Source organism: Lampris incognitus, chromosome 18 (genome assembly GCF_029633865.1).
Source record: "Lampris incognitus isolate fLamInc1 chromosome 18, fLamInc1.hap2, whole genome shotgun sequence".
Taxonomy (NCBI): domain Eukaryota; kingdom Metazoa; phylum Chordata; class Actinopteri; order Lampriformes; family Lampridae; genus Lampris; species Lampris incognitus.
Genome location: NC_079228.1, coordinates 42616306 through 42687338, shown reverse-complemented (window position 1 = coordinate 42687338; position 71033 = coordinate 42616306). Strand labels below are relative to the sequence as shown.

General features: G+C 45.6%; 3 protein-coding genes across 4 annotated transcripts in view; 2 read left to right on the top strand and 1 right to left on the bottom strand.

Annotated features, from left to right (window-relative positions):
• The window catches only part of LOC130128482 (gastrula zinc finger protein XlCGF57.1-like), a 24480-nt gene extending 21464 nt beyond the window's left edge, over positions 1-3016 (top strand). The window contains exon 2 of the mRNA XM_056298082.1: positions 1479-3016. Within this exon, the coding sequence (XP_056154057.1) occupies positions 1479-3016 (1538 nt within the window). The remainder of the gene's footprint in view (positions 1-1478) is intronic.
• A 28853-nt stretch (positions 3017-31869) lies between these two features.
• On the bottom strand, positions 31870-37168 carry dusp11 (dual specificity phosphatase 11 (RNA/RNP complex 1-interacting)). The gene is made up of 2 exons (XM_056298701.1): positions 37138-37168; positions 31870-33328 (listed from the first exon to the last, which is right to left on the bottom strand). The coding sequence occupies exon 2, from the start codon at positions 33274-33276 to the stop codon at positions 32275-32277; it is 1002 nt and encodes a 333-aa protein (XP_056154676.1). The 5' UTR covers positions 33277-33328; positions 37138-37168; the 3' UTR covers positions 31870-32274.
• Positions 37169-37261: 93 nt separating this feature from the next.
• Positions 37262-52542, top strand: LOC130128873 (gastrula zinc finger protein XlCGF57.1-like). 2 transcript variants are annotated; one of them, XR_008811937.1, is made up of 5 exons: positions 37422-37561; positions 39182-39242; positions 39350-39450; positions 39628-39708; positions 39820-40278. XR_008811937.1 is itself a non-coding variant. In XM_056298637.1 (2 exons), exons 1-2 carry the CDS (start codon positions 37303-37305, stop codon positions 52207-52209), a joined length of 1938 nt encoding a protein of 645 aa, XP_056154612.1. In that variant the 5' UTR covers positions 37262-37302; the 3' UTR covers positions 52210-52542. The 2 variants fall into 2 exon arrangements, 1 of the variants encoding a protein (XP_056154612.1); XM_056298637.1 differs by lacking the exons at positions 39182-39242; positions 39350-39450; positions 39628-39708; positions 39820-40278 and adding an exon at positions 50531-52542 and having other exon boundaries at positions 37262-37561.
• The last annotated feature ends 18491 nt before the right edge of the window (positions 52543-71033 follow it).

Genomic DNA, 71033 nt, shown 5'->3' with positions numbered 1-71033 from the left:
CTTGTGCTTGGCACGTTGCCACCACAAATTCTGTCGTATCAGATACTGCTGCTGGCGCTCTTTCAAGATTATTGATGGATTGTCCAGTGGGTTTGCTACGTCTCTGTTGACATGACTCAGTGTCATCAACAATATTATGCACAGACTTCCATCTTGTGGTGTCCTGTCTATTATCACCATTCTCACTTTACTGGGTGTCGGGCATCACTGTGCTCTCGTCCAGGGCACTGGTTACCCTTTTACAGTGGCTGGCGTGTATCCACGTTGCCCTCTCAGTGACCTTGACTGCCATTCCTGTTGTCAGCAACACCTGGTATGGTCCCAACCATCTCGGTTTGTTCCAGGCCATTCGCCTGTGGTCCTCCACCACTACCCAGTCTCCGGGCTGCAGGTCATGTAATGGTCCCTCTGCTGGTTCTGGTAGGGCTGCTTTTACCTGCTTATGAACATCAGCGAGCACAGAGGACAGGTTTGCACAATAATGCAACATTCCATCCTCACACTGGCTGGTGTGGGGAAGGTGTCTTTGGGCTGGCCCGATTCCTGTGTTCAATGGTCTTTCTTCCAAATAATATTTCGAATGGACTTAACCCATTCTTTCGTCTTACCCTTGCCCTCATGTACGTTAAGACGAGAGGGAGCGCCTGTGTCCACGAAAGTCCTGTATTGTTGCAACCTTAAGCCCATTTATTTTTTAGAGTGCCATTCTCTCTCTCTATCGCTCCTCCACTAGCTGGGTGATAGGCACAGTGTTGTTTCAGGTCTCTGCCTAAATAATCTCCCACACTCCTGAGGGCAGCATTCACAAATGGTGTGCCGTTAGCGCTGCTAATTCTGCTTGGAATTCCCCAGCGAGGAATAATTTCCCTGATTAACACTTTAGACACTGCACTTGCGTCTTGCGCTGAGGTTGGAGAAGCTTCCACCCATTTGGAAAACATATCTGCTGTTACTGGACAATATTTTTTCCCTTCGCTTGGCGTCGGTTCAGTGAAATCCATTTGAAGATGATCGAATGGTTTGTGCGGTTGTGGGTGGGCCCCTTGATTGACCTGGAGGCCACGGCCCACGTTGTTTGTTGCACAAATAACACAGTTTTGACAGAATGTACGGGAATCATTTGAGAAGCCTTTTGTACACCACACTTTGTTCAATGTAGCACTCATCCCCCCTTTGACTCATGGTCCTTTCCGTGTGTCAGGTTTGCATGGTAAGGGAGAAAACACTTAGGTAGACAGGGCTTGTCATCTGGCCCGTGCCAGATGCCTTCTACCGTTCTGCGCCCTGCTTTTTCCCATTGTGCTATTTCTGACTCAATATTCCTAAAAAAAGAAAATGAAACCCACTTTTGGACTACACAAATGTTGAGGATAAGCTGGAGACAGACTTCAAAAAGTCCAAACTATTCCTTCATGACTTCATTTAAAGTGTATAATCTGTGTTTTTCTTAGCACATGTATTTTGTCTCTCTGCTCTAGACCTCCAGCAGCTGTTAGTTCCTCAAGAGGAGGTTTCCTCTTCGAAGCAGGAGTGGAGTCCCAGTCTAGTCCAAGAGGAGCCGGAGCCCCCACACATTAAAGAGGAAGAGGAGGAACCCAGGAACAGTCAGGGGCGAGAGCAGCTTCGAGGAGTGGAGGAGGAGGCTGATATCACCAGGTTTCCATTCACTCCTGTCCCTGTGAGGAATGAAAATGATGAAGAGGAGGTTCAGTCCTCACAGAGTCATCAAATCCAAACTGAGGAGGAAGCCAGCAGCGCAACTGAACAGATGAAAACAGAATCTGATGGAGAGGCCTGTGGACTGTCAGAACCAGCCAAGAACTTAGATCCAGCTTCTGATTTACAACCAACTAGTGATGGGCAGTTCCTCTCCTCACGCTGCTGTGAGACTGACACTGAAAACAGTGAGGACTGGCATGATGGTACAGAAGCTCAGTCAGGTTTGGACACAACAGAGAACAATGAAATGCTGTTAAATCAGGGATCTCCTGAGGAGAAAGCCTTTAGTTGCACAGTTTGTGGTAAAATGTTTGGTCAGAAGCATCATATGCAAACTCACACGAGGAGTCATACGGGAGAGAAACCATTTAGCTGCTCCGTTTGTGGTAGAGGCTTTCCTGTAAGAAGGAATGTGCATAGCCACATGAGGATCCATACAGGCGAAGAACCCTTCATGTGCTTAGTCTGCGGCAAGGCATTTCCTCATAGAGGAGATATGAAGAAACACATGAGAATACATAGCGGAGAAGAGCCTGTGTTGTGCTCCATCTGTGGTAAGGGGTTTTCTTACAAAACGGATGTGAGGACACACATGAGAATACATACAGAAGAGAAACCCTTCGCTTGCTCTGTCTGTGGTAAAGTGTTCACTACAAAAGGGAATATGCATAAACACATGAGAATGCATACGGGAGACAACCCCTTTAGCTGCTCTGTTTGTGGCAAAGGGTTTTCATACAGAGGCGATATGAAGACACACATGCGAACCCACACTGGAGAGAAGCCCTTCACTTGTTCTGTGTGTGGCAAAAGGTTTTCCAAAATAGGAAACATGCATAGCCACATGAAAACCCATACAGGAGAGAGACCGTTTTCATGCCCAGTCTGTGGCAAAGGGTTTGCTCAAAGAGGAAACATGCAAAGCCACATGAGAACACATACAGAAGCAAAACCTTTCAGTTGTCCCGTTTGTGATGAGGGCTTTTCTTACAAAGGGGATATGCAGACCCACATGAGAACGCACACAGGGGAAGAACCTTTCAGCTGCTCTGTCTGTGATAAAGCGTTTTCTAAAAGACGGTATATGCTAACACACATGAGAACACACACAAGAGACAAACCTTTTAGTTGTTCGGTCTGTGGTAAGGGGTTTTCTCTCAGAGGATATATGCAGAAACACATGAGGCTCCACACGGGACACAAACTCATCAGCTGCCCCGTCTGCGGTAAATGCTTCAGCAACCACACCAGTCGGAGGAGACACATGAGAGCCCACACAGGCCAAGACGAGCCGTGACTCGAGTGGATACCGTGGCTGTTTGGAAATGAGGAAAGCCACTTTATTTTGTCATTGTACAGGTTACAAGGAAATGTGTTCTCTGCATTTAACCCATCCTGTTGTACAGGAGGGCCGCTGCAGCCCCCGGGGACCAACTCCACTTCTTCTTTCCATTGCCTTGCTCAGGGGCACAGGCAGGAGTATTAACCCTAACATGCATGTCTGTTTAATGGTGGGAGGAAACCCACGCAGACACGGGGAGAACATGCAAACTCCACACAGAAAGGACCTGGGACGGCCTGGGGTTCAAACCCAGGACCTTCCTGCTGTCAGGCAGCAGTGCTGACCACTGGGCCACCGCGCCGCCCCTTTTCTGCTGCTAGTCGGGGAAATAAGGAGCCAAATCATCGTTTCAGAGTTTTGAAATTGCAAGTCTTGTCCATTCAGTGCCAGCTTGTAGGATTCTGTTTTCATGTGAAAGTCTCTGGAAGAGCAGGGTTATAGTATGTTTATGACCCACTTAGTTGATGAAAAGCATCTCCCTCTCAGGCATTTTACCTGGCACATCTGACCGTCCTATGACTGGAGGAGACTTGAATACATTCACGAACTCCAGATTGGAGAGGTCCAACTCTGTCTCATGATATTACTGAGACCCCTTCATCTCATGTGGCTTTGAGTTGTCTGTTGATATGTGGAGAGACCACAATACTCATCACAAAAACACACTTGATTTTGAAGATGCCAATCCTTTACGAGGAAGACTTTCTGCTGTCTTCTTTTAAAGAGAAACCTGACATAGTGCACATATTGACATCCGATCATCATGTAAATCTGCGTACATGACTTATTTAATGATCAGAATAAAGCTGCAAGGTGGAGGTTGAATACCGCATTGCCAGATATTTTATAATTGATGTAGGGAAGGCTTTCATACATGTATCAACATTTTTTTCTGTAACAGAAGGGGAAGAATTTTATCATTTTTGCCCCGTCACAGAATGAAATACATGACACGACATTCCAGTCATTTGGCCGACGCTTTTATCCAAAGCAACTTACAATAAGAGCATCATTTAACGCAGGAGATCAGGAGAACTACTAGTCATCGGAGGTCACAAGTGCATCTAAACAAGCATCTAAGAGCAAAACCAGTGCTAAAGTAAAAGAGCAAGACAGAGGGTTTTTTTCTAATGAGTGAATACAATAAGTGGTAAGAACAAGTAACAGGGTAGTAGTTCTTGAAGAGGGGAGTTTTCAACCTGCTCTGAAAGATGGGCAGCGACTCCGCTGTCCTGACATCAGTGGGAAGTTCAGTCCACCACTGTGGGGCCAGGACACAACAGAGCCGGGACCGGGTCCACCTGCAGCAGGGGCCTCTGAGCGACGGGGCAACCAGGTGTCCCGAGGCAGCAGAGCCAAGTGGCCGGGGGGGGGGGGTGTAGGGCTTGACCATGGCCCGGAGACAGGAAGGAGCTGTTCCTTTCACTGGATTACATCTGAAGTAACCCACAATAGAGAAGAACTGATCAAGTCTAACAGCTGAGGTGCAACAGTATTTCAGGAATGTAACCAAACCCTCTGTTGGATCTTGTTTAAAAGAAGTGGTGTGACACGTTCCACGTGACAGAAATGTGCTCCACCACCACAGATCACCCAGCAGGTAGCGGTTAAGCCCGCCCTCGCTCCCCACAGACAGCTAAACTATTGCATTCTCATCAAATCTGTTCACTTCAGCCAAGCGTAAATCAATCATACAGCTACTATGTGGTTTTATCATGCCCCCCACCCCCACCACCTACCCTCTAAGCCCCCCCCCCCATCAGTGCTGGTCACTCGTTGACAGACACCAGCTGTCAACACTGAACTGAAATTTCACTTGAATGGACTGTGTTGTTAACTGTTGGTGCGTTTTGTTTGTTCTCTGGTTTTATATATATTTTAGTGGTATCGTTTATATATATATATATATATATATATATATATACACACACACACGCACACACACAAACCACATGGGCAGCTGACGAGTGCGTGACGCACAAAACAAGCTTGTATTGCTATGTATTAAGGTTTTGTCCCCTACATCTATCTGAATATTCCGCTCCTCGTTTGTTGACCACTTTTATCGACACCACTGACGGAGGCTGTCCCAGCAGCCATTGGGTGGCAGGCGGGGAGACACCCTGTCCAGGCCGCCAGGCCATCACAGGGCATATCAACCCAAATCGTCTTAGTAAGGAATAACGTATATAGACCTTGTACTGTAATGATTCATAAGAACTATACAAAAAGAATAGAAAATCCTTGGAGATTCTACTTGGTGTTTTACCTTAACATTTATGGATTAAATATTAAATATTTACCCAGTAGCAAAATATTATTTCCAACAATTTTCAGGTTTTTGTCCTCCATAAATACACCAACATTAACGATCTTTCCAGTGAGCAGATGTATTGTTATGCCTTTAGAATGAAGCCAGCCATGCAAATTAACCTTATTACGCAGAAAGAACATGTAACACACAGATTCACAAGCTTTCCCTCAGAGTACGTACACGGTTATTAACAACACGTGCATTTTTTTCCTTTGCAAAACATTGGACTGGTAGATGTCACTCAGAATTTTATTGTTCACTTCTTAAACTTTTGGTAGTGTTGCTAAGAGAATTGTGAGAGAATTCTTGAGATTTATCAGGTTTTTTCACAGGATTGAAGCGTTTGGTGACCACTAGGTGGCAGTAGAGCCCGGGTGAGGAGATGAATCGCCATTAAAAGAAGAGTATTAACACGTTGGCGCATGCGTCGAAGTTCCGGGCTCGTCTCCCTCCATCCATCACTATCCAAGCCGTTTATGTATTATTCACTAAAATGTCTTTTGTCAAAACGCTGCGATCAATGACTGGCGAATCAACTGCTGAAATATTTGCGGAGTTTGAAAGAAGAATCGTAGAGTACGAGGAGGAAATGTCACGTCCGAAGACGGAAAACTGCCGTCAGGAGAAACGGCTGGACGCCACAGCACGACTATGCAGGCTCGGCCTGTACCACCATTCCCTGTGGGGCGATTCCATATATGGTCATACACACGTGATTAGCCTTATTAACATCATCAGAATCACGTTTATTGATGGGGATCCTGGTGACCGGCCATGCAGGTTTGCACTACACGGAATGTGACTCTGGTTTCGTGGCTCTCTCGGTGTACTTACATAGAATAACAACACTACAACACAACAACCTTCACAAATATACACAAGGACTGACTTACACAGGTGAAAGAAGAGGTGATGAGGTGTAGGGAACATATCAGAGATGCTGAAGTACTACACGTTAGCAGCTTCCTGACACACATCCTGAGGTACATGGACATGACAGAGTGTACCAGTATACATACAATGTACAGTACAGTATACACAACATGTACAGCACAGTATACACAACATGTACAGCACAGTATATACAACATGTACAGTACAGTATATACAACATGTACAGTACAGTATACACATGTACAGCACAGTATATACAACATGTACAGTACAGTATATACAGCTTGTACAGCACAGTATATACAACATGTACAGTACAGTATATACAACATGTACAGCACAGTATACACAACATGTACAGTACAGTATATACAACATGTACAGTACAGTATATACAGCTTGTACAGTACAGTATATACAACATGTACAGCACGGTATATACAACATGTACAGCACCGTATATACAACATGTACAGTACAGTATATACAGCTTGTACAGTACAGTATATACAACATGTACAGCACTGTATATACAACATGTACAGTACAGTATATACAACATGTACAGCACCGTATATACAGCTTGTACAGTGCAGTATATACAACATGTACAGTACAGTATATACAACATGTACAGCACAGTATACACAACATGTACAGTACAGTATATACAACATGTACAGTACAGTATATACAACATGTACAGTACAGGATATACAACATGGTTGGATGTGTTGACAGTATTAAGTATTCAGTTGAATGACAGCCTGCAGAAAGAAAGTGTTTTTATATCAGGTTGTTTTGGGGTACAGTGCTCTGTAGTGCCTGCCAGGGGGGAGGAGTTAGAACAGGTTGTGACCAGGGTGTGATGGGTCTGCAGTGATGGTGCCTGCCTGTTTCCTGAGTCTGGAGGTGTATAAGTCCTGGATGGAGGGCAGGTTGGCACCAGTGATTTTCTCTGCAGAACTAACCGTCCGTTGCGGTCTGTCCCTGTCCTGTTTGGTGGCCGAACCAAACCAGACAGTGATGGATGTGCAGAGGACAGACTGGATTACTGCAGTGTTGAACTGAATCAACAGTTCCTGAGGCAGGTTGAATTTCTTGAGCTGCCCGACAAAGTACATCCTCTGTTGGTCCTTTTTGATGATTGTGTCTATTTTCAATGCCCATCTTAGGTTCTGGGAGATTATGGAACCCACAAATCTGTAGGTTTTCACTAGAGATGTCCCGATGCCACCTTTTCACTTCCGATACGATACCTCAGCTTTGGCAATCTGCCGATACCAATATCAATCTGATATTTTGATTTACTCTTCTTCTACTACTACTACTACTACTACTACTACTACTACTACTACTTCCAGTTTATCCCGTTAGTGGTCGCCACAGCGGATCATCTGTTTCCACCTCTTACGGTCCTCTGCATCTTCCTCTGTCACACCAGCCACCAGCATGTGCAAATAATAATGATAATAATTAGGCATGTCCCGATCCTGTGGTGAATACATATTTCAAGAGGAGGGAGAAACACAAGGTGATGTATGAGAGTGGAGAAAAGTGCACACAGGTGGACTATATCTTATGTAGAAGGCAAGATCTGAAAGGGATTGGAACTGCATGGTGGTGGCAGGGGAGAACGTAGCTAGGCAGCATCGGATGGTGGTCTGTAGGATGACTTTGAAGACCAACTAAGGAAGAGAGGGAAGGCAGAACTAAGGATCAAATGGTGGAAGTTGAAGAAGGAAGACTGTTGTGTGGAGTTCAGGCAGGAGGTAAGACAGGCACTGGGTGGTAGTGAAGAGTTACCAGATGGCTGGACAACCACTGCAGAAATAGTGAGGGAGACAGCTAGGAAGGTACTTGGTGTGTCATCTGGACAGAGGAAGGAAGACAAGGAGACTTGGTGGTGGAATGAGGAAGTACAGCAAAGTATACAGAGGAAGAGGTTGGCAAAGAAGAAGTGGGATAGTCAGAGAGATGAAGAAAGTAGACAGGAGTACAAGGAGATGCAGCATAAAGTGAAGAGAGAGGTGGTAAAGGCAAAGGAAAAGGCATATGGTGAGTTGTATGACAGATTAGACACTAAGGAAGGAGAAAAGGACTTGTACTGATTGGCTAGACAGAGGGACCAAGCTGCAAAGGATGAGCAGCAAGTTAGGGTGATCAAGGATAGAGATGGAAATGTGCTGACAAGCGAGGAGAGTGTGCTGAGAAGGAGGAAGGAGTACGTTGAGGGGCTGATGAATGAAGAAAATGAGAGAGAGAGAGAAGGTTGGATGATGTAGGGATAGTGAATCAGGAAGTTCAGCGGATTAGCAAGGAGGAAGTGAGGGCAGCTATGAAGAGGATGAAGAGTGGAAAGGCAGTTGGTCCTGATGACATACCTGTGGAGGCATGGAGGTGTTTAGGAGAGATGGCAGTGGGGTTTTTAACTAGATTGTTTAACACAATCTTTGAAAGTGAGAGGATGCCTGAGGAGTGGAGAAGAAGCATACTGGTACCGATTTTCAAGAACAAGGGTGATGTGCAGAACTGTAACAACTACAGAGGTATAAAGTGGATCAGCCACAGCAGGAAGATTTGGGAAAGAGTAATCGAAGCTAGGTTAAGAGGAGAGGTGATGATCAGCCACAGCATGAAGATATGGGAAAGAGTAATAGAAGCTAGGTTAAGAGGAGGAGAGGTGATGATCAGCCACAGCATGAAGATTTGGGAAAGAGTAATAGAAGCTAGGTTAAGAGGAGGAGAGGTGATGATCAGCCACAGCATGAAGATTTGGGAAAGAGTAATAGAAGCTAGGTTAAGAGGAGAGGTGATGATCAGCAGCAGCAGTATGGTTTCATGCCAGGAAAGAGCACCACAGATGTGATGTTTGCTTTGAGAATGTTGATGGAGAAGTATAGAGAAGGCCAGAAGGAGTTACATTGTGTCTTTGTAGATTTAGAGAAAGCATATTACAGGGTGCCGAGAGAGGAGGTGTGGTATTGTATGAGGAAGTCGGGAGTTGCAGAGAAGTATGTAGGAGTGGTGCAGGATATGTATGAGGGAAGTGTGACAATGGTGAGGTGTGTGGTTGGAATGACAGATGGGGTCAAGGTGGAGGTGAGATTACATCAAGGATCGATTCTGAGCCCTTTCTTGTTTACAGTGGTGATGGACAGGTTGACGGACAAGATCAGGCAGGAGTCTCCATGGACGATGATGTTTGTGGATGACACTGTGATCTGTAGTGAGAATAGGGTGCAGGTGGAGGGGAGCCTGGAGAGGTGGAGGTATGCACTGGAGAGAAGAGGAATGAAAGTCAGTAGGAACAAGACAGAATACGTATGCATGAATGAGAGGGAGGACAGTGGAATGGTCAGGATGCAAGGAGTGGAGGTGACAAAGGCGTAGGAGTTTAAATACTTGGGGTCAACTGTCCAAAGTAACGGGGAGTGCAGGAGAGAGGTGAAGAAGAGAGTGCAGGCAGGGTGGAGTGGGTGGAGAAGAGTGTCAGGAGTGATGTGTGACAGAAGGGTACCAGCAAGAGTTAAAGGGAAGGTTTACAAGATGGTAGTGAGACCAGCTATGTTGTATGGTTTGGAGACAGTGGCACTGATGAAAAGACAGGAGGTGGAGCTGGAGGTGGCAGAGATGAAGATGATAAGAGTTTCATTGGGAGTGATGAAGAAGGACAGGATTTGCACATTAGGACAGCCACTAAGAATGCACTGACTTGTGCATCGTTAGTGGCTGGGTTACCTAGAATGCTAACTGAAACTAGAATTGATCATATTACACCAATTCTTGCCTCTCGTCATTGGTGGGGATGGGTATTGTTAAGATTTTAACGGTATTACTACTCTTAATGATACTGCTTATCGATCTGGTACTTTAACGGTGCTCTTACTGGTTCCTTTCTTTTTTCAAGAGTAAAAACAAAACAAATTAACAGAATTAGCATTGCTTTATTTGTTCATGTCTGGACAGAGCGTTACTTCTAATCACCAACCCATGTTTCCATAATGTAGTAACTCTGTGTGGGCTCTAGGCCGCTAGCATACATGACATACCTGAGATGGATGAGCTACGAGCTCTGCAGCTGAACACGGTACATCTCTCCGCTTGTACTTGATGCACTTTCGCCAGATGTTTTGCAGTATTAGTTGTGTTTCCGCCCTTACAGCAAAAGACTTGTTGCACTTGTGGCATCAAGCGTTGTCAGCAGTGACTCTCGTGACGTACAACCAGACTTACTTCTGACCGTCTAGTTCTCGCTCCACCACCCACTGTCACTAAGAGCAGGCTGTGTGTGTGTGTGTGTGTGTGTGTGTGTGTGTGTGTGTGTGTGTGTGTGTGTGTGTGTGTGTGTGTGTGCGTCTGAGAGAAAGGCAGAGAGCTGGCCCCGCCCCACTCTCTTCTGGATTGGGAATAGTGAAAATGCATTATAAACAAATGTCTTAGTCTTATTGCAAAGTAGAAACGGAGTTGGTGAGATAAAAGGTGCAAGATAACATTTATGTAGCCTAAATAAATAGGACATTTGTTTTCTTAATTTCTCCAATAATGATAGCAGAACCATTAACGTCAGAGTTTATTAATACTATGGGCTTCAATAATTTAGCGCAAGTGCCCGATTAATACCAGGTTTCGGTAGCATCCCTATTCATCTGCTTCCTATCCATGTTAGATCAGAATACAAGGTGCTTCTGCTGACTTATAAAATCCTAATGGGCTTGCCCCATCCTACCTGTCTGATCTCCTAAAACCTTACATGCCATCTCGAGCGCTACGCTCTCAAAATACAGGGCTCCTGTGTGTACCCCAAGTTAAACAGAAGTCTGCTGGGGGCTCCGTTGTTGTGGAATAACCTGCCTGCTGCCATCAGACAATCAAAGTCTGTTGAGTCCTTTAAATCCAAACTTAAAACTCATCTTTTTACCTTAACCTACAATAAGTTGCCTTTAAATTGAGTGCTTCACAACCTGTACTGCATGATGGGTCAGTTTCTGTCTCAATGAATTTACCAACCACTGTTCTGCTGACGAGATTATAGAGTATAGATTATAGAGTGCAGATTACAGAGTATAGATTACAGAGTATAGATTATAGAGTACAGATTACAGAGTATAGATTACAGAATATAGATTATAGAGTACAGATTACAGAGTATAGATTATAGAGTACAGATTACAGAGTATAGATTATAGAGTATAGATTACAGAGTATAGGTTACAGATTATAGATTATAGAGTATAGATTATAGAGTGCAGATTACAGAGTATAGATTATAGAGTATAGATTACAGAGTATAGGTTACAGATTATAGATTATAGAGTATAGATTATGACTATTGCAAACTGTTCTCTCACGTCTTTTCTCTCTCTGTGAATATCTTCTCCTTTCTCTTCTCCTGTGTATGTAAATGGTGGGATGTGAGTCTCCCCTGTGTGCACGTGCAGTCTGTCCTCTCCCAGGTCTCCATGGTGACGATGGTCACCACTTGGACACTGCTTGACATCCCCCTCATCACATTTTTATAAATATCTTATAAATCCATATAATTTTGTTATTCAGTTTCAACATTATACCCTTCTCTCACTAAGATGTGTGACTAATGTTTTTTCTTATCTCTTCCCCTGTGCATGTGAATGGTGTGATGTGAGTCTTCCCTGTGTGCACGTGCAGTCTGTCCTCCTGTCGGGTCTACATGGTGATGGTGGTAACATGGCTCGGGTCCTAGGCTGTTCTGGTGGCATCTGGAAACTGCTTGGCATGCATCCTGCGCATCATATTCTTGATATATTTTATAAGTCCATTATAATTCTGTTTACCCTCTTTCAGTGTTGTATTGTGTAAATTGTGTAAACACAACATCCATTGCTCATCTGTCCTTCTTTGGAGAGAGATTCTCCTCTGTTGCTCTCCCTGAGGTTTCTTCCTATTTTTTCTCCCTGTTAAAGTTTTTTTAGGGAGTTGTTTCTTATCTGGTGTGAGGGTCTAAGGACAGGATGTTGTGTTACTGTAAAGCCCCTTGAGGCAAATTTTTAATTTGTGATATTGGGCTGTACAAATAGAATTAACTTGACTTGTCAATAGGCTGAATCATTGTGTCATCTCGTGTGGTAAAAGACAGTGACTCGACAAACTTTTATTTAAGTGAGAATCTTTGAGACTGTTACTTAAACATATGCATTTTGTTTTTCATCTCTACATCTCCAGCAGCTCTTAGTTTTCGAAGAGGAGGTTACCTCTTTGAAGCAGAAATGGTGTCCCATTCTGGGCAAAGAGGAGCCAAAGCCTCAACACATTAAAGCGCAAGAGGAGGAACTCTGGAGACAAACTGAGGAGAAGACAGAGGCAGAGCCTCCAGCCAGCAGCTCAACTGAACAGATGAAGAGAGAAGCTGATTGAGAGTACTGTGGACTATCAGAACCAGCCAGGAACTTACATCCAGCTGCTGATTTACAACTAACTGATGGACAGTTCCTCTTTTCACACTACTGTGATGCTGACACTGAAGACGGTGAGGATGAATGGAATAAAACTGCAGAACATCGGTCAAGTGTAGGCACAATACACAATGCTGAGATCAGTCATCAAAGATCTGCTGAGAAGAAGCCATTTGGTTGCTCAGTCTCTGGTAAAGCGTTTTCTAGAAGACAACGTATGCATGCACACATGAGAACTCATACTGGAGAGAAACCTTTTAGTTGCTTAGTCTGCAATAAAGTTTTTACTTGTAAAGGAGACGTGCAAAGACACATGAGAACACATTCAGGAGAGAAACCCTGTAGTGGCTCTGTCTGTGGCGAAGGGCTCACTGGAACTGGAACTTTTCAGAGACACATGAAAAGACATACAGGAAAAAACCTTTTACCTGCACAGTCTGTGGTAAAGCATTTTCTAGTAAAGCAGATGTGCAGAGGCACATGAGTAAACATACAGGAGAGAGACCATTCTTTTGCTCAGTCTATGGTAAAGAGTTTTCTCATAGCGGACATTTGCGGACACACATAAGAACACATACAGGAGAAAAACCATTTACTTGCTCAGTGTGTGGAAAAGGGTTTTCTGTGCGAGAACATTTACAGAGGCATGAGAACAAACAGGAGAGAAACCATTCAGTTGCTCAGTGTGTGGTGAACGGTTTGCTAGAAGAGAACATATATGAGACCACATACTGGAGAGAGACCTTTTAGTTGCCCAGTCTGTGGTAAAGTTTTTACTAGTAAAAGAGACGTGCAAAGGCACATGAGAACACAGAAGAGAAACCCTTGAGTTGCCCAGTCTGTGGTAAAGTTTTTACTAGTAAAAGAGATGTGCAAAGGCACATGAGAACACAGAAGAGAAACCCTTGAGTTGCCCAGTCTGTGGTAAAGTCTTTACTAGTAAAAGAGATGTGCAAAGGCACATGAGAACAGAGAAGAGAAACCCTTGAGTTGCCCAGTCTGTGGTAAAGTTTTTACTAGTAAAAGAGATGTGCAAAGGCACATGAGAACAGAGAAGAGAAACCCTTGAGTTGCCCAGTCTGTGGTAAAGTTTTTACTAGTAAAAGAGATGTGCAAAGGCACATGAGAACACAGAAGAGAAACCCTTGAGTTGCCCAGTCTGTGGTAAAGTTTTTACTAGTAAAAGAGATGTGCAAAGGCACATGAGAACACAGAAGAGAAACCCTTGAGTTGCCCAGTCTGTGGTAAAGTTTTTACTAGTAAAAGAGATGTGCAAAGGCACATGAGAACACAGAAGAGAAACCCTTGAGTTGCTCAGTCTGTGGTAAAGTTTTTACTGGTAAAAGAGACGTACAAAGGCACATGAGAACACAGAAGAGAAACCCTTGAGTTGCCCAGTCTGTGGTAAAGTTTTTACTAGTAAAAGAGATGTGCAAAGGCACATGAGAACACAGAAGAGAAACCCTTGAGTTGCCCAGTCTGTGGTAAAGTTTTTACTAGTAAAAGAGATGTGCAAAGGCACATGAGAACACAGAAGAGAAACCCTTGAGTTGCCCAGTCTGTGGTAAAGTTTTTACTAGTAAAAGAGATGTGCAAAGGCACATGAGAACACAGAAGAGAAACCCTTGAGTTGCCCAGTCTGTGGTAAAGTTTTTACTAGTAAAAGAGATGTGCAAAGGCACATGAGAACACAGAAGAGAAACCCTTGAGTTGCCCAGTCTGTGGTAAAGTTTTTACTAGTAAAGGAGACGTACAAAGACACATGAGAACACAGAAGAGAAACCCTTGAGTTGCTCAGTCTGTGGTAAAGTTTTTACTGGTAAAAGAGACGTGCAAAGGCACATGAGAACACAGAAGAGAAACCCTTGAGTTGCTCAGTCTGTGGTAAAGTTTTTACTAGTAAAGGAGACGTACAAAGACACACGAGAACACAGAAGAGAAACCCTTGAGTTGCCCAGTCTGTGGTAAAGTTTTTACTAGTAAAGGAGATGTACAAAGGCACACGAGAACACAGAAGAGAAACCCTTGAGTTGCCCAGTCTGTGGTAAAGTTTTTACTAGTAAAAGAGATGTGCAAAGGCACATGAGAACACAGAAGAGAAACCCTTGAGCTGCTCAGTCTGTGGTAAAGTTTTTACTGGTAAAAGAGACGTACAAAGGCACATGAGAACACAGAAGAGAAACCCTTGAGTTGCCCAGTCTGTGGTAAAGTTTTTACTAGTAAAAGAGATGTGCAAAGGCACATGAGAACACAGAAGAGAAACCCTTGAGTTGCCCAGTCTGTGGTAAAGTTTTTACTAGTAAAAGAGATGTGCAAAGGCACATGAGAACACAGAAGAGAAACCCTTGAGTTGCCCAGTCTGTGGTAAAGTTTTTACTAGTAAAAGAGATGTGCAAAGGCACATGAGAACACAGAAGAGAAACCCTTGAGTTGCCCAGTCTGTGGTAAAGTTTTTACTAGTAAAAGAGATGTGCAAAGGCACATGAGAACACAGAAGAGAAACCCTTGAGTTGCCCAGTCTGTGGTAAAGTTTTTACTAGTAAAGGAGACGTACAAAGACACATGAGAACACAGAAGAGAAACCCTTGAGTTGCTCAGTCTGTGGTAAAGTTTTTACTGGTAAAAGAGACGTGCAAAGGCACATGAGAACACAGAAGAGAAACCCTTGAGTTGCTCAGTCTGTGGTAAAGTTTTTACTAGTAAAGGAGACGTACAAAGACACACGAGAACACAGAAGAGAAACCCTTGAGTTGCCCAGTCTGTGGTAAAGTTTTTACTAGTAAAGGAGATGTACAAAGGCACACGAGAACACAGAAGAGAAACCCTTGAGTTGCCCAGTCTGTGGTAAAGTTTTTACTAGTAAAAGAGATGTACAAAGGCACACGAGAACACAGAAGAGAAACCCTTGAGTTGCCCAGTCTGTGGTAAATTTTTTACTAGTAAAAGAGATGTACAAAGGCACATGAGAACACAGAAGAGAAACCCTTGAGTTGCCCAGTCTGTGGTAAAGTTTTTACTAGTAAAAGAGATGTGCAAAGGCACACGAGAACACAGAAGAGAAACCCTTGAGTTGCCCAGTCTGTGGTAAAGTTTTTACTAGTAAAAGAGATGTACAAAGGCACATGAGAACACAGAAGAGAAACCCTTGAGTTGCCCAGTCTGTGGTAAAGTTTTTACTTGTAAAAGAGATGTGCAAAGGCACATGAGAACACAGAAGAGAAACCCTTGAGTTGCCCAGTCTGTGGTAAAGTTTTTACTAGTAAAAGAGATGTACAAAGGCACATGAGAACACAGAAGAGAAACCCTTGAGTTGCCCAGTCTGTGGTAACGTTTTTACTAGTAAAAGAGATGTACAAAGGCACATGAGAACACAGAAGAGAAACCCTTGAGTTGCCCAGTCTGTGGTAAAGTTTTTACTAGTAAAAGAGATGTACAAAGGCACATGAGAACACAGAAGAGAAACCCTTGAGTTGCTCAGTCTGTGGTAAAGTTTTTACTAGTAAAAGAGATGTACAAAGGCACATGAGAACACGGAAGAGAAACCCTTGAGTTGCCCAGTCTGTGGTAAAGTTTTTACTAGTAAAAGAGATGTACAAAGGCACATGAGAACACAGAAGAGAAACCCTTGAGTTGCCCAGTCTGTGGTAACGTTTTTACTAGTAAAAGAGATGTACAAAGGCACATGAGAACACAGAAGAGAAACCCTTGAGTTGCCCAGTCTGTGGTAAAGTTTTTACTAGTAAAAGAGATGTACAAAGGCACATGAGAACACAGAAGAGAAACCCTTGAGTTGCTCAGTCTGTGGTAAAGTTTTTACTAGTAAAAGAGATGTACAAAGGCACATGAGAACACGGAAGAGAAACCCTTGAGTTGCCCAGTCTGTGGTAAAGTTTTTACTAGTAAAGGAGACGTGCAAAGGCACATTAGAACACACGGGACAGCGCTTTGTGTCCCGATGTTAAGCAGCGACGGTCATTTGGGGTGTTAGTTTCGACTTCGTTAGTGCTCCATTCAGTGGTCATGGGAGTCGTTGGAGCCGTTAGTGAGCGACTGTTGTTCTTGGAGGCTAGGCTTCTTGAGTCTCCTGGGTGGAGATGAAAGGACGGCATTGTAAGTGGGAGATAGGTGGTGTAGCAGACCTCCTCATCTGTTGAGGGATGGTTTTTCCAGTTTCTCATAGATGGCTTCCTTCACCCCTCCTTCAAACCATCTATCTTCTCTGTCCAAAATGTGTACGTTGCTGTCCTCGAAGGAGTGTGTCTTCTCCTTTAGGTGTAGATAGACTGCTGAGTCTTGTCCTGAGGAGTTTGGCCTTCTGTGTTGGGCCATCCGTTTGTGTAGTGGTTGTTTGGTTTCTCCTATGTATAGGTCAGTGCAGTCCTCATCGCATTGCACAGCGTACACCAGATTGCTTTTCCAGGTGTGTGGTACACGGTCTTTGGGATGAACCAGTCTTTGTGGGAGTGTGTTGCTGGGTTTGAAGTATACCGGGATGCGGTGTTTGTTGAAAATTCTCCTGAGTTTCTCGGAGACCCCAGAAACATACGGGATGACTGTGCTCTTCCTTCTGTTCCTTTTCTCCTCGTCGCTCACCTGGTTGGTCTTTCTGGAACGTGTTGCAGTTTTCACAAAGGTCCAACTGGGGTAGCCGCAGGTTTTTAAAGCTCCCCTCAGGTGTTTGTGTTCTTCTCGTTGGGCCTGAGTGCTGCTGGGCACATTGTCAGCTCTGTGTTGCAGAGTTCTGATGATGCTCAGTTTGTGTTCCAGCGGGTGGTGTGAGTCGAAAAGTAGATATTGGTCTGTGTGTGTAGGTTTCCTGTAAACCCCAATGTGGAGGCTTCTGTCTTCCCCAATGTGGACGTCACAGTCCAAGAAGGGCAAACTGTTGTTCTTTACGTCTTCCCTTGTGAACTTAATGTTCTTGTCCACTGAGCTGATGTGTTTGGTAAACGCTTGCACCTCTTGTGTTTGGATTTTGACCCATGTGTCGTCCACATATCTGAACCAGTGGCTCGGAGGTGTTCCTCTGAAGGAGTTCAGGGCTCTGTGTTCTACCTCTTCCATATATAGGTTGGCCACAATGGGCGATACTGGTGAGCCCATTGCACAGCCGTGTTTCTGTCTGTAAAACTGGCCCCTGAATTGGAAATATGTAGTGTTCAGGCAAAGGTCCAGTAGTTGGCAAATCTGGTCTGGGCTGAAGTTGGTCCTATTGTTGAGAGTGTCGTCCCGTAGCAAACGTTGCCTCACAGTTTCCAAAGCATCCATTGTTGGGATGCAGGTGAATAACGAGGTCACGTCGTAGGATACCATGGTTTCATCCGGTTCCAGTTTTACGCCTTGGACCTTGTCCACGAAGTCAATGGAGTTTTGGATATGGTGAGGTGTTTCGCCCACTAAAGGGGTCAAGATGTTGCCTATATGTTTGGCAATGTTGTATGTGACCGAGTTTATGCTGCTGACGATGGGCCTGAGGGGGGTTCCATCTTTATGGATCTTAGGGAGTCCATATATGCATGGAATGTTATCTTGTGGGTAGAGACGGTGGTATTGTATCCGATCAATGGTTCCTCCTTTCTGTAGTTTCTGTAGGTACTCTATTATTCTCCTCTTGTAACCACTAGTAGGATCGCGTCTCAGAGGTTCATAGGTGTCGGTGTCACTGAGTAATGACGTGATCTTGGCGTGGTAGTCTGTTGTGTTGAGGATCACCGTGCATCTCCCCTTATCTGCTGGAAGGATAGTGATGTTTTCATCCTTGCTCAGGGCTGTCAAGGCTTTCCTTTCCTCCATGGTTAGGTTGGAAGGAGGGAGTTTTGCATTGGACAGAGAGCTGCTGATACCTTTAACCTAAGCAGTTCCGCCTCGGTTACCGTTAGCTTGTTTTTTCTTATGGCTGATTCTGTGGATGTGATGAGGTCAACTATAGGTAGTTGTTTGGGTGTCATGACGAAGTTCAGTCCTTCGGCTAAGACCTCCTTCTCTGATTGGGAAAGTACTTTGTCCGACAGATTCTTGATCCATCTGTTCTGCGTTCCGTTTTGTGTGGGATGTTCTGTCCTTTGTCTCCAGGTAAGTATATCTGCGTGGCTAGTGTTGTTGGTTCGTCGCTGTAAGTTTTGAAACTCCCTTGTCTGCCTTTCTTTGGTTTTGTGGTGTTGAGATTGTTGGGCTTTCTTGGTGAAATCAGTGAACCTCTCCAAGACTGCACCAGACAAGTGGGATGTTACTTGCTGGAGTAGTTGGTCAGATTTCTCCTTCAGCCCTTCAATAGTGAAATGGACCTGTCTCACTCGTTCATTCAGGAGTTGATTCTGTGCCTTCTCTATGATTCTGTCTGCTCTGTGTCCTTTCATTGTGGTACACAGGCGCAGGCTAGTGGGTGGGAGCCTGTGTTGTCTGCATCTCAGATTGAATCGCAAGTGGTTTCTGTAGTCTGCAATCTTCCGAGCCATCCTTTCATATTCCCTCACCATTTTAAGGGTGTCAGACCCAAATTGTTCTGCAACATGTCTGTGAATGTTCCCATTCATCCAGGTCATGGTTATCCAAAGGAATTGACTCGAGTGCAACTGGACTTGGTATATACCCGTGAAGACGTTTCGCCTCTCATCCAAGAGGCTTCCTCAGTTCCTGCCTTTCTGACTAGACCAAGCTAGTCTGACTGGCTGCTGATGAGACTCAGCATTTATCCTCTAGGGGTCGTTGTCAGAGCTATAGATATGCGTGGCTCTTTTGTGTACCGATGTAATGACGGGCGCGGCCATAACATCGGAACACAAAGAGCCATGGACATCTATGGCTCTGATAACGACTCCAAAGAGGATAAATATCTGAGTCTCATCAGCAGCCAGTCAGACTAGCTTGGTCTAGTCAGAAAGGCAGGAACTGAGGAAGCCTCTTGGATGAGAGGCGAAACGTCTTCACGGATACATACCAAGTCCAGCTGCACTTGATTCACCTCCTTTGGATGAGCTAAAAGTTGGTGTTGGAAAATAACATGTTATAGAAGCCTGACATGAATTAGTTCAGTGTAACAGGGATTCTGTACTCAACAACTTTCAGAAGATTCCAATGAGGGTATAATTGAACCTGAGATTGGTAGTACAGCATTATTTCCTCAAGTACGGTGAAGGTTTCATGTTCTCACTTAGTCAGTCTTACGTCATCATACAATGCCTAAGGCATTTTGGCAGGAAACTGGGTTCATTCACATGTTGCCAGTGTATTTTATGAACATAGTTTTATGAAAAACTTTCTCATGGATAGAATTGTAATCCAGCTTGTTTAGGTTGTCAATGAAATGAAGAGGCAACACTTGTCTAAAAAATGAATTTGTGATCTGATTTTGTGTTAAAAACAAACTTTAATTGTGTGGACAAAATGAAGCTCGATTGGAATTCAGTTGTGTTAAAAAACGTGTCTATTCAAAAAGATTGCTGTTGGAAGAGGTAAAGTGTTAAGCTTTGACTTTTTTTGAAGTATTTTCAAATAAAAAGAAATGTGGAGATGGGTGTGCAGCTGAGTAACACTGAATCAAGGGTCGGGTTATGAATAGTGTTTTATAAAGGCAGTAGGAACAATGGCATTAACAAGTCACAAGCTAATCACATGTAGTAATGGTATTCCCAACAGAACGTTTGGTAGGGAGGGGAACACGGAAGTAAAGTGACGGCTCTAGCGTCACCACGGACTCGTGACGGATTCAGCTGGGAGACTTGCGTTGTGAGAGCTCAGAATTGTCTTTGGAAGCAACAGATGACTTTTTTGCCAAAGCATTTGAACATTACAAACAAAACTGGAAAGTTTTAAGAAGTAAATTGGGAGCAGGTGATTATTTTTGATTATTTTTGCTTCACCTGGAAAGGTCATGTTAAAGAAGAGTTTCAGTGACAACTGGAAAGGACCTTTGGGTGTTGCTCGGCGAAATTAAACATCCTTTCACCAGGCGTCATGAAATCTACTGATACATCAGCTTAAACGGAAGACAATTTCCAGCCCTGAAGAGTAAAGGTTACAGTGCTGTGTGCGCAGCTTCACTGACAGCTGTCACTCAGACTAAATGGAAGCTTGAGATACCAACATGTAAGTACTGGTGTGAGTTTGAGAGAGATGTATAGTCTCATGTTTTCCAAACGGATAAAACAATTACAAAATGTTTCCAAACAACTGTCAGAAACGGGTTCATTCCTCAAACCTTCATTCAACACAATGCGCATCAGTGACACCTGGTGGTCAAGAGTAGTTAGAACATACATTCAACACTACACATTAGTGACACCTGGTGGTCAGGAGTAGTTAGAACATACATTCAACACTACGCATTAGTGACACCGGGTGGTCAGGAGTAGTTAGAACATACATTCAACAATAGACATTAGTGACACCGGGTGGTCAGGAGTACTTAGAACATACATTCAACACTACACATTAGTGACACCTGGTGGTCAGGAGTACTTAGAACATACAAATGACGTCTGGTGTCGCATCAACACACCTGACAGGCGTCATGTCGCTGCTCAGCAAGTCGCCTTGTTTATTACTGCCGCTGTTTTCTTTGAAAGAAAGAATGAATGACGATTCATCCATCCATCCATCCATCCATTATCCAAACCGCTTATCCTGCTCTCAGGGTCGCAGGGATGCTGGAGCCTAACCCAGCAGTCATTGGACGGCAGGTGGGGAGACACCCTGGACAGGTCGCCAGTCCATCACAGGGCCCACACACACACACACACACACACACACACACACACTCTGAGCATAATCCTCTGACTTCCGGTCACTGGTGTGGCCTCTGTTCACCAACCTCACCTTGAGAGTTCATGTTAAGGCAGTTTCCAGGAGACCTGGAAAGGACCTTGGGCTTTTTCTTGGGGAAATCATGCGGTGTCATGAAGTTGCCATCGACAGATACTACTACTACTACTACTTTCGGCTGCTCCCGTTAGGGGTCGCCACAGTGGATCATCCGTTTCCATTTCTTCCTGTCTTCTGCGTCTTCCTCTGTCACACCAGCCACCTGCATGTCCTCCCTCACCACATCCATAAACCTCCTCTTTGGCCTTCCTCTTCTCCTCTTCCCTGGCAGCTCCATATTCAGCATCCTTCTCCCAGTATACCCAGCATCTCTCCTCCACACATGTCCACACCATCTCCATCTTGCCTCTCTTGCTTTGTCTCCAAACCGTCCAACCTGAGCGGTCCCTCTAATATAATCGTTCCTAATCCTGTCCTTCTTCATCACTCCCAATGAAAATCTTAGCATCTTCATCTCTGCCACCTCCAGCTCCACCTCCTGTCTTTTCATCAGTACCACTGTCTCCAAACCATATAACATAGCTGGTCTCACTACCATCTTGTAAACTTTCCCTTTAACTCTTGCTGATACCCTTCTGTCACAAATCACTCCTGACACTCTTCTCCACCCACTCCACCCTGCCTGCACTCTCTTCTTCACCTCTCTTCTGCACTCCCCGTTACTTTGGACAGTTGACCCAAAGTATTTAAACTCGTATGCCGTCGTCACCTCCACTCCTTGCATCCTGACCATTCCACTGTCCTCCCTCTCATTCACGCATAGGTATTCTGTCTTGCTCCTACTGACTTTCATTCCTCTTCTCTCCAGTGCATACCTCCACCTCTCCAGGCTCTCCTCCACCTGCACCCTACTCTCGCTACAGATCACAATGTCATCTGCGAACATCATCGTCCATGGAGACTCCTGCCTGATCTTGTCCGTCAACCTGTCCATCACCATTGCAAACAAGAAAGGGCTAAGAGCCGATCCTTGATGTAATCCCACCTCCACCTTGAACCCATCTGTCATTCCAACCACACACCTCACCACTGTCACACTTCCCTCATACATATCCTGCACCACTCCTACATACTTCTCTGCAACTCCTGACTTCCTCATACAATACCACACCTCCTCTCTCGGCACCCTGTTATAAGCTTTCTCTAAATCTACAAAGACACAATGCAACTCTTTCTGGCCTCCTCTATACTTCTCCATCAACATTCTCAAAGCAAACATCACATCTGTGGTGCTCTTTCATGGCAGGACACCATACTGCTGCTGCTGATCATCACCTCTCCTCTTAACCCAGCTTCTATTACTCTTTCCCAAATCTTCATGCTGTGGCTGATCATCACCTCTCCTCCTCTTAACCTAGCTTCTATTACTCTTTCCCAAATCTTCATGCTGTGGCTGATCATCACCTCTCCTCCTCTTAACTTAGCTTCTATTACTCTTTCCCAAATCTTCATGCTGTGGCTGATCATCACCTCTCCTCCTCTTAACCTAGCTTCTATTACTCTTTCCCAAATCTTCATGCTGTGGCTGATCATCACCTCTCCTCCTCTTAACTTAGCTTCTATTACTCTTTCCCAAATCTTCATGCTGTGGCTGATCATCACCTCTCCTCCTCTTAACTTAGCTTCTATTACTCTTTCCCATATCTTCATGCTGTGGCTGATCAACTTTATACCTCTGTAGTTGCTACAGTTCTGCACATCACCCTTGTTCTTGAAGATCGGTACCAGTATGCTTCTTCTCCACTCCTCAGGCATCCTCTCACTTTCCAGGATTGTGTTAAACAATCTAGTTAAAAACTCCACTGCCATCTCTCCTAAACACCTCCATGCCTCCACAGGTATGTCATCAGGACCAACTGCCTTTCCACTCTTCATCCTCTTCATAGCTGCCCTCACTTCCTCCTTGCTAATCCACTGAACTTCCTGATTCACTATCCCTACATCATCCAACCTTCTCTCTCTCTCATTTTCTTCATTCATCAGCCCCTCAAAGTACTCCTTCCACCTTCTCAACACACTCTCCTCACTTGTCAGCACATTTCCATCTCTATCCTTCATCACCCTAACTTGCTGCACATCCTTTGCAGCTTGGTCCTTCTGTCTAGCCAATCAGTACAAGTCCTTTTCTCCTTCCTTAGTGTCTAATCTGTCATACAACTCACCATACGCCTTTTCCTTTGCCTTTGCCACCTCTCTCTTTGCTTTACGCTGCATCTCCTTGTACTCCTGTCTACTTTCTTCATCTTTCTGACTATCCCACTTCTTCTTTGCCAACCTCTTCCTCTGTATACTTTGCTGTACTTCCTCATTCCACCACCAAGTCTCCTTGTCTTCCTTCCTCTGTCCTGATGACACACCAAGTACCTTCCTAGCTGTCTCCCTCACTATTTCTGCAGTGGTTTTCCAGCCATCTGGCAACTCTTCACTACCACCCAGTGCCTGTCTTAACTCCTGCCTGAACTCCAGACAACAGTCTTCCTTCTTCAACTTCCACCATTTGATCTTCGGCTGTGTCTTCACTCGCTTCCTCTTCTTGGTCTCCAAAGTCATCCTACAGACCACCATCCGATGCTGCCTAGCTACGTTCTCCCCTGTCACCACCTTGCAGTCTCCAATCCCTTTTAGATGGCGCCTTCTCCATAAGATATAGTCTACCTGTGTGCACTTTCCTCCACTCTTGTACGTCACCCTGTGTTCCTCCCTCTTCCTGAAATATGTATTCACCACAGCCATTTCCATCCTTTTCGCAAAATCCACCACCATCTGTCCTTCCACATTTCTCTCCTTGACTCCATACCTTCCCATCACCTCCTCATCACCTCTGTTCCCTTCACCAACATGTCCACGTCCTCCAACTCACTCCAGAATTCTTCTTTCTCTTCCATCTCACACCCAACTTGCGGGGCATATGTGCTGATAACATTCAGCAATACACCTTCAATTTCCAGCTTCATACTCATCACTCTGTCTGACACTCTCTTCACCTCCAGCACGCTCTTGACATACTCTTCCTTCAGAATTACCCCTACCCCATTACTCCTCCCATTCACACCATGGTAGAAGAGTTTGAACCCACCTCCGATACTCCTGGCCTTACTCCCCTTCCACCTGGTCTCTTGCACACACAGTATGCCTACCTTTCTTCTTTCCATCATGTCAGCCAGCTCTCTCCCTTTACCAGTCATAGTGCCAACATTCAAAGTTCTGACTCTCACCTCCACATGCCTACCCTTCCTCCTCTCCTGCTCCCTCTGGACATGCTTTCTCCCTCTCCTTCTCCTTCACCCAACAGTAGCATAGTTTCCACCGACACCCTGCTGGTTAACAGTACCGGTGGTGGTCGTTGGTAACCCGGGCCTCGACCGATCCGGTATGTAAGTCTTATTTATGATCCGCATATTTGATTTGGCAAAGATTTTACGCCGGATGCCCTTCCTGACGCAACCCTCCCCATTTGTCCGGGCTTGGGACCGGCACTAAGGATGCACTGGCTTGTGCATCCTCAGTGGCTGGGTTGCCATCGACAGATAAATCAGCTTAAATAGAGGAGGACAATTCCAGGCCTGAAGGGTTGAAGTGACAGTGCAGTGTTCTCAAGATGATTGACAGCTGTCACACAGAAGCTGCAGAAGCCAACATATAAGTACTGGTAGCACTGAAAAAGATGGACAGCCTCTCTAGACTGGATGGAGCACTTTATTCTAATGGGGATCTTGTCTTGTGAGATGGTAGAAGAGAGTTAGGCCGTAGAACCGGACGATGAGAACCGTTTGGGCCTGTTGAAATGTCAGGGGCACTTTCAACCTTCAACCTTTCACTTCTTTTAGACATAAAGCATGGGCTCTCAGCAAATACGAAAAGCACCACAGTCATTTTTATAACATTTTAAAGAGGCAGTTAACCTTTATTGGACATTTGTTAAGCCGAAAACATGTCGGTATGACACTAGGGGTGGTCGAACTTGTTGCTCCGGAGATAAATAAAGAAATAAAGACTTCTTGAGGAAGAAAATCACTGCTTTCTCTTTTTTTCTTTCAGGGGAAAAGGCGTATTGTGTGATAGACGTCCTGCAGGGATTCGTGTCCGTGCTGCACCGTGTTTCCCATCGACTTGGCCTTCCACCTCCTGCGTCTCCTGCTGGGTTGGTTCCTGGGGGATATTGCACCGTGTTGGTTTCTTATGGATCTCTGTCTGGGTGTCTCCGTCTGTGTGAGGGTGGAGTCTGCTTCTCCTGCTGTACGTCTGAGCATGCACCCTCCCTCCAGGCCGCTGTGCTCCCAGCCTGGGATCATGGATGGCGTCATACCACTCTGTGGCCGGGGCAGGATGTCTCAGTGTTTACACTGTTCCTACATGTTATGTAGCATCACATAGCATATTCTGCATTGTTTACCTGTAACTTGTGTATTTATTTAGTGCCTCATTGAGTGGTTATTGTGAGTCTGTTACTGGTTGTGTATTTGACAAAAGGTCTGTCCCCAGTAAGAGCTCGGTCAGAAGTATCTCCGTTACCAGAAGGACTTTGGTGGACATTTCAACATCGTTGTTCCCACAGTAGTACTTGTGAATGTACAACAACACTTTATTTTTGGCCCTTCTAGTGTTAATAGTTTAGTTGTGTACTATCACACACACATGGCAAATTGTCTGCCAAAGGAGCGCACATAAGAATAGGATTTCAGTGGATGGGACTAAAATATTTACTGAACTCCTATTTGAAATCAAAAGTTTACTTCTAACAGAGATTATGTTCAATGTCTCTGTGAGCAGCCTGTCTGCTCACGGTTGTCAAACTTCCCTCGCACAATGAATACACATCCAATAAACCCACAATAGCAACCACACCATTAGTATGGGAAACATACCATCAAGACACGGGACAGACCAACAACTGAAGAAAAGACATAACGCCCAGTATTAGAGCTTTATTTTCACATTTATTACCAGCTTTATTATTAGCTTTATACCACCTTTATTACCAGCTTTATTATCAGCTTTATTATCAACTTTACTGTCAGCTTTATTATTAGCTTTACTATCAGCTTTATTATCAGCTTTATTATTAGCTTTATACCACCTTTATTACCAGCTTTATTATTAGCTTTATACCACCTTTATTACCAGCTTTATTATTAGCTTTATACCAGCTTTATTATCAGCTTTATTATCAGCTTTACTATCAGATTTACTATCAGCTTTATTATCAGCTTTACTATCAGCTTTATTATCAGTTTTATTATCAGCTTTACTGTCAGCTTTATTATTAGCTTTATTACCAACTTTATTATCATCTTTATTATCATCTTTACTATCAGCTTTATTATCAGCTTTATTATCAGCTTTATTATAAGCTTTACTATCGGCTTTATCATCAGCTTTATTATCAGCTTTATTATCAGCTTTACTATCAGCTTTACTATCAGCTTTATTATCAGCTTTGTTATCAGCTTATCATCAGCTTTATTATCAGCTTTACTATCAGCGTTATTACCAACTTTATTATTAGCTTTATACCACCTTTATTACCAGCTTTATTATCAGCTTTATTACCAGCTCTATTATTAGCTTTATTACCACCTTTATTATTAGCTTTATTACCACCTTTATTATCAGCTTTAATACCACCTTTATTATCAGCTTTATTACACTTTATTATCAGCTTTATTACAAACTTTATTATTAGCTTTATACCACCTTTATTACCACCTTTATTATCAGCTTTATTACCACCTTTATTATCAGCTTTATTACCAACTTTATTATTAGCTTTATACCACCTTTATTACCAGCTTTATTATCAGCTTTATTACCAGCTTTATTACCAACTTTATTATTAGCTTTATTACCAGCTTTATTATCAGCTTTAATACCACCTTTATTATCAGCTTTATTACCACTTTATTATCAGCTTTATTACAAACTTTATTATTAGCTTTATACAACCTTTATTACCAGCTTTATTATCAGCTTTACTATCAGCTTTACTATTAGCTTTATTACCAACTTTATTACCAGCTTTATTATCAGCTTTATTATCAGCTTTACTATCCGCTTTACTATTAGCTTTATTACCAACTTTATTACCAGCTTTATTATCAGCTTTACTATCAGCTTTACTATTAGCTTTATTACCAACTTTATTATCAGCTTTACTATCAGCTTTACTATCAGCTTTACTATCCGCTTTATTATTTCAGGACGAGATGGTTCGCGACCAGCTAATCGAACACACCAACAACGCAAAGGTGCGTGAGACTCTCCTGCTGGAAAAAGACGATCTGCTGCTGCTGTCCAGAGCAATTACCATCGCACTACAGGTTGAGGGAGCAGCTGAGTGTGCTGCTATGCTAAATACACAGCAAGTGGCCACCTCCAGTCAAGCTGCCAACGACTCCTCCCTCTACTCACGGCTGCCCCTCGGGACGCAACCCAGCCAGAGCGAGGCGGGCGCCGACTCCACTGGGGACGTCTTGCAACTGCAACGACGGCGTTCTCGGCCCCGCCCTCAACAGTCCTGCGGTAACTGTGGGTCTCGGTCTCATGCTTCAAGGGCTCGGAACTGCCCTGCCCGTGGCCAGACATGCCCTCAACCTGACCGAGCAGCGGTACTCCGTGGGTGAGCGTGAGGCGTTAGCCTGTATCTGGGCTTGTGAAAGGTGGCACCTCTACCTCTATGGCCGCTCCTTCACCCTCAGGACAGATCACCAGGCCCTGACAGCGCTGCTGTCCACATCTGGGACAGGCCACAAACCCCTGAGGCTGCACCGCTGGTCTGACCGCCTCCGCCAGTACAACTTCAGCCTGCAGTTCACCCCAGGCAGAGACAATGTTGTCGCCGACCTGCTCTCTCGCTCTGTCTCCACCCCAGCTCCACAGACGGACACTGACTGTGTGGAAAAGGACATTGTCCAAATGCTACACACACCCCTTCAGGCCACTGTCTCTCTGCAGGAGCTGAGGGCAGCCTCCGAACAGGACCCTGTCCTCTCCCAGCTCCCCACCTACATCCAGAACGGCTGGCCTCACAAGGTCCCAGAGGAGCTGGCTTCGTTCTCCCGAGTCAGACAGGAGCTCTCCTGCTGGAACGACTCCTGCCTGGCACGAGGGTTTTGGACAGTGGTCCCAGCTGCTCTCCGTGCACGTGTTTTGAATACGGCGCATGAAGGCCACCTGGGCATTGTGAAACTGAAACAGCGCTGCCGAGACCTGGTGTGGTGGCCGGGGATAGACAGAGATATTGAGGCTCTGGTGAAGGACTGTTCTGCCTGCCTTGTGAGTGGCAAGACTGGCCACCAGGCTCCCCCACCCCTGCAACCTCTCGCCTGGCCCTCTCAGCCCTGGGAACACCTGCAGTTGGACATTTGTGGTGAGATCCATGGAGTTCCCCACCACCACCAACGCTTCATGGTGGTCGCCTAAGATCTACACTCAAAATGGCCTGAACTCACCACTTCCGGCACTGTGACCTCACAGATCATCATCGACTTCCTGGACTCTCTCTTCTCTCGCTGGGGCCTCCCAAAGGCCATCACCACTGACAACGGCCCTCAGCTGGTCTCTGCTGAGTTCACTGCTTATCTGGAAAGCAAGGGCATCCGTCATATACGCACTGCGTACTACCACCCCCAGGCCAATGGCGGCGTTGAACGTTTTCACCAGTCACTGAAGAACGGCCTCAGAGCACACATGGCCCAAGGGTGCTCTTTCACGCAGGCCATCCGTCACACTCTGCTGCATTATCGGGCCACACAGCACTCGACCACAGGCGTCTCCCCAGCCTCTCTCATGCTAGGCCGGGAACTGTGCATGCCCCTTGACAGGCTCCGCCCCTCCACACCTCAGGCACCTCCCTCTGGGGTCAGAGCCTCAGTCCCTCGTCAGCAGACGCGGATGAAGCAACGGTTTGACCAGTCAAAACGAACCAGGGTGCCAGACATCAATGTGTCAGACTGGGTCAGGGTCCGCAGGCCCCACAGGGACAATAAAATGGCTTCATACTGGTCCTCTCCTCTCCAAGTCACCCGTCAGCTGGGCCCACCACCTACCTCCTCAGCGATGGCACTCGGTGGCACTCCAGTAGTCTACGGAAGGTGTCAGCTCCGCCACACACAGCTGGTGACACAACCTTAGCCATTCCCTCAGCATGGCGAGACGCCCCGGGGCTTCATGCAGCTCCTACACGGGCCCCAGACCTTCCTGGGCCTCAGCTTCCCCTGCCCCCCCCCTCCCCACCTCGGCCTGCCCAGCCTCAGGCCGCCCCGCGACCTGTTGGCACACGTTTACGCCCTGGCCACCTAGAGGACTTTGTGTCAACCTTTCATGTTTGAAATCCTGCCGGGGGGGGGGGGGGGAATGTTATGTCTGCACACATCGACAGTGCTGCATTTGATTTGGTGCTGTTCTATTGTGCTGGGATCGATTGGTGATGCCTGCGGGCTCTGGGTTGTGTGATCGGGTCTGCCTGTGATGCTGTGTCAGTCTAAATAAAGAATGCAACGTAGAGGTTGTGTCGAGCGACAGCGCTGTGTCCTGACGTGATTTCTAAATACAATAACAACGTCATGCCACGTTGTGGGTCTTGGGAGAGCTCCTCCTCTGGTGCTCTCCCTGAGGGTTCTTCCTGTCTTTTCTCCCTGTTAGAGGGTTTTAGGGAGGTGTTCCTTATCCGATGAGAAGGTCTAAGGACAGGATGTTGTGTTGCTGTAAAGCCTCCTGAGGCACATTTGTAATTTATGATATTGGGCTACACAAATAAAATGGATTTGATTTGCTTTGAATGTGACAGTAATACTATTTATACACCCGAGGCATCTCCCCGCCTGCCGCCCATGACTGCTGGGATAGGCTCCGGCCTCCCCGCGACCCGGAGAGCAGGATAAGCGGTTTGGATGATGGGTGGATGGAGAGCATGTGATACAAGATGCAACAGCTCACACCTGACATGAGCTAACATTTCACCGACATATTGGTGAAATTATTTAAATTATTTTTATTTCCTATTAATTTTGGTTTTTAATAGCAATCACCAAACATTTGATAGTGGGACAGGTCTGGCAGGAGTTGTGTGTTTGACTCCATTAGAACCCGGGCTCGGCCCGTCTCCTACCCGGTGGTTAGAATTTCATCTAATGAGTTTTTAAGATGAACAGATGACTGGAAAAAAAGAGCTGCGATCATTTCTGTTCTGCTTTCATGCTGTCACTGCCAGCTTGACCGTGCAGCAATCTGTGGATGTGATCACCTTTGTTCTCAATCAGGTCCTCAGGTTTTCTGTTCTAGTAGGTAGTTCATCACCTTCACCTGTTGTTCCATTTATTCAGCCTCCAGTCAGGGAGGGTTTACAACTGGAACAACAGCTGGATGTAATTCCCAGTCTCATTGGAGTTGGAAATTCACCTCGGAAGGATAAATATTACAGTAGGACTGGAGTATGTGATGATTCAGTAACTATCCCAAAGCCTATTCCCCTTTTTCTCAATCTGTGAAGTCATTTGCTCATATTTTGTAGAATCCTGTTATCAAAATAATCAGCCACCTTCATGTCAACAGATTTAAGCTTCATGTCAGAATAAGTGCTCATTATTTTACTGCAGAACTTTTCTTTTTCCAAGTTTTAAAGATTCAACATTTTCACTCCAGCCCCAAGATTTGAAATCCACGTCATGGATCAGCAGTGCTGGAAAATCCTTTGTAAACAGAACATTACCCTAACCTGCAGAGTCCCGCCTGCTGCAGCACCGGTGAGACTGAGAAGCTGAGGCAGATGAAGCGACTCCAAGGTGAGTTTAACCGGCTTTTCTTTGACTCATGAGAAGAGTAGAAGAAAAGAAAGAAGAAAGCCACTTTGTCATTGTAACAATGAGTTGTACTCTTACAATGAAATCTCTTCTCTGCATGGAACCATCCTATTGTACAGCAGCAGTGGGCAGCTGCAGCACCAACTCCACTTCTTCTTTTCATTGCCTTGCTCAGGGGCACAGACAGGAGTGTTAACCCTGACATGCATGTCTTTTTGATGCTGGGGGAAACCCACGCAGACATGGGGAGAACATGCAAACTCCACACACAGAAGACCTGGGACGGCCTGGGGTTTGAACCCAGGACCTTCTTGCTGTGAAGCAACAGAACCCAGTGGCTATGGACTCTATCAGTAACAGTCACGTGGTACTTTACTCTCACTAGGTAGATTTGCATGGGAATGAAAAAGATTTTCAATACGAAACATCAGCTGACCAAATATCTGCATTGTAGCCAAACTGATACTGCGGCTTTCATTCAACCTGATGAGGCCTCAGCAGGAGGGTCCTAATCTGTGACATGGAAACCCCAAACGCAAAGACAACTTCAGAGAGCAACAAAATGATTTAATATAAAACAAAAGCAAAAGTGTAGTTATATTATCACATACATCATGTCTGATCATTTTCCTGTTAAGTAAATCAAATTCTCGTCTGACTTTTTAAAACATGGTGGTCAATGTTGGTAACTGGCTTATGATGTGACACTGAGTCTAACCCACGCCGATGTCTTTTGTCTGAAGCAGAACTGCCATGAAAATGTAGAAGAGAAAACTGGTGGAGACAGCAACAACTGGGTGTAAACAGTCCGTCTTTGACATAGACCCGCCACCCCTTCCCCAATTACACTTAGAAATAAAATCTATTAAATCAGAAATCTGTCACCCTGCATCACATCCAGTGAGCGCGCACAGACCTGTGCTTCATCCAGAATCATCTAAGATCAGACCCTTTGTCTTAATAATTGTGTCGCTGTCTCCCTCTTCGACCCCTCCTCTGAGATAGGTACTGGGTATTGGGGTCATGGGGGGTGTATTGATGGAGGAAGGGGTTAGGAGCACTCCTTATCTGCTCCTCGGGGCGGAAGATTGATGAGTTACCCTGTGGCCCAGGAGGCGGCTCTCTGTGTGGGATATCCTCTGGCCTCCTCCACTGGTATGGGAAAAGAGGAGCGCCCATTCTGTATGGCATCAAGACCGGAGGGGAATGGAGGCCCCCCCGTGGAAGCTGATGGAAGATTCCACTCTGACTGACAGTGCTCTGGCTGTAGCACCCACCCTCTCTGTAAGTGCTCTGGCTGTAGCACTCACCCCCTCTGGGGTAATAGGGAATGGGAGCGCTGCACGGCCTATCTGCAGCCAGGCCTCTCAATGGCTCCTCTTCAGTCTCTTCCATACCCTGGTTGCTCCTGATCGGCCCCAGGTGCAAGTCTTTCAGGTAGTTCTGTCTCTCAATGGAGTGTCCCCTGGCGGAGTTAAACAGGCGCACAGCCTCTTTGGGATTATACCCCTCCACATCTATCAGGTACCTGCAGACCAGGTAGCCTGAGCGGTTCAGGCCGTGTGTGCAGTGGACTCCAATCAGCTTGTCGTTGTCAGGGTTTTCCCGTAGGAAGTGGCGTACAGCACGTTTGAAGCTCAGGATGGTCTCGTTGTTGGGTACTTCATGACCCGCCGTGAGGATCTTTACATAGCACCAGGACTGTGGTATGTCCTGCAGCTTGTAGTACCGCTTGGTGAAAGTCAGGTCTATGATAAGACCAAGTTCCTGGTTCTCTTTTTTCAAAGTGTCCAGCAGCTCCCAGTGACCAAAGGCATCAGATTCTGGGACATGGAGACACAAAGAGGGCTTCAAGGGAACTTTGAAGACAATAAAGCGTGTCCCTGTAATTCTTCTCCCCACGGGTTGGTAGTCCAGCCATCTGTCTGGTATTCCATTTTTTTTCTTCCTTGAGGCCATTGTCTTAGCTACTCTGTGTGTTGCTTATATATTTATTCTTTACCTGAAGACACTAGAAAGAGAAACAAATCCATGAAAGAGAGTCAACAACACCATAAAACACATTGGAACACAGCAGAAGCAGCAGTCACGCGTTGTTTACTTTAGTAATAGGGGTAGCTAAAAGTGGTTTACTTTGGCAATAGGGGTGCTAAAAGTGGTTTACTTTAGCATTAGGGGTAGCTAAAAGTGGTTTACTTTGGCAATAGGGGTAGCTAAAAGTGGTTTACTTTGGCAATAGGGGTAGCTAAAAGTGGTTTACTTTGGCAATAGGGGTAGCTAAAAGTGGTTTACTTTGGCAATAAGGGTGCTAAAAGTGGTTTACTTTGGCAATAGGGGTAGCTAAAAGTGGTTTACTTTGGCAATAGGGGTAGCTAAAAGTGGTTTACTTTGGCAATAGGGGTAGCTAAAAGTGGTTTACTTTGGCAATAGGGGTAGCTAAAAGTGGTTTACTTTGGCAATAGGGGTAGCTAAAAGTGGTTTACTTTAGCAATAGGCAGGGCTCTCAAGTCTCACGCATTGTGCGTGAGACACACGCATTTCAACTCATTCACACGCTCACACGCCACACCTTGTATTTCTCACGCAGAGAACCAGGGTAACGCCCACCAAGTTGCGCCGCTATTTTTTATAACAGTAGAACAGGTAGGAATCAAGTGGATTCCCCATAGCGTTGAGAAGGGCCTGCCACGCACCAGCCAATCAAATTAAAGAATATAGCTGCCGAACAGCCAATCAAATAATAGCATTGCTGTGTCCGGGTAAGATTTAGATATTCCCGCTACAACAACTTGACAGAAGAGGACAGCTATCTACTAACTTAGTCACAAATCCGAAGTAGGACAGCAACGATGTGGGAGAAGACCATATCCTATGTGTACAGTAAGTTATCTCATCATTCGAGATAACTTGTCTCTTTCTACTCTCTATGAATATTGTGTCCAGGCAGTTGGTTTAACCAGAGTGTGTGAGCTAGCCTAGCTAGCTTAGGGTGACCAAACGGCCTCTTTTCCCCGGACATGTCCTGGGGGGGCGGGTTATAAATTCCTGAAAATGTCCGGCTTTCTGTGGTAGGTTTGCGTGTTGCTGAACTGTTATATATTATATTTTTACCGATCTCAAGCAAGCCAGCTGCTTTATCAGCGATGTTAATGGCAAGACACTGCTACGTGTTGCCTAGCAACAGGTGCAGAGGAGTCTGTGAGGTGGAGAATCTGCAGCGGTCAGTATTTAAAGTTTTGTAGTGGTTATGGGGCTACATAATTCCCCTTATTGAGCTGGTAGGAACGTTAGTTTACAGCTGCTGTTTCCTCGGTTCGGGTTTACAGTGACACACTTCCGCTGCGCGGGTTTTTTGGTTGTTGTTGTAATGGTGGAAGGAATAAATGGTGCACGTTGTGTAGCCGAAAGAGAAAGTTGTCACGACTCCTGCTTGAGCTCCTCTACAGTTTAAACATTTCAAACGTCACAGAATTTAAAACGACTTCCCCTGAAACTAAACTAAGATATTGATATTATATTAATTTCTGGCGTTAGGTGATGTTAGCTAATTTGCGGCTGTTGCTCAGACATGTTGATAATTAAACAACTTTAATGTTGGTGAAAATTCCTCTCAAAAGCAAATGAAGACATCTGATCCTTTTTAAAGAAGAACCAAAGTGTCAGTAACTGTTTACACGATTAACTGAGAATGTTCTTTAATTAATCCAAATATTAATCTTTGAAGTTAGTGTGAGAATTATTCACTATTTAATGCCAACCCTTCCTTTTCCATTATTGGCTCAAGAACAGAGTTATTATATTATATGTGACATTAATGTGCTGCTACTTGTATTGTAGTAAGACATGAGTATTATTTATAAGCTAAACTAGTCACAGCTTGTCCAACTGATTTGTTTGACTGTCAGGCATCATTTTATTCTGAAAATCCTGTCAGCAGCAGCCTGAGCAGCACAGAGACACACAGACAGGTGAGCTGCAGCCTCTCAGGTGAGCTCTGATGTCATAGTGAAAGATCTGAGATCTTAGTTCAGGAGTTGAATGAAAGAAAAATAATACAAAGTTTTTGAGATAGTGTGAGCATCACTGTGGGTCTGTGTCATGAAATACACAAACTGAAAGCCAGAATCTCAAGTGAGGTTAGAAAAGCTCACAGCAGCTGTTACAGAGCAGCAGATTACCTACAGGTTTCTATACATTTATGTCATTATAACATTTCATGTGACAGAGTTATGTTATTTTTAAATATTAAGTGTGGTCTCAGATTTAAGTATTCTATCAAAATAAAATGTAAAAATCAGAGAAAAAGCCATGATAATAATTTAATATGCAGGTCAGCACATGCATATTCATTAGTGAACATGTTGCAAGTGAGACTCTTTATGTGCCTGGAAGAGAAAAGAGACAGAGAGCAGTTAAGTTAAAACCAAACCTACACCCACAGGACCATTAAGCATGTACTTAAATAATATAAATAATAATTTTCTATCCATACAGAGGAGGCCTACTTTAAAGATATTCAAAGTATAAGGTATCTTTGAGTAAACTCCGAGTATCATTGAAGTATCTCGAGGCTGGAGGCAATGTGTCCTCTTTTCTTGGAACGCCAAATATGGTCACCCTAAGCTAGCTAGTTGAATCCCTGCAAATTTCAGCAGCTATACTGACACTTGTTTTTTAGTCTTAGTTCAGAACCCATTATTCATAAAGCTTTTCTCTTAGGTCACCACTGAGAGTACTTATAAATTGCACTAAAAGTTTTTAGTTTTTTCTTAAGAGCAATTCACAAAGCATTTGAGACCAAATTCTAGGAGGACTTTACCAACTTAAGATGAGATAAAAGTTATGCTTTGTTTGACAGCTATTTTATGTGTCATTTATCAGATCAGACCCCCGTCCCCACCCCAACCAAACCCCCACCACCCGCCGCCAAAATCTCACTCTGAACTCAGTTCAAAACTTGAGAGCCCTGAATAGGGGTAGCTAAAAGTGGTTTACTTTAGCAATAGGGGTAGCTAAAAGTGGTTTACTTTAGCAATAGGGGTAGCTAAAAGTGGTTTACTTTAGCAATAGTGGTAGGTAAAAGTGGTTAACTTTAGCAATAGGGGTAGGTAAAAGTGGTTAACTTTAGGAATAGGGGTGCTAAAAGTGGTTTACTTTAGCAATAGGGGTAGCTAAACGTGGTTTACTTTAGCAATAGCGGTAGCTAAAAGTGGTTTACTTTAGCAGTAGGGGTAGGTAAAAGTGGTTAACTTTAGCAATAGGGGTAGCTAAACGTGGTTTACTTTAGCAATAGCGGTAGCTAAAAGTGGTTTACTTTAGCAGTAGGGGTGCTAAACGTGGTTAACTTTAGCAATAGGGGTAGCTAAAAGTGGTTTACTTTAGCAATAGGAGTAGGTAAAAGTGGTTAACTTTAGCAATAGGGGTAGCTAAAAGTGGTTAACTTTAGCAATAGGGGTAGCTAAAAGTGGTTGACTTTAGCAATAGGGGTGCTAAAAGTGGTTAACTTTAGCAATAGGGGAGCTAAAAGTGGTTAACTTTAGCAATAGGGGTAGCTAAAAGTGGTTAACTTTAGCAATAGGGGTGCTAAAAGTGGTTGACTTTAGCAATAGGGGTGCTAAAAGTGGTTAACTTTAGCAATAGGGGTAGCTAAAAGTGGTTAACTTTAGCAACAGGGGTGCTAAAAGCAGTTATTTTGCGTTCGTTTGCGCGGCCGATTAACAAAACTAAAGACCGCTAATGCCGCAGGCGGGGTTCGAGTCCCGGCCTCCCGGCACACGCAGCATGTGCGCTTTATATACTGCTCTATAGCGGACAGCTTACCTCGCGGCCTGCTGCCTCCACGGAACCGTCGTCGCCGTCGCATGTACATGACGTCACGGCGCCGCTGAACGGCGTCCCAAGGCGAACGCCTCGACTGCGGAAGTGAGTCGGCCAGCGTTGTTTACGTGCCGTGTTGCATGTGGAGGAGGCTAGTTCCCGTGGAAAATGTCCAGGAGGCGACCAGAAACGTGTGACCTCCAGACGCTCCGGGAGGAGATAAACAGGCGGCTGGTGGCGGCTGCGCATGAAATCTTGGGAGTGTTCAGAGCGAGAAAGAGGAGGCTGTCGGACTTGAAGGAACTGAAGGCTTTGGTGAAGGAGCGCCTGGACTCCGCCGCAGAGGAGATCCTGGGGGTTTTTGAAAGGCAGCTGGCGCATGAGAGTCAGCAGTCCTCGGCGGCCGACACAGAGAAGCCCCGCTCAGGTTGGTATCTGACAGGCACCGGCTTTGCTGGCAAGCTGCCGCCGGGGCCTGTGCGGCCCGCGGCTTCCACCCGCCGAGACGTAGTTGATGAGAGGCGATACGGGCTCCTCTGCACAGCTAAGCGCCATCTCTAACGCGACGCCGCTCCACCCGTGTGGCGTGTTTTGGGGGCTGAACAGTACCTATCCCAGCAGTGTGGGCGGCAGGCGGGGGCGGCAGGCGGGGGGGGGGGACACCCTGGACAGGTCGCCAGTCAGTGACTGCTGGGATAGGCTCCAGCATCCCCGCCACCCCGAGAGCAGGATAAGCGGTTCGGATAATGGAGGGATGCATGCTGGAGCCTATCCCAGCAGTGTGGGCGGCAGGCGGGGGGGGGGGGGGACACCCTGGACAGGTCGCCAGTCAGTGACTGCTGGGATAGGCTCCAGCATCCTGCAGCCCTTTAAGGATAAGCGGCTTGGCTGATGGATGGATGGATGGAGGAATAGTACATTGGGCCTCACTCATCAGTCGTTCGCACGTACAAACTTGTTACACACCCATGGATTTTGTTAGTTCTCCAGATTGACGGTCAGAAGCAGAGCCTGCTAGTTATTTGTAATCCCTCGCCCGGACATCTGCTGTCCGCCGCTTGTAACAAGCCATCACCCAGACTTGCAAAGCCGTCAGTGTTAGCCATGGAGTCTGAATCCAGGGCTTACTGGGGTTCTACACTGACCTCTGAGACAACAAACTTCAGAGCTGAAAAATCCCGTGAGTGTAGAAACAAACGTGTACGTGTGAACGGTTGCTGAATGAGGCCCATTGTATGTCCTACTCCCATTAAAACCACGAGCAGAGTATGGAGCCCCAAATTCATCATATAAACCACCGCCACATCTTACTGACCACCAGAGTGAGCGGTGCTTTATGGCATGAAGAGAGGACAACCATCTAAAGTACTGCGTCGACCAGTAACATAAATATATACATTTGTCATTAAAGGAAAGCACATTGCCATATCATCGCTGCATAAAAACTCTGCTAGAGACCGGTGCCTACCACAGCATTCAGCATAATAACAATCTCCTGAATCTTTTCTTTTTTTTTCCGGGAGATGTTTTGGTCAAAACCCGGGGTTCTCCTAGCCTGGGAACCAGACGAATCTGCAGCTTGTGTTTTACATTTGCTCTGACATATACGTACGTCTGACCCCCCCCCCCCCCCCGTTCAGACAGATTTCCAAAAGGGAATGGCTGCAGCCTGCCAGAAGGCACAGCTGGATGGTCCAGCCCTGCCTTGACGGCCCGGCCCCACTCACAATACATTATTTGCTGTCACTTGATTCCGATGATGTGTGAAATTGAGACAGAGGGCAGGAAGTGAAAAGCAGAATGGATGAGATGGAGGAAAGCCCATACTGTGCTAGTTTACACGATATTCCTAGAGAAAGATACAAACAGAAAATAACAAGATATGTTGGACGGGATCTTGTGTAATGAAGAGGAGCTAAACCGAAACACTTGCCTGCTGTCAAGGCAGTAGACGTAAGCGACTGCCTTGTCTCTCAGACATCCTTCTAATTAAGAAAACAAATGAAGCATACAAAAGTATCAAGGCAAACAACTTTTTTGTCAGCAGTTGGGTCCATGACCTCGGTACCAAGATGCTCCACAATGACTGTCATTTGGATTTCGCCAGGGTGAGTGGCTTTTCTTTTATTGTCCTGTGGATTAACCTAGCAACAAATATTCACCATGGCGGCGCCGCTTGACGTTGACGTTACGGTTGTTTACTTAACGTTACTAGGTTAAACACTCTCAAAGGTCCGGTGAGACGCCACTAAAGATGTAGATCATCGCAAAACAAGACACAGAAGTCATTGCAGCTCATTGCAATTGCATGGCAAGGTAAGTTATTAACATTTGCCTGACTTTTGTGAAAATGTTAACCCCAATTTAAGTGTTAGGGTTGCTTGTAGCTATTATTTTAAATCTATGACCAGTGAACAATAAAAGATGAACTGTGCAAAATACAATGTGCTATTTGTGGTTAATAAAGAAATGGGTATTCTGTTTTATTCACAGGTAGGACGATCATGTCCACCTAAGTCAGATGACAGTAAGCTTCGACAACAGACTGCAGGCTTGGCAGTGGAAACATGTCAGGTAAAAAACACCCGTCTTTATGTAAGAATCAGTGAATCAAATACAAAGTTGGCCAATGAACCTCGTCGGTCCATTCTTTACATGTTCTTTTCTTTTCACTGTGAATTTTAGTGCCCACACTGCAAGCAAGACGAGGCCAGTCTGGCCTGGGTGCTGGAGACGAGGGATTCGGCCTTATCAGTGATGGGGATGATGTCACACCGGACAGCAGCCATGCTTACTACTGCCAAGTCCAGGCACAGCTTCACACTCTGCATACTGTGTATGGAGACGGTTTGGTGTGGAACTAAAATGACATTTTTGTTGCAAGTATTTTGCCTGATATGGAATTTTGGGATAATGTGATACCCTAAAGTTGAAAAACAAATCTTTTTCAGAAATAGTATACTTCCAGAAGTGTTGGGACAGCAAGTTACAAAGCAACATGTTGACATGTAATGTGACAAAAGGACACTAGCTCACATCAGCTGAGGCACTAGATTCAGTCATATGTTTTTGCAAATGACAAGCACATGACATGAATGTATCTTCTTTTGGCAGTCAGATGTTTGAGAAGATTAAATAATACAACAAAGGTATTAGTGGTTTCTTATTTACAAGAACCAAAACAATGTACAACTATATGAAAGTCCGAACGTTTCAGACCCATGGCTAAATTCAATCAAAGGTACGGCGGAATGTGTGATGATGATCAGGGGAAGATTTAGTCTCAGCCTCAGCAAAATTAAAATGACCTGTTCAAATGTAGAAAGCACAGACAAATAGCCACGTGTGATATGAGGCTCAGACGGTAGAAGAACTTGCACTGGGGAGCCCAGTGTAAAACGTTGTCTTATCTTCACTCTTCTGAAAAGACTCTTGGCTAAACGGTTTGTCCTCACATCACCCAGCTCTGTTGTGCTTTGCTGCAGAACATCCTCCATCCTCTGAATGTCATCCATGGTTAGGTCTGTCTGGCATCCTGCGTCTGTATACAACATGTGGCAGTAGAGAGGGATTAGTTATTGAAGTTACTCTCCAGTTTATTAATGATGTGAATTGATGTCTAGTTACCTTCTTCGTGGTCAACATTCTTACAAAGGTTCAAGTTACCTGGTCCAATTCATTTGCAGATTTTTATTTTTTAATACCATTATTTAACCAGGTGAGTTCATTGAGGACTTAGTTATCTACATTGTGTAAGCTTAATTCAAAGGTTACATACATCATTTGTTGTCAGATTCACCTCATCCTTATCCAGCTATAACCTAAGATTAATACAGTTCATATACCTTGTGGATCATGAGACATCTAGGTGATGCCCTCTGGCTCTGGGTTCTCAGCTGACTCATGGAGCTCCAGCAAGGCCTCTGCACCTTCTGGATTATAGACAAGATTTGTAAACCATATTTTCACAGTATCGACTATGAGTTCATGATGGAGCAGCTGTACATTCGTCAAGTTTACACATTTTACTACAACAAAAATTACTACATTACCTTCGGCTGCTCCTGTTAGGGGTCACCACAGCGGCTCATCCGTTTCCATCTCTTCCTGTCCTCTTCATCCTCCTCTGTCCCACCATCCAAACCATCTGAATCTTGCCTCTCTTGCTTTGTTTCCAAACCGTCCTACCTGAGCTGTCCCTCTAATGTACTCGTTCCTAATCCTGTTCTTCTTCATCACTCCCAATAAAATTCTTAGCATCTTCACCTCTGCCACCTCCAGCTCCACCTCCTGTCTTTTCATCAGTGGCACTGTCTCCAAACCATATAACATAGCTGGTCTCACTACCATCTTGTAAACCTTCCCTTTAACTCTTGCTGGTACCCTTCTGTCACACATCACTCCTGACACTCTTCTCCACCCACTCCACCCTGCCTGCACTCTCTTCTTCACCTCTCTTCTGCACTCCCCGTTACTTTGGACAGTTGACCCCAAGTATTTAAACTCATATGCCTCCATCACCTCCACTCCTTGCATCCTCACCATTCCACTGTCCTCCCTCTCATTCACACATAAGTATTCTGTCTTGCTCCTACTGACTTTCATTCCTCTTCTCTCCAGTGCATACCTCCACCTCTCCAGGCTCTCCTCCACCTGCCCCATACTCTCACTACAGATCACAATGTCATCTAGAAAACATCACAATTCACAGAGACTCCTGCCTGATCTTGTCCATCAACCTGTCCATCACCACTGCAAACAAGAAAGGGCTTAGAGCCGATCCTTGACGTAATCCCACCTCCACCTTGAACCCATCTGTCATTCCTACCACACACCTCACCACTGTCACACTTCCCTCATACATATCCTGCACCACTCCTACATACTTCTCTGCTACTCTCAACTTCCTCATACAATACCACACCTCCTCTCTCGGCACCCTGTAATATGCTTTCTCTAAATCTACAAAGACACAATGTAACTCCTTCTGGCCTTCTCTATACTTCTCCATCAACACTCTCAAAGCAAACATCACATCTGTGGTGCTCTTTCATGGCATGACACCATACTGCTGCTGCTGATCATCACCTCTCCTCCTCTTAACCTAGCTTCTATTACTCTTTCCCAAATCTTCATGCTGTGGCTGATCATCACCTCTCCTCCTCTTAACCTAGCTTCTATTACTCTTTCCCATATCTTCATGCTGTGGCTGATCGTCACCTCTCCTCTTAACCTAGCTTCTATTACTCTTTCCCATATCTTCATGCTGTGGCTGATCGTCACCTCTCCTCTTAACCTAGCTTCTATTACTCTTTCCCAAATCTTCATGCTGTGGCTGATCGTCACCTCTCCTCTTAACCTAGCTTCTATTACTCTTTCCCATATCTTCATGCTGTGGCTGATCATCACCTCTCCTCTTAACCTAGCTTCTATTACTCTTTCCCAAATCTTCATGCTGTGGCTGATCAACTTTATACCTCTGTAGTTGCTACAGTTCTGCACATCACCCTTGTTCTTGAAAATCAGTACCAGTATGCTTCTTCTCCACTCCTCAGGCATCCTCTCACTTTCCTAGATTGTGTTAAACAATCTAGTTAAAAACCCCACTGCCATCTCTCCTAAACATCTCCATGCCTCCACAGGTATGTCATCAGGACCAACTGCCTTTCCACTCTTCATCCTCTTCATAGCTGCCCTCACTTCCTCCTTGCTAATCCACTGAACTTCCTGATTCACTATCCCCACACCAATGAATGAATGAATGATTTATTTCGGTCATACATTTGTGTGCATATACGACAGAGAAAAGAAAAAAACATTATACATATTTACATGAGTCCATTTCACACAACATGTATTGTGTAAATTGTATAAACACAACATTGTTGCATGTTGTCCGTCTTGGGAGAGAGCTCCTCCTCTGTTGCTCTCCCTGAGGTTTCTTCCTAGTTTTTCTCCCTGTCAAAGGGTTTTTAGGGAGTTGTTCCTTATCCGATATGAGGGTCTAAGGACAGGATGTTGTGTTGCTGTAAAGCAGGGGTTTTCAAAGTGTAGGAAAGCGAGCCTCCCCTCAGAGAACATAAAAACAGCTGCGCCCCCCCCCCTCAAAATTATTATTACTATTATTGTTGTTGCTATAATGTATGTTCCAGTCAGGTATAAAAACGGGTTGATGATCTTTTATGTTTTTAAAACATCTTTTTCAAACATTTTAAACATCTTTATGTTTTAAACATCTTTTTAAACATTTTTAAACGTTTTAAACATCTTTTTAAACATCTTTAAACGTTCTAAACATCTATTTAAACATTTTAAACATCTTTTTCAAACATCTTTGTTTATGTTTAAACATCTTTTTAAACATTTTTAAACATCTTTTTAAACATTTTAAACATATATTTCAAATGTTTTAAACATCTTTTTCAAACATTTTTAAACATCTTTATCTTTGTTTTAAACATCTTTTTAAACATCTTTTTAAACATTTTAAACATCTTTTTCAAATGTTTTAAACATCTTTATCTTTATGTTTTGAACATCTTTTTAAACATTTTTAAACGTTTTAAACATCTTTTTAAACTTTTTAAACATCTTTTTCATTTAAACATCTTTATCTTTGTTTTAAACATAATTTTAAACATTTTTAAAAGTTTTAAACATCTTTTTAAACATTTTAAACATCTTTTTCAAACATCTTTATGTTTATGTTTAAACATCTTTTTAAACATTTTAAACATCTTTTTCAAACATCTTTGTTTGTTTAAACATCTTTTTAAACATTTTTAAGCATCTTTTTCAAATGTTTTAAACATCTTTTTCAAACATTTTTAAACATCTTTGTTTTAAACATCTTTTTAAACATTTTTAAACGTTTTAAACATCTTTTTAAACATTTTAAACATCTTTATGTTTATGTTTAAACATCTTTTTAAACATTTTTAAACGTTTTAACATCTTTTTAAACATTTTAAACATCTTTTTAAACATTTTAAACGTTTTAAACATCTTTTTAAACATTTTAAACATCTTTATGTTTTGAACATCTTTTTAAACATTTTTAAACGTTTTAAACATCTTTTAAAACTTTTTAAACATCTTTTTCAAATGTTTTAAACATCTTTTTCAAACATTTTTAAACATCTTTATGTTTTAAACATCTTTTTAAACATTTTAAACATCTTTATGTTTATGTTTAAACATCTTTTTAAACATTTTTAAACGTTTTAAACATCTTTTTAAACATTTTAAACATATTTTTCAAACGTTTTAAACATCTTTTTCAAACATTTTTAAACATCTTTATCTTTATGTTTTGAACATCTTTTTAAACATTTTTAAAAGTTTTAAACATATTTTTAAACTTTTTAAACATCTTTTTCAGATGTTTGAAACATCTTTTTCAAACATCTTTATGTTTATGTTTTAAACATCTTTTTAAACATATTTTTCAAATGTTTTGAACATCTTTTTAAACATTTTTAAACGTTTTAAACATCAGATGCCATGTGTGAGATGCGGCGCTGGATGGTATTGTCAGGCATTGGGATCACATTGAGCTTGGCGGCAGCGGCAGCAGCAGCAGCGGCAGCAGCAGCTTGTCCCCATCATTACCCAACACATCTTTAGCAGCAGCAGCAGCAGCAGCAGCAGCAGCAGCAGGGAGGAGTAGCCTTTCACCAGTGTTGTGGGCTTTACCTGCCTTAGCTATATAGGCGCAGCGCCACTCGGTATGATGCTGCGGTTGCCATGGTATCTACGGTGCTAAATGTGTCACTGACTTTCTTCTGTCACCGCAGTTCCTTCAGCTTCCTATCCAACACCTCCTGCGGCGGCTTGCTCACCAGACCTGGGTGCTTGGTATCGACATGACGCCGGAGTTTAGTCTCATGCTGCCGCTAGCTAGCTCCTCTCTAAGGGCAGATAACACACTGCGGCAGTGGGGCGTCCTCAGCACCAAGCCATGAAAGTCCAAACTGTAAATAGTCCTGGTCCTACTCCCTCCGTGTTCTGCTTGGCCCAGACGCTGCCTCCTTTCTCGCTGTAGGTCATGTTACTGAAAACCCATCCTTTTTGCTCCAAGCATTGCTGAAGTTAACTAAACTTAGCCAGATGTTTACGGTTACTTTTTCTTCGCGTTTTTTTTCTCACGCTGCGCCTCCCCTGAAGCTCTCTGGCGCCCCCCATGGGAGGCGCGCCTCACACTTTGAAAACCCCTGCTGTAAAGCAATATTTTGTAATATGTAATTTGTGATACGGCCCCATGATGGCCTGGCGGCCTGTCCAGGGTGTCTCCCTGCCTGCCGCCCAATGACTGCTGGGATAGGCTTCTGCATCCCTGTGAGCCTGAGAGCAGGATAAGCGGTTTGGATGATGAATGGATGGATGAATTTATAATAATGGGCTATACAAATAAAACTGACTTGACTTGACTTGAAAAAAACACATAACAAAATCAACAATTTTAGTGCCCATCGCACTCCTGAACAGTGTTGAACAGTTTTATTTCACCTAAAAGATGTTTTTTGTAGAAGTGCACCGTTGGGATATTTGAGAATAGTTTGATTTATTTTGCTGGCACAGACAGGGATCAGAAAACACTGTGGCTGTCTGCTGCTTCCCGGAGGTACTGCTGCAGGTACTGTCCTGGACTCCTGCAGGACTGTCAGGCTCTCCTCTCTCAGAGGGTGCAGAGTATCTGGGTCTGAGCTCCACAGCGTGTTGTCAGAGGGAAGCAGCATTCTGCTTCAGGTGTGGTTGCATGTTAGTGGGTTGCATGCAGGTTGCATGCTGCCTGCAACATGCAGTGGATACTCACAGCGTGTTGAAACTGTCGGAAGGTTTCTTCAGAATTTTCTCTCATTGATGAAACTGAAGAAGTTCATTGAGATTTCCGCAAATGGAGAGAAACTAGTGGATGTAGTAGGTAGGAGTGGGGGATATGGAGAAAATCCTCAGGCAAGGTTTATCAATATCTAATGTATATGTACTTTTACATTGCAATATCAATATGATGTTGTGTTATATGGTACATTTTCTGGGGAAAAAAGGAAAACTGTTTATGAATAGAATAGCCAGATGGGTATGTCTGTTTTGGCTAATCCAGCAAATTAAATACTTGACAGATTAAGGTGCTTCATTACATTTATGCAAAAATCATATTAGAATCAAATACTACTATGAAGTAGTCCTGTTTATTGTTTTGCAATATTGCCTAAAATTGTCTAATACAAACAGCTGCTCAGAGACAGGTGGATCAGCTCATCTGGACACGGTGTTTATCGAGAGAGAAACCGTTCTCAGTAAACGTCGTGTTCAGATGAACTGGTCCACCTGTCTCTGGTTTCCTTACCTGGATTCTTGAGCATGCATCAAGACAACCAGAGGTACTGTCGTAAAACGACAGATGACACTGTAAATGGTATGGGGAATGTTCTGACAGTTGAGAAATGTATAGGTCGTCTCACGATACATTACAGAAATACATTTTATTTTCTGTTTTCTCCAGTATTTATCATCTATGTTCCCACAAGTTAAAATTCAACTCACCCAGTGTTGCCATTTCGTACCAGTAAGATGCTAAATGACCAGTGAGAGGGGGACACACAGAGGTGGCACGGTGGCCCAGTGGTCAGCACTGTTGCCTCACACCAAGAAGGTCCTGGGTTCGAACCCCAGGCCGTCACAGGTCCTTTCTGTGTGGAGTTTGCATGTTCTCCCCATGTCTGTGTGGGTTTCCTCCCACCATCAAAAAGACATGTTAGGGTTAATACTCCTGCCTGTGCCCCTGAGCAAGGCAGTGGATAGAAGAAGTGGAGTGGGTCCCCAGGTGCTGCAGCCGCCCACTGCTGCTATACAATAGGATGGTTACGTGCAGAGGACACATTTCTTGTAAGAATATAATTCGTTGTAACAACACAAGGACAAAATACAAGCGGCTGTCTTAAAAAGAAAAAAGTGGCGAGCTGGCGGGAAGGAAGGAGGCCAGAGGCAGGGATTTCATCTGAATGGCAGCTTCTGTGTCCATACACCACACAACCCCAAGACTGCTCTTTTATTTTGACCCCGCAATGGTTGCTGAACAATGGCTTTCCCCAATGAGGTCACTATTTAGAACATCAGTCTTGGCCACGGTGGTCGTGGAGACAGTCCCAGTTGAACCCCCGAGCAAACAACACAACAATAATCAAAACATGAACACAACATTACTAAAACAATAATCTGGCCACGAATGTTAACAGTCCCAGAATCCTTTGCGCTCCCCAGCGCATAACTGCCGATAGTCCAGTGACCGTCCTCCCCAGTCGCTACATAGCCCCCACCTGAGGAGTCAGTTGTCCTCAATGACCCCATCATCCAATACATAGTCCCTCAAATGTCCAGGGTGCCATCACTAGCGAACACACCACCTGGGGTTCACAGGAAGTGCAACTGGAGGAGAAGCACACTGATCAGTGCATGGGGTGCTACTGTCACCCCTGGCCCCAACAACAGGCGGCGCAAGGGGGTGGTATTGGGAGAATCTGTCCTGTGTGTGTGACATTCTTGTGTAAGAAGTGGGGTTTTTGTGAAGCATCTAGTGTGTTGGTGTAGTGTTGTGTGTCTGTCACGTCTCACTCTCAACCTTCACCACTGGCAGGCAGAAATGCGAACAGGAGAGCCGAGCATGTAAGTCTCTCCCTTCCAGTACATAGCCTCTCCAACAGCAAGCCCTATGTAGCGCCTCTTCGTGGCGACACACGGTAACTGGGTACACCTTGGACCCTGGCTGAAGTACAAGGGACCCGGAGGAGGTCTGGTCCCTAGACGTGCGGTACGCAGGCCCACCGGTGTGTGGATATTCTCTGATGCCTACGAACCACCCCCAGCTATGGGTTAAATAGTGCCACCTAGTGGACACCTCGGGAGAGGAATAGGCTACGGGAGTAAGCCCCTACACAAAATCAGCGTCCACATTGCTGTTGTTTGCGCTGTGTAAGATTGCTTTATTATCATTATTATTATTATTATTATTATTATTATCATCATCATATACCCCTGGCCAGGCATGCTCACCCAATACAGCACCTCAGACAGCCGGCCCACAACCTCACCAGGCCCTTGCCAGTGGCTGCGAAGCTTGGGGGAAATCTCCTTCTTGTGAAAGGGACAATACACCCATACCTTGTCCCCCTGCACAAAGGCCTTCCCAAGGCACCGTGTGTCATAGGCCCTCTTTTGCCATACCCCGAAGTTGGCCTGGGCCCAGCGGGTGTAGTCATGGACCACAAGCAGGCGATCCCTCAATCTCTGGAGGAAGTTCATTTCTTTCCCCTCGGCAATCTCAGGCTCAGCCGGGGCCTCAAACACCAAGTCCACCGGTGTCCAGAGCTCCCGCCCAAACATGAGGGCAGTGGGTGTGCACTGGCTGGGCTCCTGGACAGCAGTCCGGTAGAACCACAGGACCAAGGGCAGGTGGCGGTCCCAGTCCCGCTGGTGTTGGCTGGTGAGGATGGCAAGTCGAGTGGCCAGGGTGCGGTTGAACCGCTCTACCAGCCCATCACTTTGAGGATGGAGCAGTGTCATCCTTGTCTTTTTCAGCCTCGGGACGCTCTTCCCGAAGGAGGGGGGTAGTATAACGTGCACGGATAAATAGACTCGCTAGCCCTTGCCTAATGGGTCGGACCCTTTAGTTGACTGGTTAACGTTGTCGCCCGTGGTACGGGAGACCCGGGTTCGCATCCTGGCTGCGGCGGTTCCCGGTGGCCCCCCGAATTCGCTACATTGGTATCAGAACTTGCTACGTTGGTGTCATAAGTGGGATGGTGAGACCATGAGGCCATCAGAAGCACGTGCACCCAGAGGCGTGAGGGAGTTGATATGCCGAAGCATGGGGGTAGTGTAACGATCACGGATAAATAGACTCGCTAGCCCTTGGCTAACGGGTCGGACCCTTTAGTCGACTGGTTAACGTAGTTGTCCGTGGGGCAGGAGACTCGGGGCCGGGACGCGAACCCGAGAACAGAACTTTTAGAAGCCAACTCCACTTTTGAAATAATTCACATGTAAACGCAACAATTTTTGAAGGTTTCATGTTGGTCCCCGGGGACTCCTGCCTATGTGTCCTCCTCAGTGGTCTGAACCGTGGCTTAAACTAAACTAATCACAGAAAGTTGAATCGGTTCATCCGGACACAACGTTTATTGACAGATACATGTCGTCGTCGTCATCATCCGAGTGACCTCTCGGTCTCTCTTTCAGTTGAGACCGAAGAGGGAAATAAATACTTAGGCGGCGAGGTGGCCCAGTGGTTAGCACTGTCGCCTCAGAGCAAGAAGGTCCTGGGTTCGAACCAGGTCGTCCTCTGTCTGGGGTTTGCATGTTCTCCCTGTGTCTGCGCTGGGTTTTCTCCGGGTGCTCCGGTTTCCCCCACCATCAGAAAGACATGCATGTTAGGGTTGATACTGCTGTCTGTGCCCCTGACCGAGGCATGGCGAGACCAACTGGAGGTGGTCCCCGGGTGCTGCACGGTGGCTGCCCACTGCTCCGAGCTGCCCAGCTAGGATGGTTACATGCAGAGCAGAATTTCCCCACGGGGATCAATAAAGTATATCCTAAATAAATAAACGTTAATGAATAAAATAAAGGCAATAAATGTGTCCAGATGAACTGATTCAGCTTTCTGTGTGAATCGCCACTGGTTTACATTAGGCAGCTGTTGTCCTTCTCCTCTCTTCGATGGGCTGCTGCACTGTTTGGGCGTCTTCCTGGCTTTGACAAACGCCCAGTTAGGATAACCACACTTAACCGGGGCCTGTCTCATGTGGGATTTCTCCCCTTCCCCGGCCCCTGTGTCGGTGGGGACGTTGTCAGCTCGGTGGTCCAGCGTCCTGATGCTCCTGGTTTGTGCTCCAGTGGATGATGAGAGTCAAACCTTAAGTACCGATCCGTATGTGTTGGTTTACGGTAAACATCGACAATCAATCACAGAAGGGGCATTGAAATATCTGAACCTCCGCATTTGAACTCAATACAATTGTCAGATTTTGACAATAATTTTCCTCCATCAGTCCTCCCTTGCTTCTTTGACCAAGAGCGTTACTCTTTGCTGTTATTTTATTAGACAAAAAAAACCAAAAACGAATGATTACAAACATCATTCCATCACATGAAGATGGTGATTTTAAAAAGTCACCATTTACCAGGTGAGTTGATAATCACCATTGTGAGACGGCTAACACAAAGATGATCTGCCTAAATAAGCCTGTTGTTTTGATCTAAGTATTTTCATCTGGCTGGCGTTTAGTGTTGCATGCGGAGGTTAGTGTTTTAGTCTTAGTGGTGTTATGTTCAAATGAAATAGACTTGTTCATATGCAATATTAATACTCATTTAAAGTCTGGATTTATTTTCCCTACAGATCCGATGCAGCTTGGTGTGAGAAGCGGAGCTGATGAAGAGCAAAGACCCTCACAGCCTCCTCAGAGCCACATGGTGGAGCCCAGAAACACAGAGCCTCTTCTAGGAGCCTCCACTGCCAAAACCAGCACAGAGAAGCCCAGCACGGACTGCCAGCCACCCACTCCAGACTGCTCCGCTGCTGAGGAGGACGAAGAAGAAAATGATGAAGAGGCAGCTCCTCACTGCTGTAAAGTGTGTGGAAAATCTTTTGACAGGAAAGGCTTTTTGATGAAGCATGTGGAGAAGCACTCCAAGGACCCAGGGGACCTCTGCGGGTTGTGCGGAGAGCGTCTGGACTGCACTGAAAGTCTGAAACGGCACCTGCAGACCCACAGAGAGAGCAGCCGGACGTGTGAAGTCTGCGGTAAAAAGTTTCCCTCCATCCGAGCCCAAGAAACACACTTGAGGCTCCACACGGGGGAGAAGCCGTTCAGCTGCCATGTCTGTGGGAAGGAGTTCAACCAGAAAGGAAACATGATGACACACATGAGGATTCACACCGCTGAGAAACCATTCAGCTGCGGGGTCTGTGGCCGAGAGTTCGGTCACGCGGGCTCCTTGGAGCGACACATGAAGGCTCACATCGGCCAGTTGCCTTTCAGCTGCAAAGTTTGTGAAAAAGGATTTGTTAAGAGCACCGAGCTGAAGAGACATGCGAGGGTACATGCAGCACCAGAACCGAAAGACAACCACACTCCAGACAAATACAGCAAGTCCAGCCTGGGACCTTTCCACGCTTGTAAGGTGTGTGGAAACGCTTTTCACAATAAGGGCAACTTTATCCGGCATGCGGAGAGCCATGTTAATGATCCAAACAGCTATTGTGGCGTTTGTGGAGAAAATGTAGAGACACCAGAAAGTTTGAAACTTCACATTCAGAGCCACCGAGAGAGCAGCAGGATCTGCCATGTCTGTGGCATCAGCTTCCGCGATATGGAGATCCACATGAGGACTCACACTGGCCAGAAACCTTTCAGCTGTAAGGAGTGCGGAAAAGACTTTCCCAGGAAAGGCTCTCTGGAGAGGCACTTGAAGCTCCATGCTGGGGAGCGACCATATATTTGTGAATTTTGTGGAAAAACATTCATTGAAAACACGGTCCTGAAAAGGCACATTAAGAGCCACACAGGTGAGAAACCAAGAATTTACTCATGTGATGTTTGTGGCAAAAAGTTCACCATGAGTCAACACTTAGATGTGCATAAGAGAATACATACCGGGGAGAAACCGTACAGCTGCCGAGTCTGCGGCAAAACCTTCCGGCAGATCGGCAATTTGGATTCCCACATGAGGATCCACACGGGAGAGAAGCCGTTTATTTGTAGCCTCTGCGGCAAAAGATTTCGGCAGAAAGTGTCACTGGAGACACACGAACGTTTCCATAAGAAGGAGAAGCCGTTCAGCTGCCAGCTCTGCCAGAAAGGCTTTGTCCAGAAGATAGATCTGAAGAGACACATGCTGACCCACACAGGGGAGAAGCCGTTCAGCTGCCGTGTCTGTGGGAAAAGATACCAGGAGAAAAGATCCCTGGACTCCCACATGAAGGTCCACATGGGAGAAAGACCTGGAAATGAGTCCGCTGTGGTACCAGGCCTGGGAAGACAGGAGAGTCTTCATACAGACTTCATCCAGCTGTGAAGTTCAGTCACATTATCCCAACATTTCAGGACATCTAAACCCACGGACTGGACATCCAGAATGACAGCAGCTCATCTTGCAGGCTGTCTGTCTGTGTGTTGGACGTGACGTGGAACTAAGCTGATGTCATCAGGCTCTTCCTGTCCATCATCGCTTCCTCCAAAACTGAACTCAAATAACACTTTCAAATGTTCCTGGGTTTTGAAATATGTGGATCTTTTTTTGTGGATCACATTTTGAAATATGTGTTTATATTTTAAGTTTGTTTGGTTGTTTTTATTATTATTATCATTATTATTATTATTATTATTATTATCCACAGAAATCATCTGGGTGTCGTCATCATTTAACATTTAAGTTTCTAACCATGTGTTAGGAATCTAAATCATAACTTCTAAAAATATTTTAAAAGTTAAGTCTTTTCACTTACACTGTGATTGTGAGAAACTGGTCCATGCATTTGTTTTTAGCAGACTCTACTATTACAATGTGTTGCTGTCATAGAAGACCACAAGACAGTTATGCCCTGTCCAGAAGTCTGCAGCTAGTGAGCTAACAGGAACACAGACCAGATGTCACATCACTCCTCATCTCTACACTAGCTGATCTCATCTCACATCTCTACACTAGCTGATCTCATCTCTCATCTCTACACTAGCTGATCTCATCTCTCATCTCTACACTAGCTGATCTCATCTCACATCTTTACACTGGCTGATCTCATCTCACATCTCTACACTAGCTGATCTCATCTCTCATCTCTACACTAGCTGATCTCATCTCACATCTCTACACTAGCTGATCTCATCTCACATCTCTACACTGGCTGATCGCATCTCACATCTCTACACTAGCTGATCTCATCTCACATCTCTACACTAGCTGAGCTCATCTCACATCTCTACACTAGCTGATCGCATCTCACATCTCTACACTAGCTGATCGCATCTCACATCTCTACACTAGCTGATCGCATCTCACATCTCTACACTAGCTGATCTCATCTCACATCTCTACACTGGCTGATAGCATCTCACATCTCTACACAGGCTGATCTCATCTCGCATCGCTACAATAGCCGATTTCATCTCACATCTTTACACTGGCTGAGCTCATCTCACATCTCTACACTAGCTGATCTAATCTCACATCTCTACACTAGCTGATCTCATCTCACATCTCTACACTAGCTGAGCTCATCTCTACACTGGTTGATCTCATCTCACATCTCTACACTAGCTGATCTCATCTCACATCTCTACACCAGCTGATCTCATCTCACATCTCTACACTAGCTGATCTCATCTCACATCTCTACACCAGCTGATCTCATCTCACATCTCTACACTGGCTGATCTCATCTCACATCTCTACACTAGCTGATCTCATCTCACATCTCTACACTAGCTGAGCTCATCTCTACACTGGTTGATCTCATCTCACATCTCTACACTAGCTGATCTCATCTCACATCTCTACACTAGCTGATCTCATCTCACATCTCTACACTGGCTGATCTCATCTCACATCTCTACACTAGCTGAGCTCATCTCTACACTGGTTGATCTCATCTCACATCTCTACACCGGCTGATCTCATCTCGCATCTCTACACTGGTTGATCTCATCTCACATCTCTACACTAGCTGATCTCATCTCACATCTTTACACCAGCTGATCTCATCTCCCATCTCTACACTGGCTGATCGCATCTCACATCTTTACACTAGCTGATCTCATCTCACATCTCTACAATAGCCGATCTCATCTCACATCGTTACACTGGCTGATCTCATCTCACATCTCTACACTAGCTGATCTCATCTCACATCTCTACACTAGCTGAGCTCATCTCTACACTAGCTGATCTCATCTCACATCTCTACACCAGCTGATCTCATCTCACATCTCTACACTAGCTGATCTCATCTCACATCTCTATACCGGCTGATCTCATCTCACATCTCTATACCGGCTGATCTCATCTCACATCTCTACACTAGCTGATCTCATCTCGCATCTCTACACTGGCTGATCGCATCTCGCATCTCTACACCAGCTGATCTCATCTCACATCTTTACACTAGCTGATCTCATCTCACATCTCTACAATAGCCGATCTCATCTCACATCGTTACACTGGCTGATCTCATCTCACATCTCTACACTAGCTGATCTCATCTCACATCTCTACACTGGCTGGTCTCATCTCACATCTCTACACTAGCTGATCTCATCTCACATCTCTACACTAGCTGATCTAATCTCACATCTCTACACTAGCTGATCTCATCTCACATCTCTACACCAGCTGATCTCATCTCACATCTCTACACTAGCTGATCTCATCTCTACACTGGCTGATCTCATCTCACATCTCTACACTAGCTGATCTCATCTCACATCTCTACACTAGCTGATCTCATCTCACATCTCTACACTAGCTGATCTCATCTCTACACTGGCTGATCTCATCTCACATCTCTACACTAGCTGATCTCATCTCACATCTCTACACTAGCTGATCTCATCTCTACACTGGTTGACCTCATCTCACATCTCTACACCAGCTGATTTTATCTCACAGCTCTACACCAGCTGCCAGTTACTGCAGGAATAGATGTACAGATTATTTGACTTGTTTGTGGACTTCTTCCTATATACATGAATGACATGTTGTATGAAGATGTTCCTGGTAGAGTCCTCAGATCTCCAGACCATCTCCTCCAGACCATTTCAGCAGGAAAAACTGAGACTGATGGTGAAGCAGTGTTCAGTGTTATTGTCTCCCATGAGAACTGAGACAGACACTTCAACACAAGTTCTACTAAAAAATATTTTTAATGATGCTTTGATGTTTAGGTTAACCCCTTCTTATATTTGTTGACTCTGAATCTAAGTTAATTATGGTTTCTGTCTGTTTTAATTTAATCACTTTTATTTTGAGTCATTTTCTTCACTATTTTATGATGGTTTAATTTTTTATACATATATTATTTAGTTTTCGTCTGTCATTGCCTTCCTTTTAATGTGTGCAATTTCATGGCTGTTAGTCTGAATGTTAGCGAGATGTTCCACTTCCCTCCAGCTAATTCTGTCACTTAGTGCTTTGTCACTTCAAAGCCATTATTTTGTGGTTTTATTTTGTAATTTCTTTTGCATTTATTAAATGTTAACTAAAGAAGGCTTTGGCTGAGAAAGGTTTGCTTAACCAATGTCTTGTGATTGCTGCAGGATACTGGTACTGTCTACACTCCTGCAGACTTGATTATCATTGTGAAGACTTATTTTTGCAAAGTCTTTTTAATGCCTAAAGGAAATTTTTAATTTCATAATTCAGACTCCTCTTGTTGCTGTTTCTGTGTAAAAGTCCAACCTGTTTCCTTTGGAGAATTTTGTTTGCACTCAAACGTTTTTAAGTCAATATATAATAATGTAATTTAATAAGTTAACCTGTGTTATTACATAGGTTAACCGATTTTTTTTTTATTTACTAAATTTGTCATTTGTCAACCTAATTTGGCGGTTTATGGACTCGATCCAGTTGACATATGTCTGGTTATTTGCTAACACGTGATAGTTGATTGTACAAGCCTGTTATTATTATTATTATTGTTATTATGAATGGAGGCATAGTCCATCTTTATTTGTGTTGCACTTAAAACATGTTATAAAATGTTTTCAAGCAGGATGACCAGCAAAATGAACAAGTAAAAGAGAAAACAGAATGAAATGATTCTCGTCATTAAGTATGATGTGCCACGATGTAGATGGGAGGGGAAATGGGGTGGGGGTAATTCTGAAGGAAGAGTACGTCATGAGTGTAGTGGGAGGGGTGCGGGTCCATGTTCTAAGCTGGGGGTGCTGCCAACCGAATGTAAAGGTGTGACATATGTACTTTTTTAAAAATCAACTTACCATATTTTACAGAAAGATGTTTAAAGATGACAGGCAAGGAATGATATTCAAAATTATGAAAACGCGTGTTTTTTACTTTAACAGAAAGTGATGTGGTCTTACTTTTTGTTAAACTGACCACTGAGTCTTTTAAATTCAATATAAAAAATGCAAAAGACGGTTGTAACGTGCCTGTAAACTGCACAGTGGACCAGTTAAGTTGTACACACGTCAACTGCCTCCATCACCCCTCGTGCTACGTCACCACCGAGGTCGCCACGTGTGTACGTCCTAAGGAGTCGCCCGTAGTGTAAAGTGACCACATCATAACTCCACATTCCCCCTCTTCTAGATGTAACACAAGATACATTACAGCAACACAAACAGCCGCTGTGTTGCCCAACTCGAGTGGCACAGACCCCTGAACACAGCAGCGTGGGTGGGGTGCAGCGCATAACCGCAACCTGCTGGACAAATACCAGATGGCACGTGTCACTAATAAGGTACCGAATAACTAACAAGGGTGGAGGCGCCGAGCTCGGGCGTGCACCGGCGGGCCGGTGGTGATGATGTGGTGCTCAACCCCATGTGTGGTGGTAGATGACGAGAATGTGGGCGGAGTGAGGTCAGGGAACTCGGAGAGAAGATGGAGAAACACGTCCTCGTTGCAGAGCATGCTGGACAGCCTGACGGAGCCTGTATCGCTGAGTGCACACGCGTGTGAAGCGAAGGTGACGGCGTCAATCAGGCGTCGATTCCTGACGTCCGCCAGCAGCCCGTGAGCACAAAGGAAATCTGCACCGAGGAGGGGAAATGCCACGTCGGCGGTGACCAAACCCCAGCTGGACCGCTGTCCGTTAACACACATGTCATGTGCCTCGTGCCGTACGTAGGGATAGAGCTGCCGTTAGCAGCTCCCATGGGAGGGCCGTGAGCGCCCGACAGACAGGGCGTCCACCCTCCATGCAGGCACGACACTCCTCTGCGCCCCAGTGTCGCATAGGAAACGCCGCCCCGAGATGGAGTCTCGCAGGAAAAGTAGCCTGTTGTCCTCCACGCCGACGCCCATGGCCACTAGTGAGCGCCGGCCTTGGCGTTTCCCGACGAGCTGAGATTGCACGGGGAGGTGCACTTTTTCGCCTTGGCCCCGAACTGTGCATGGTAAAAGCACAGGCCGGGTACTCCTGTCTCCGACCGGGGGTTGCCGCGGCGACCACCATGGAGTCCCCGGGTGGTGGCGAGTGGGGGTGGGCAGGGGTGAGCACGGACGCGCAGTGCTGCTGTTGGCTGGCCAGGAAGAACTTGTCAGCTTCTTCAGCTAGCTTGCAGCAATCGGTAATGCTGGTGTTAGCCAAAGCGGTCCGCACCTGAGCAGGCAGGTGTCGCAGAAACAGTTGGACAAAGAGGAAATCAGGTGTGTGCGCCGGCCCCAGCAGATTCAGCATCTTGTCCATGAGCTCGGATGGCTTGCTATCACCCAAGCCTTGCAGAGAAAAGAGACGGTGGGCCCTCTCGGCGTCGGACAGTTCAAACATCTTCAAGAGGTGGTCTTTGAGCCCCTTGTATTTGTCTGCCGCCGGAGGATTTGTAAGGAGACTCACCACTCTAGCTGCAGTCGAACCCCCGAGCGCCGATACCACGTGGTAGTATTTAGTAGCGCCATCCATTATCTTGCGGATAGCAAACTGCGCTTCCGCCTGGGCGAACCACGTCGTTGCCGATGACTCCCAGAACTCTGGCAGTTTGAGAGAAACCGCGGTGATCTCGTCAACCATGTTCGTCTGAAAGATTGTCTCTGATAACTACCAAGAGACAAACGTCGGGGTCACCAGTGTAGAGGAGCTCAAGCAGGAGTCGTGACAACGTTCTCTTTCGGCTACACAACGTGCACCATTTATTGCTTCCACCATTACAACAACCACAAAAACCCGCGCAGCGGAAGTGTGTCACTGCAAACCCGAACTGAGAAAACAGCTGCTGTAAACCAATGTTCCTACTAGCTCAATAAGGGGAGTTATGTATCCCCATAACCACTACAGTGGTTTTATTTCCGTGTAAACGTCTACACGTGTACACTGACACACCCCTACCTCCGACCAATTCACCTCTGAAGCCAGTGTCCAAAATTCAATGGTGTAATCAGATACTGGCCTGGAGCCCTGAGACAAGGCCATTAACCTCATGGAAGCATTATACTTATAATCAGGGTGATCAAAAACCCCCTTAAATTCCTTTAAGAACTCGTCATAACCTGTGTCCTGGAACGAACGACTGGAGAACCGGGCCTCGGCCCAGGCTAAAGCCTTTCCTCTCAATAAGCCACAAATATACTGAATCTTGGAGTCACCAGATGCAAATGAGACAGGTTTTAACTGGAAGACGGTGGAGCATTGAAAAAGAAAACCTCTACACTGATTAGGCTGGCCTGAGTAGGGTTCTGGGTCCGGGGCTCTGGAGTCTTTGAGCTCACGGTCCACTGAAGCTGAGGCAGCAGGGGCTACAGAGAGGGCGGCTGTCTGGATGGAGAGTAGAGATGAAATTTGAAAGATAAGTCGAGATAATTGTTGGCTTGGATTTAGGTTGTGGTCAAAAAGAGTCCTAATACAAAGTTCATGTTGACCAAAAAGGGTCCCTTGCTGAGAAACTGCCTGACGGAGAAAAACAGGTTCATTGTCCGTGTTCTGAGGTGTCCATTTTGTGGCCAGATCGTTCTGTCATAATAACCAATGTGTTCTCTGGGCACCCACTGATACAGACAAGGAACTCCCAGATAGTGAGAAGAAAAAGGTTTAATAGTGGACGCTGGTCTTGCCGGTCTTGCCAGTCTCACTGGCATGTGGAAATCCAAGATGGAGGCTGGGAGTTGGAGAGACACCAGGTAGGACGAGGCTGGGCGAGCAGGGCAGAGCTGGGTCTTGGGCCAGGACGGGTGGAGACAGAGCAGGACTGGAAGTTGGAGCTGATGGTCACAACACAGAAAGGGAGTACAAAGAGCACACGGCTGGCACAGAGATAAACGCAAACAAGGAGCCAACGCAACTATACCACAAAGGTAAGCAGACGATCTGGGGACGAGTGGGAGAATGAACCAGGTTTTATGGACCAGGAGAGTAGGTGGCTGATGAGGCTTGATGGAAGACAGGTGTGCAGGTGATTAGCTCCAGCCCAGCTCCCGGCCAACCTCCAGACCGACAGAAGGGGGATGGACCAGCAGCACAGACAACAAGGAGGAAAACGGAGAAAACACTAGGAAACCTGACAGTTCAGCTTGAGTCCATACTTCTGGATGCTTTGGAGCACTTTGATGAGCCTCTCATTGTGCTGCTCCAGTGTGGATCCCCATAGCATGATGTCATCCACATATACACGCACCCCGTCAATACCTTGTATGATGTGCTCCATGGTCCTGTGGAACACTTCGAGAGCAGAGGAGATTCCAAAAGGCAGCCTTTCGAAAGAGTAGCAGCCAAACAGTGTATTGAATGTACATTTCTTTGTGCTATCCTTGTGTAGTTTTATCTGCCAGAAGCCCTGGGATGCTTCCAGCATGCTGAAGAACTTTGCACCAGCCATCTCACTTGTTATTTCCTCTCTGGTTGGAATTTGGTAATGTTCCCTCTTTATGTTGGCATTCAGGTCTTTCGGATCCATACACACGTAGGTCGCCGTTCTGTTTCTTGACACACACCATCGAATTCACCCACTCTGTGGGCTCCTCCACCTTTTTTATGACTCCCAGTGATGTCATTCGGTCGAGTTCTTGTTTCAGCTTGTCTCTAGAGGCACTAGAACCCGCCTTGGAGCATGGACGACTGGCTGTGCATCATCTTTTAGCTGTATCTTGTAGGTGAATGGTAAGACAGCAAACCCTTTGAAGCTGTCTGGATACTGACCCACTATCGACTCTACGCTGTTCTGTGCACTGACATTGATGCGGTACACCCTCTTGACTAAGCCTAGATTTTCACATGCCTGGTCACCAAGCAGTGAGTTGTGTCCCTCTGGAACTACTAAAAACATGAGGTTGTGTTTTCTTTCCTTTAACTCTCACCTTGAGTCTGCATGTGCCTTTGGTGTTGATGAGCTGTCCATTGTAGGCTTTGAGTGGAATAGAATTTGGACAAATGCGTGGCTTTACCTTAATGGCTTTGATGTCCAGCTCATTCATCAAGTTAGCCTTTGCTCCTGTGTCTGGCTTGAGAGGAACGACAGCTCCCTTTATATGCAATGGAACAATCCACTTGTCCTGCTCAACTCTGTTCACACTTGACTGTTCAGTCCCTTTAGGCGTGACATCTTCCTGCACTACCATTCCCACGAAGAATGAATCACAGATCAGTTTCTTCCACTGCATGCACACGTTCACCTCGGCTTTGTTTCCCCTTGGAAAAGCATTGTTTCACGTAGTGATTCTGTCCTTTACATTTATTACAGACTTTGCCATAAGCTGGGCATTGTTTTGGTGCATGTTGAGTGCCACATCTTTTACAATTAAAAGTCTCTAAGCCCTTTTGCTGTTTCGACTGCCATGATGTTCTCTGTTTCTGTGCCCGTGCGTGTGTTTGTGGACCGTAGGATGGTTGGGGCAGATGCTGCAATTCCGCTATTTGGCAGCAGGGGAGTGTCCCCAGAATGTCCGCGTACTGAAATGTGATGTAGGCTTCACTCTGTAGACAGACAGCTGTCATTCTAGCCAAATATTTCGGTGGACTTGTCGCTGAATTCTAGCAGATGTAACGTATATTGTAACCTATATTAAACTAACGTTAGTTAAACACACTTCTGTGATGTGTGTGTGTTATTCATTCTGTTTTGACAAGTGTGTGATGTTTAGTCTAGTGTAGCTATTCTAGCGCTAGCCCTGGCTAGCTTAGCTCCATAGCATAGGCTACGCTACTCATTCGTGTATTAGAGATCATGTATTCATTGCCAATTTGCAAGATCCAACTGATCTTGGCCCAGTAGACTTTAGGCGAAGTATTGCATTAGGTAGACCTCCATATTCACGTCCATCTCCCAGGCTAAAGGCCTGTTCAGCTCAGTCATTTACCAAGTATTATTGACAGTCCCCCTCCTAACAACCTGTGACACTACTGACACATAGTAGCCTATACATATTGTGTACAAAGCAGTGCATAGCCTGTGGAATATGTAGCTATTTCTGTCTTCACAGTCGAATAAGCGCCTCACATCTGCAAGGCACAGAGTAGCCCTAAGGGAGAGGTTTACAGGTGAATGAGGGGTTGGGTGAACCCACTGCTGTTTTTTGTTTTCCATCTTCTGTTTGAGAGTGTCTGGGGATGCTGAGATGACAAGCTGGGAGAAATACAACCGAAGGAAGCTGCTATAAACTGGCCTGGAAAACTGCATTACACAACCACGTATAGGCTGTTTATTTTGCACTGCTTTCTCTTTAGCTGCTGCACACCTGAGATTAATCACTTCATCCAATTGTGTTTCAACAGGAAACCCATGTGTGTACTTCCTCAAGGAAGTACTGGATCTAAACAACAAACGTACACCACACCTGGTTAATCACTTGATCCAATAGTATGGGACAGGAAATAAAGATGCACTACAAACTTCAGGAAGTGTTGGAGCATGGCATCACTGTGATAATAGCCTATTGTGTAGCCTACACTTGGCTGTAGCCTATTTGTAATTCTTATAATACATATTTCTTTGGACAATTTACCTGGTTCGAGTTTGTTTTTTGTTCACACACCCAAAACCCAGTCTGGGTAGACTCCCTATATAGCCTACTCCGGACATCGGCGTCTGTGAGAGGCTACCGAAACCCTGACCTAATCACCTCATCCAATAGTATGGCACAGGAAAAAAAGATGCTCACCAAACTTCAGGAAGTGGTGGGGCTGGTGCAAGTAACCTATTTGCCCATCAGACCTACGACTGCTGATCACCTGATTGTTGAGGCTGATTACCTGCGACCACTCTGTAGTGACATATCTGACAAGCTTTGCTATCCCGTCCATCCCTGTCCCTGTCAGTTTTATATAGTGTGAATTCAATAAAGGTATTGCCCTTTTATATGGTGTGTGATTTCAAGGGTCTGTCACCGGACCACCGGTTGAACAAAGGTGGTGGCAGCAGCATATTTACCCCGCAGTCCAGTAGCCATCACCTTAAAAAATCAGGATTTATTACCATATCAAACAGGGTTGCTTGTCTTTATGGAATTGCGGTAGCCTGTTGGACAATGAAATGCCCCCTCTTGTTTGAACTGTCATGCACATAAATAAAGGTCCATGACCTTTTTAACTATGATTTCCACATCATCTAGGCCTACACCAATCATTTCGAGCCCTCCCCCCCCCCAAGACCTAGCTAATGTTAGCTAACTTTGGCCAGTTTGTCTGGGGTAGAAATGTTAGGTTAAAGCAATATCAGTTTGAAATAGAATACACATAGACTTGACTTGTCTAGATCGTCAGCTAGAAAGCTTAGGCCTGAAATGGTTGCTACCCCTTATGCAAAATAGTCCCGCTATGTAATTTTAACGTTACGCCCAGCTAGCTAGTTAACGATGGAGTCCCGCCTTTATGAATGAAAAGCGGACAGGGTTTTCTGAGCTTTCTCGAAACAAACGTTCCTGACCATTTTCACTGTTATCCACACCACCTATCTTGAATAAATAGCCTAGCTAACGTGAAATCAGCTATTTGGAATAGGCTAGCTAGCCTAGGTTACGTGATAGTTTAGCTCCCTCGCTGCGAGAGGCGGGCTTGGCCGAGGGAGGCGGGCTTGGCCGAAGGAGGGGGGCTTGGCCGAGGGAGGCGGGCTTGGCCGAGGGAGGCGGGCTTGGCCGAAGGAGGGGGGCTTGGCCGAGGGAGGCGGGCTTGGCCGAGGGAGGCGGGCTTGGCCGAAGGAGGGGGGCTTGGCCGAGGGAGGCGGGCTTGGCCGAAGGAGGGGGGCTTGGCCGAAGGAGGGGGGCTTGGCCGAGGGAGGCGGGCTTGGCCGAGGAAGGCGGGCTTGGCCGAGGGAGGTGGGCTTGGCTGAGGGAGGTGGGCTTGGCCGAGGGAGGCGGGCTTGGCCTCGGTACCTCAAAGGAATTGGCGCGCGACTGGCTTATCTCTTCATGAATGAAATGCTACAGTGTAGGCAATGTGGATGCGTGCCGCTTGCTGCCTGGCTACAAAGTGCACATTTGATGGATGGCATTGTATTATTGTCTAATTAAAACCCCCTATCTCCGAACATTTCTTTTCAAATCAGTGGGTATAGCATATTTCTCTGAACTTGTGAACTTTTCAAATCTTTTAACACTTGGCATAAATGTGTGTTTACATTTTTAATCTGATTTCAAGTGGACAGATGAAGGCTAACGTCAGATTCAAAGATTCTCTCGGTGTCATTGTAAATGAGGGTGACCTCAATGCCTTCCGAGAATAAATAAAGGTTCAAATCAAATCAAATCAAAAGTGGCGAACGACCACTGTTTTCAAAAACCACAGTCTGATGTAGGCCATGTTTATGAAATCTGGGCATAAGTGGTGGTCAGTGGAACACTTATTGCCTAACGTAGGCTGCTGCTACACAGTGGCTACATTCAAAGCACAGCTCTTCATCATTATTGGAGTCTAGTGTGTGAGCCACTTCATTATTGTTCATTGCAATTATTAGCTCAGCATTGCTTGGCCGAGGATACGCTCGCTCTATCCACTGATAATACAACTGTTAACAGTGTCTCGTTGTCCACTTGAAATCTGTCCACTTGATCTAAAAAAAAAGGCTCATAGCCCATCCTGTCATGTCTAACATTTGCCGTTTTGTATCAAGATAGGTACAAAGAGAAGGAAGGAGAGGTGAGAGAGGAAAACACGAGAGAGAGAGGGAGAGAGGGAGGGAGGGAGGGAGAGACCACACGAGGCAACCATGACAATGAAGCGGTGTCATATTTGTGAAAGGCAGGATGACCTGGAGATACCGGAGCAGCTTGAGGTTAGGCCATCAACGCAACTGAACGGACAGGGGACTCTGGATAGGAATGGTTACATTGCACTTGTTTGGGCATTTAAAGGGATAGTTCACCCAAAAATGAAAATTCACCCATTATCTCCTCACCCTCATGCCACTACAAGGTGCGGTGACATTTTGGAGTCCTCCAAACAGCGGTGGAGTTCCAGGGGGAGAAGGCTAGCAAAAAATGTCATTGGACCTCATTGTAGCCTGTGGCATGCATATAGTTTTTAGCCTCGCCTAAGAATAGGCCTAAAAAACAGGCTAAAAACAGACTTCCAATAACATTTTTTCGAAAAACACTTTGTCTGGGGTTCAAGACACTCGGAACTCTACATACGTCATTTGGTGGTTTCATTATGTGTTTTTTGGATGCTTGAATATCGAGCACCATAGGCCTCCATTATATGACATTTTTTGCTAACCTGTTATTATTACACATACAAACACACAGTAGGCTATATATGGGTACATGGACTTTGCTCTTTGAAATACTATGGTCGATTTACTAACATTATATTTAATCTGTTTAAATAGCAACTTCTGCCTGAGGGAGGGGCACTGCCACTTCATGTGCTCATATACCCCACTGGAGCAGGGGTTCACAGCCTCTTTTAAGCTCCTTCTTGACGCCAGAGCGGAGGCAGAGACCTGGCTGGAGGACTTCCAACGGTCATCACAAGTGACCTCAGCCCTGAACACCCTTAAGTATGACCTGCAGGAGGAGCAGGGTGATGCCTACGTCTATGCCTCTGCAGATCGGGCCTTCTGCCCCGACATCCACTTTTGCTACCGGTTAGTTTCATGTTTTGCTTATTCAAAAACCGTCACAATTATCTGGTAAGTATTAATGCTGTTAAATGAGGCTTTAATATACTATGTCCACACTAAAAATGGTTTGTTTACTGCCTTTACAGAGTATACTACTCCATTTTTAAAAAGGAGTATGGAGCAGCATCTGGGGATGCCATGATTGTTGACCTCCAGGAACGTCTGGAGGTTTACAACAAGGAGCAGGGTGAGACATGTGCGAGGATGGACACCACTGCTGACGGGCAAACCATCATCGCTGTGTGCACTCCAGTCATGAAAAGGTTTGTTACCACTGCCCTGAAGGATGTTCTTCTGACATCAAATTCACCGCAAAATATGATTCCTGTAGGGTTTCATTTATCATTCAAGGAAGTCCATTGATGCAAGTCACAGAACCATTCCAGATGTGTAGATCAACCTAGCTTGTCCATAGTCATTGGCATTCTAGCTTTGATTGGTCGTCTAGGTTTTAGCCGGTCAATTATCGTTGGCTTCTAGCTCCTGATTGGAGCGCGAGATCGGAATCAGTTCGAAGGGAAGTTTACAAACGTTCTCTGACTTGCATCAATGGATTTCATAAAATGATGAACAAAACTACAAGAATCATATTTTGCAGGTGGGCGGACACTCTAAAGTCCACTTCCCTCATTAGCTATCAGCTTTATGTCCTTTATTACCAAGATTTTGTTTTCAAAGACTTGTATTTGGCTAAATAAAGTTTGTTTCTGTTTGGGTCAGGAAACTGTGACCGCATGAACAGCAGAATATTCCTGCTGCCGACCCATTCGGCTGCAGGTGGGCTGCCACTGGGAGTCATCATCACAACTTCAGAGTCCCAAGACACCATCACAGCGGGACTCAAGTTGCTGCAGTCCATCCTGCCAGACGACGCCTTTTATGGAAGAGGAGAGCGAGGCCCACAGGTCGTCATGACGGACGACTGCAAAGCCCTGTGACAAGCTCTGCAGAACGTCTTCCCTCTGACCACTCCTCTCCTCTCCTCTGCGTCTTTCCTGTACTGCAGGCCATGTGGAGATGGCTCTGGATCAGCCACCACAGGGTGTGTCCGAGAAATTCATATAATTTTATTCTAAATATATACTGAGTTGGCGTTTATTCCAAATATATTGAGTTATGGATAAAGAAGCTTGATAAAAGCTCATTGTTGCACACATAGTTGCTGCCCACCCACCGCTCCCTGTGGGCTGGGTCAAATGCAGAGACAAATGTCACACACTCCCTGTGTGTGACAGCCATTGATATCTCTATCTTTCTATCTCTAGCGCTCTAATATTTCATCACAGGTGCTGAAGGGGGACCGGCAGCGGCTCCTGGACATCTTTAAACAGCTTGTTTATGCAATCTGGCCAGAGGAGCTGGACACCGCCTACCAAAAGGCACTCGAGGACCCGACGGTGCTGAAGCACCAACGGTACAGAGATCACTTGAAGAAGGTGGTGTTTGCCCAGCGCAGGGACTGGGCTGGCTCTCTGTCTTCTGACATTCTGACACGGAGCAACAATACCAATAACGTTGCTGAGAGGGCCATGAGGGTTTTGAGGGACAGCATGTTCCACAGGTAGGAATGAAAATGTTCAATGATTTATTGATGGTGATGCCAAAGCCACACACACACACACACACACACACACACACACACACACACACACACACAATGACACCCATCTTGTTTTCCAAAAAGGGATGGACAACGTTGCAGACGATTGGTTCAGGGCTTTGGCATTTGAGAGGGAAGACCAGCAGAATCCATCAATTGCAAGTAAGTTTTGTGCAGCAGGGCTTGTTGGCACTACCAGTTTCTATCTTCTGGGCTTTCTCATGCAAGCAAATTAAACTTTGTGTAGGGCCAGAGAACTGTAAAGTGGTTTAATGTGCAGTGTTCCAACACACAAATGTGATCTGAACAATACTCTGTGTCCTTGCAAAATAGGCGACCAAGAACAAAGGGCTGTCCTTCCAGCTGGGGAAGGAGATGGAGAAGTGGATGGAGAAGGAGATGGAGTGGATGGAGAAGGAGGTCCTGACTCCACAAGTCCTGGCGAAGACTCAGCAGCAGCTGGAGCAGGGAGAAAGGAAAAGCTAGAAGTCGGCCTCAAAACTATGTTTGAGGAGCTCAGGGAGAAGCTCAGGAAGGATGAGTCGTTCGAGGCTCCCATTGAATGTCTGCTCTCCAGCTACGCGAAAATCAAGACGGACAGTGGTCTGATTTCAGCCTGCTGCTCCTTTGGAAAGGAGAGGAGGAGCGCAGCCACCACAACCACTGTCAAACTTTTGAAATTGCGGGCTCAGAAATGCCCTCAAACAAGCACAGCCATTGGAGTGCAGCCTACCGCTGGGGCAAGGTGGAGGGCACCGCTGGGAGGCAGACGCGCCCTCCAGACCGGACGCCCACCGAGAAGAGCCAGGAAAGAGCACAGCTATGGCAAGATTAAGGAGGGGGTAGTGTGCTGCCTAAAGACGGGCACCACATTCGGTCTCTCAGTGTGTGGCTGATGGTGTGGCCCTGGGTGGCAGCCATTCTAGGAAGTAGTGTGGGGTGGAGGATCACCCCCTCCCTTCTCTCCCCCAGCAGTCCCAGTCCCAGCTAAGCTCTCTTTTCCAGCAGTCCCAGTCCCAGCTAAGCTCTCTCTTCCAGCAGTCCCAGTCCCAGCTAAACTCTCTCTTCCAGCAGTCCCAGTCCCAGCTAAGCTCTCTCTTCCAGCAGTCCCAGTCCAAGCTAATTCTCTCTCCGAGCAGTCCCAGCTAAGCTCTCTCTCCCATTAGTCCCAGTCCCAGCTAAGCTCTCTCTCTCCCTGCAGTCCCAGTCCCAGCTAATTCTCTCCCCCAGCAGTCCCAGTCCCAGCAAAGCTCTCTTTTCCAGCAGTCCCAGTCCCAGCTAAGCTCTCTCTTCCAGCAGTCCCAGTCCCAGCCAAGCGCTCTCTTCCAGCAGTCCCAGTCCCAGCTAAGCTCTATCTTCCAGCAGTCCCAGTCCCAGCTAATTCTCTCCCCCAGCAGTCCCAGTCCCAGCTAATTCTCTCCCCCAGCAGTCCCAGTCCCAGCTAAGCTCTCTCTTCCAGCAGTCCCAGTCCCAGCCAAGCGCTCTCTTCCAGCAGTCCCAGTCCCAGCTAATTCTCTCCCCCAGCAGTCCCAGCTAATTCTCTACCCCAGCAGTCCCAGTCCCAGCTAAGCTCTCTCTTCCAGCAGTCCCAGTCCCAGCTAAGCTCTCTCTTCCAGCAGTCCCAGTCCCAGCTAAGCTCTCTCTCCCAGCAGTCCCAGCCCCAGCTAAGCTCTCTTTTCCAGCAGTCCCAGTCCCAGCTAATTCTCTCTCCCAGCAGTCCCAGCTAATTCTCTCCCCAAGCAGTCCCAGCTAAACTCTCTCTTCCAGCAGTCCCAGCAGTCCCAGCTAAGCTCTCTCTTCCAGCAGTCCCAGTCCCAGCTAATTCTGTCCCCCAGCAGTCCCAGTCCCAGCTAAGCTCTCTCTTCCAGCAGTCCCAGCCAAGCGCTCTCTTCCAGCAGTCCCAGTCCCAGCTAAACTCTATCTTCCAGCAGTCCCAGTCCCAGCTAATTCTCTCCCCCAGCAGTCCCAGTCCCAGCTAATTCTCTACCCCAGCAGTCCTAGTCCCAGCTAAGCTCTCTCTTCCAGCAGTCCCAGTCCCAGCTAAGCTCTCTCTTCCAGCAGTCCCAGTCCCAGCTAAGCTCTCTCTCCCAGCAGTCCCAGTCCCAGCTAAGCTCTCTTTTCCAGCAGTCCCAGTCCCAGCTAATTCTCTCTCCCAGCAGTCCCAGCTAATTCTCTCCCCCAGCAGTCCCAGCCAAACTCTCTCTTCCAGCAGTCCCAGCAGTCCCAGCTAAGCTCTCTCTTCCAGCAGTCCCAGTCCCAGCTAATTCTGTCCCCCAGCAGTCCCAGCCCCAGCTAAGCTCTCTCTTCCAGCAGTCCCAGTCCCAGCTAATTCTCTCCCCCAGCAGTCCCAGTCCCAGCTAAGCTCTCTCTCCCAGCAGTCCCAGTCCCAGCTAAGCTCTCTCCCCCAGCAGTCCCAGTCCCAGCTAAGCTCTCTCCCCCAGCAGTCCCAGTCCCAGCTAAGCTCTCTCTCCCAGCAGTCCCAGTCCCAGTTCTCTCCCCCAGCAGTCCCAGTCCCATCTAATTCTCTCCCCCAGCAGTCCCAGCCCCAGCAAAGCTCTCTCCCCCAGCAGTCCCAGTCCCAGCTAATTCTCTCCCCCAGCAGTCCCAGCCCCAGCTAAGCTCTCTCTTCCAGCAGTCCCAGTCCGTCATCATCACAAAGCCCACCTTCATCGAACTCTATTTCACTCTCACAGTTTTGTTTTTGTCTCATGTTTATGGTGGCGGCTGGGGTGCGTATTCTAACCAGCTTGGTTAGTAGGCCTACTTAGCCGGCCTCTGAGGAGTTTGCACATACAGATCTGTCAATCAATGGCTCGCTGTGTTACAATAAATACCTTCATTGTTTTTTTTTTCTTGTTTTCGTAAATGTTCCACTCCTTTGATTCTTGGATTGCAATGTTTAACATAAAGCTGTCCCTTAGTTCATATTGTGAAGGTTTCCGAGTTTCGGCCAACACACTTTTTTAAGGCCCACACACTTTTTTGTTTCCTATGGCTTGTCTGTGTCCATAATGTAGAAGATACACAGGATTATAAAGTTACAGGTGATTTGGACAAAGTTACATTTACTTGTATTTCTTATGTGAATGTATTAAAACTGTGTGTGTGTGTGTGTGTGTGTGTGTGTGTGTGTGTGTGTGTGTGTGTGTGTGTGTTGCTGATCAGTTTACATTTATGTAAATTTTGTAAAATGTAAAAATAATTGATTAAATTAAATGGTTGTTACTATTGTTGAAATGTCTTGTTTTATTGTCTTTATCTGTGTTGTTTCATTGTGGAAACAGGTGCTCCAGTTCAACTAACTCAGGGTCCTAAGTGATTAATCTCAGGTGTGCAGCAGCTAAAGAGAAAGCAGTGCAAAATAAACAGCCTATACGTGGTTGTGTAATGCAGTTTTCCAGGCCAGTTTATAGCAGTTGTATTTCTCCCAGCTTGTCATCTCAGCATCCCCAGACACTCTCAAACAGAAGATGGAAAACAAAAAACAGCAGTGGGTTCACCCATCCCCTCATTCACCTGTAAACCTCTCCCTTAGGCTACTCTGTGCCTTGCAGATGTGAGGCGCTTATCTGACTTTGAAGACAGAAATAGCTACATATTCCATAGGCTACACACTGCTTTGTACACAATATGTATAGGCTACTATGTGTCAGTAGTGTCACAGGTTGTTAGGATGGGGACTGTCAATAATACTTGGTAAATGACTGAGCTGAACAGGCCTTTAGCCTGAGAGATGGACATGAATATGGAGGTCTACCTAATGCAGCACTTCGCCTAAAGTCTACTGGGCCAAGATCAGTTGGATCTTGCAAATTGGCAATGAATACATGATATCTAATACACGAATGAGTAGCGTAGCCTATGCTATGGAGCTAAGCTAGCCAGGGCACAGAAGTGTGTTTAACTAACGTTAGTTTAATATACGTTACAATATACGTTACATCTGCTTGAATTCAGCGACAAGTCCACCGAAATATTTGGCTAGAATGACAGCTGTCTGTCTACGGAGTGAAGCCTACGTCACATTTCAGTACCCGGACATTCTGGGGACACTCCCCCTGCTGCCAAATAGCGGAATTGCAGCCTCTGCCCCAACCATCCTACGGTCCACAAACACGCTGGCCGTGCAGGCACAGTGGCCACCGCTGCGACGTCTTTTTCACGTCCCTTCGCGCCGCCACCGAACGTTCTAGACGTTGCAGGCTGCTACGTCACTAGCAGGGCTTATGCTATCCTCCAGCCGCAGCTAAGGTAAGCCCCGTTTCTCGTAGTAACCTCTCTCTCGCGTTCTTGTCATTAATGCCAAACACTAATTGATCCCGGATCACTGAATCATGCAGCTCTCCAGAACTGTACATCTTAGCTTTCGATTTCAAGCCCGTCAAAATAAAAGTCACCATGCTCGCCATGTTGCTGCGTGCGCGTGTGAAACGAAAAATGCACAGTCTAATTCTAATTTACATTCCATAATGTTTTGGAAAAATACACTTGAAGTTACGTTTTGCAGCGTTTCCTTGTTT

Coding starts and splice junctions, on each gene's coding strand:
- LOC130128873 (XM_056298637.1), top strand. CDS start 37,303: ATGTCCAGGAGGCGACCAGAAACGTGTGACCTCCAGACGCTCCGGGAG. Junction 37,562..50,530: donor CACAGAGAAGCCCCGCTCAG/GTTGGTATCTGA, acceptor TTTTCCCTACAG/ATCCGATGCAGCTTGGTGTG.
- dusp11 (XM_056298701.1), bottom strand. CDS start 33,276: ATGGCCTCAAGGAAGAAAAAAAATGGAATACCAGACAGATGGCTGGAC.